Source organism: Epinephelus fuscoguttatus, linkage group LG11 (genome assembly GCF_011397635.1).
Source record: "Epinephelus fuscoguttatus linkage group LG11, E.fuscoguttatus.final_Chr_v1".
Classification (NCBI taxonomy): Eukaryota; Metazoa; Chordata; class Actinopteri; order Perciformes; family Serranidae; genus Epinephelus; species Epinephelus fuscoguttatus.
Genome location: NC_064762.1, coordinates 22143464 through 22205201, shown reverse-complemented (window position 1 = coordinate 22205201; position 61738 = coordinate 22143464). Strand labels below are relative to the sequence as shown.

The window sequence follows — 61738 nt, the reverse complement described above, 5'->3', positions numbered from 1 at the left end:
AACCACTGTTTCTCAGATAGAAACAGCTGCACAGGAGCAAAGCACTGCAAAGCAAAATGGGTTTTAACTGTCTGTCTTTCCAGGGAGGTAAGTATTTAAGAATCGGGGACTGGCAGCGGAGAGCCTAATGAAGAAAAGAGGTTAAGTACAGAGGTGTCAGAAAGGATTAACCTAATAGAAAATACAGCAGGAAAAAGGCAGCTTCAGGCTTTGGTGTAGATATTTCTGAGGCTGCATGAGATTAGACAGTTTCTGTTCTGCTCTGCGAGGTGAAATGACAGCAGATCCCATTAGTTGGTGATGATTAATAGGCCTGTGACAAGAACTTAGTTAAATTCATCTGCGAGAATGGGTGGAGTGTAAGGCGATCAGCGTGAAGATGATTGTAGAATATAACGGCAGAATTCATCAGACCCTCAGGTGCAGTAAGTGTTTATTTATTAGAGGATACACTGACAACGTAACAAGATTTATTAAGTATGTTATCTCTGAGCTGCTCCATGAGCTTCTAATTTTCAGCAACTTGAAAAGACACTTCATCTTCTGAGGCCATTGGGATGAAAAAAGCAGATGGCATTTTTTCAGTACAGTATACACACATTATACAGGTACTGAATATTCATTAATTGAAGAGTTTGACTTTAATCTGCATTATGTGTGCAATCATTTGTACAGAAAAGCACTTACTCCTTGCAGTACTCATTGTTAGCCTATGTTAGAATTTTGAATGAATGATTTTTATTTCAGTTACATCCATCTATAAAAATAAAAATTATTTAACACAACTTTTCTCACACTTGATAACCGAAATAGGAATAGGCTGAGGCTTTTTACTCCATTGCATTTCAGAAGGAAATACTGTACTTTATTTTGTACTTTGCTTCGTTTATGGGAACCATTCAGGAGTTGGTGGAGACCAAAAACAGAGCTAAAGAGTGTCAACATTGGACTTACATTCACCAGGCAGCCAGAAACAGGACTCCATATAAATGATGGCATTGCTCCATATCTGCTTAATGTTTAAATAAGAAACTGTTTTCTAGAAAATTTGTCGTATCACCTTGAACTTTGATGTGTAATTTGTCAATGCTATGTTAACAACTCGTTCTGCTGCCCCAAACTGGCCCCAAAAAAGTCAGTTATTGCATATATTCATACACTTTAAGTTCTGTGTGAGCCTGTTCTATTCCAGGTCGTCTTTGAAGCTGAATGATATTTCACAAAATTAATATTTAAACAGAAAAGTCTGTGGTTGTGGTGGCTGTAGCCGCCCATTCTGTCACTTCTTAAAATTATTTTGTATTATTATTATTTGCCCAAAATTCAGCTTGACATATTTGGTAAGTATCTTTGTAATCTTCTGGAAGTCCTGTGGGTTTAATTTGATAAAAGAATGACAATTAACATTCTGCATAATGAGTAGATTTACTTTTAAGAAATTACGTACATTTTCTTGATAATACTTCCGTAGCCTGCTTTTACTTCAGTCAGTACTTCGACTTAAGTAAGATGTACTTTTCTTACTTAGAAAGAAACTTCACCCAAATTTACAATTCATACATGTTATTTCTATGGTGTAAGACAGCCCTAAATTATAAGTAAACACGAACAACTCTCTCCTAAATCCCAAAACTGGAGTGCTAGAGTCATTTCCTACATTATACTTAAAAAAAATTCCTCACACTGTCTCACACAAAGATAAATGTTTATTAAAGATAGTTTTGGCAAGTAGCAGGAAAGCCAGGACTTGTGAATGGTTCCAAGTTGATCCTTTAACATTGGCCCAATGGCTGGGGATTATAGATGAAATATACTGTATTTAAAGACTTACTTTTATTTTAAGGCTTGAGCCAGAAAAATGTAGAAAATATTGGGAGAAATTGATTGTGTATAAACACCATTGAGAAAACTGTGACAGTGTGTGCCAGGATGTAAGTGAAACATGTACTGTGATTTGACTTTGTAACACCCATGAGAACCTCATGTTCTCTGTGTCTTACATTTAAAAAAAAAAAGAGTCTGGAGCTGCTGCATAGACAATGAATGGTGACAGATGTTCTAGATGACACTGAGAGCAGCCAGAACAATCCACAACTAGTTATATCCATTTGGCAAATACTGTACTTTATACTCCACTTAGTGACAGCCTAGGTTACTAGTACTTTGCAGGTTCAGATAATATAATCAATTAAAAAATGAACATGCTGAAAACTAACATTCAGCCACATTGGTACTTTGGCAATATTTGGTTGCTCTGAAAGGACAAGGGCCCTTCCCTTCTATCAAAAGCAGGCTAAAATGGAACAGAGTAGCTTAAGTAAAAGGGATTCACAGAATGATTTTCTGAAGGTGTGGAAGCTGTTTTTGATCCTGCTTGATGAAACCCAACTGTATAACTCATGAGTTTTGCTGCTATGCTCCATTTTTATTCTGTGCAACCTCTGCCTTATACTGTACACTGATATTCTGATAGGTTCCCTTCCATGTGTGTTTCCCTCTGTTCTTTTTTGTTTATTTGTTTTGTTTATCTTTTGTTCACATCATTGACCATCCTGGCTAAAGCGACAACCTCCTCTTTTATCATTATTGCTACCAACTGACAGCTTTGGTCTGCAGTTCTGGTCACGAAACCCCCGTCTTCCCCTTTGTTATTTTCTTTGAATGGTCCCGGGTGCTTTATGTCCACTGTGTCTGTTTGTTTAGTTCAGTTATTGTTGTTATGTTATCAGTATTATTATTATTATTATTATTATTATTATTATTATGTAGTTATTTATTTTATGTTACTTTATCCGTCATCTTGTTGATTTTATTAAATATGTTGTTATTTTCTCTATTTCTGCCTGTAAGGTGACCTTGAGTGTCCTGAAAGACGCCTATAAATAAAATGTATTATCATTTAAAAAAAGAACAATAATCCAAATAAATAAATAAATAAATATGCTGCATTATTAAAGACTAAGATACCTGGCAGTATATAAAGTAATTACAACAACTCTCATTGTACATTGAAGTGTTGCTTATACATTAATGCACTAGTAACCATAGTCCAATAATAACTATTATTCTGAAATGGGCTATTATATAATGTATAGGTGACTTTGAATGCATGAATGGCTTTATTCCGAGCCAAAAATAATTTAAAAAAAAAAAAAAAAAAAGACAATGAGTTGGTAAACCCAATTTCTTTAGAGTCCAAGTGCCAACCAGTGCCAATTAAATTTTGTAATTCTACTTAATTTAGATTTGTGTTAGTGCTTTTACACTGTATTTTTATATTGTGGTATTTTAATTTTTACTAGTATTATTTGGGGGTCGTGGTCATGACGTGTGTGACAGGGTGGGGGCGCTGTGGAGCCGCAGTGTTGCCAGGGAGACGACTCAAAACACCAGCAGTCTCACAGCAATGGCCACAAGTGTCCCGACTGTGCCTGGACAAAACTCCCTGCTGCGGCTGGAGACGGTCCTGTGAGGACCCGGGAGAGACACAGAGCTGCCCCTGAGAGTCTGTATGTGAATATAACTTGTCTCCAGAGTGTTGGACTGTAAAGGAATAACCGTTTATAGCCTGAAGCCGTTCCACTGACTATCTTTGAAGTGGTGAGTACACGCAGTCTGCTACGGGACGGCTAATTACCGTTAAGCTACGCAGTTAGCGGTTCGAGGCTAAGCTAGGTCCGCTGTTGTAGCTAACACAGGTCCACTTAAACACAGTTAAACACCGTGTTTCTAAATGTATATCTGTTCTTACCGCTGTGTTTAAATGTGCTGTTTCATTGCTCTTTTGTGAAGTAACACGAAACGTATTTATTTCCTCACAATAGGAAAGACTAATTCCTCCGGTGACTCATTGAAATACGTTTAACGTCACATTAATTTAACCAAGCTAGCAGCTGCTGGTTATTAAACTACATAACTCTGACTAATATATGAGAATATTTTCTATTTTAGTCCTTTAGATGTGTGAATGTGGCTAATTATAGGCAGGGATCAGAGTGGAGGAGGTGAGCTAACCCTCAGAAACTCAGATTACAGTTCATTTAGGTGGCTAACAAATGGTTTAACAAATTACAACTACTTTAAGGGTTGTTAAAAGTACTTTTATGAGCTAATTATAAATCAAATAACTTACTGAGTGGATTTTTGATCTAATAACTTATGGTAAGGGACTGTTCTTTACTGATCAGAGGTGCAGGGGGGACTGAGGTGTGGCTATAATTATGTTTGTTTGTTTGTTTGTTTGTCTTGATTTATTTATTACCGTCCCTGAAGGTACATATATTTTTCCTTGAGCCTACCTGAGTGACTGGCCAAAAATTCATGACCCTCCTCCCATCATAACTTAGTTTAGATTTTTTTTAATGTATATTTTTTATTTATCTATTCAGTCAAATATATCCACAGGCACCAGCTACACATTCTGTTTTTAATTTTATTTTTTAAATGTATTTCAACAAAAGAAATGACATAGACATACGGAATTAAAAGGAAAAGGAAAGGGGAAAACAATCACAGACATACAAAAAATTAACTTAACAAGAAAACTAATGACAGAAAACTAAATAATAATGTCATTATCATCCGTCTTCTAAACTTGGCCTTAATCTACTCAATTTTTTTTATAGTCATTCACTTGCAGCAATAATGCCTTCTAACGTAAAGAAATGTTTTGAAAAGGAAAGAAAACAGGGAAATGTCATTCGCTCTTTTCCTATCAATTCAAAAATAAATCATTTTCCTAGTAATTTAATAGTATTTAAAATGCGAGGATAAGCATTTTTTTTAATTCACCGAACATTATTGTTTTGGGGCACATGGTGAAAAATATAGAACTTGATACAAGCCATCTTTTGGTAGTCATCCTAAAAGTTGCCACATGAGGACAGAACCAGAATAAATGCAGCATATACAGTTTCCATCCCATCCATCTACACAGTTTTATACCCATAATAGTAATTTAGCGAAGCAGCAGTACAACCGAACGCCACATTGTTACAGTTCAACAGACATATTGCACACAAAAAAAGCCTGCCTATGACCTCTTCACTGCTGACCCTAGCTAAGATGTGTTCCTGTGACACAATTCCTAACATAGATTCCTTCCATTTTTCAAAATCTGGAGGTGATGTACTCTTCCAGAATTTGAGGATCACTCGCGCAGCTGTGACGACCACTACAAGGTCATGTTTTGATACATTCGGTAACTCTGTTTGGTCCGCCATAAGGCATAACTTTGGTGATTTAGGTACCGTCGTACCCGACCACTTCCCTATGTGATCCACAACTTTTTCCCAAAATGATTTAACCAGTTAACATTCCCAGATTGCATGTAATGTTCCTGTTTCCGTCTTACACTTAGTTTAGATTTTTGAAACCTACCTCCTGATGTTTGAAAGTTAAAGCTGAAGATGAAATCCTAGAGCTGAAAAAAAAAAACCCCTCAGTTTTTCATCCTTAGTTAGTGCAAACATTTGATTTTTGGCCAAATTTTAAATGAGACATAGCCCATGATGTGACCAAGGCCCGTTGGAAAATTAAAAATCCAATGATAATTTCTGTTTTTACAGTTTCTGACTACAGTGTTTTTATTGTCTGTACCAGGGGTACGTGCAGAGTTTGGTAAACGAGTATTTATGTATGCAGCCCCTTGCAGAACTTAAAGTTGCAGTCTTTAGTTCCTCTTGGACGTTTCAAAGCACTGTTTATGTACTTCTTCTTTTACAATCTTCTATATGCCAATGTCACGGTTTCTCTTCGCTGGTCTTTGTAATCATGTATAGTTGCAGGTTTTTGCGCTTTTATGGTTCACTTCTAGTGTGCATCAGCATAGTTTTTGGCTTTTATTTGTGTTAACCTTATTTTGTGTTTTATATTGCTTGTTTTAGAGCTGTACATTTTTTAAATTTTTTTTTTAAAGATTTTTTTGGGCATTTTTTAGCCTATAATGGACAGGACAGACACGTGTGAAAGGGGGAGAGAGAGAGGGAGTGACATGCAGCAAAGGGCCACAGGCTGGAGTCGAACCCGGGCTGCTGCGGCAACAGCCTTATACATGGGGTGCCTGCTCTACCACTAAGCCACTGATGCCCCGAGAGCTGTACATTTTTATTCTGTATTTTTGTTCTATGTCTGTCTGTAACTTGTATTGCTGCCTGTCTCAGCCAGGACACTCTTGAAAAAGAGATTTTTAATCTCAAGAGGTTTTTCTGGTTAAATAAAGCTTAAATAGATCAAATAAAATGGTGACATTCAGCAGTTTTCAAGAAAATATGCCTTCCACTTTGCTGACAGGTTTGGAGGGCATGTTTCCTCTAAAAATCTGCAGTAAATTAAATGAGAAATACAACCATTTAGATTTGTGTGTCCCTCCCCCAAGCCAAAGTGGAAAACACAAGTCCCTCACCAGTGCTTGAAAATTATTTGCCTCCCCGTTTTTGCACCACCCCCTCCCTCTCATAAGTAACAAACAGTCCCTAAGTAATAGAGAGTAGCCTTGATATGCTGTTATGACACTAACATGAGGAGATTCCCAGCCACAGCATGTGTATCGGAATGTGCACTGGCTGTGAAAGCAAGTCCCCGTCTGGGAGAGTAAATCTAAATCCAAGCTGGGAGGAAATGACTCATTAGGACATATGTTAGAAATGAAAAGATTGTTACCACATTGAGGCGGATCACAAACTTGTGGTCTGAGTGTCTTTTTTTTAATAGTCTTTATATAAGAATGGTTGTATTAAGTATGCCAGTGTTGGACATGCCCCTTTCCCAATTAACTATAGCAACTGTTTGATAAAGCAATCTTTGATAAGTGTGCTGAAAACTACCACTGGAGTACTTTTATGGAAATATTCAGAACTCAAGGTTTATGACATTTTCCAGATCTTTCAACCATATCTCATGGACTTTTTCAGTGGAAAAGCACCACTGGAGTTGTTTTTACCATACACTGTTTTGCATGTAAATCAAGTAACAGCACTGGTACTGACATTATAGCATATCATAATCATTTATATATATATATATATTTTACCAAAAAATTACCATTCCCACTCAAATCGCTTTTTCATGTCGTGCAACCCTAGTTCCTTCTGTAGGCCTATTTCATGCTAAACCCTTATAAGTTTTTGGACTTCTAGTGTCACCTCACACTGCTTGTTGATATGAGCTTGATTATCACCGTTTAATTTGACATGTTAAGCTCTTATTTAATGTTGCAGAAATATGTCGCCATGTCCGTAATCCTCTAAAGTTGTTCCACATATGTAACTGACACCAAAGTCATCGTATTGCCCCGTCTGTTTACGTCTAGGTGGGCGTGTGCACCTCCATTCATTCCCATTCTTCTACCCACATCCCCTCTGTTCCTTCCCAGCATCCCTCCCAGTGCTGTTGTGTCCACTGAGCTAGAGTAGGGCATGAGATCCCAGGCTTAATTAAGCCCACAGGAACAGATGGCCCGCTGGCAGTCTCTGCTGTTTGTCAGTCGTACTCTGCCACTCTAAATGCAGCTAAATGCTTCTGCAGGGGAGGGGTTTGGGAGCTTGGTCCAAGAGCTGGGGGATAGAGCTGCCAAACGTAATTAGCTGTGGGAAGTAGGTAGAAGAGGGGGAGGGAGGGATGCAATGAGTTGGCAGGTGACGTGTGTATGACTGACTATATGACATGAGGTGGCGTTCAGTGACACAGCTATGTTTATCCTTGAGGTACTTAAGGTTCTCTGTGTAAATAATAATCTAAGGTGTCTTTAATGTTAGGTAATAAGGGCAAACATGTAAGTTAATTTTAAGACTGCAGTGTATTCAAGTCATAGCAAGTTGAGAGAAAGATAGTCCAACTTGAGCGCCTACATGGTATTTAAACAGACGCTAATCTGTGAAAGATGAAGACGTGCTTTCTAGGTATATGTCCACCTTTGTGACCTGCTCAAAACACTTTCACTCCTTACCTAATGGATGTTTTTGGAAAAGGATTTTCTTTTATAGACTATAGACTGACCTTTTTAAAAACATAGTGAACATCTCTCAGTCATACTACCCAATTTGCTAACTCATATTAATACTCATAGAATCCTTAAAATAGATTATAATCCATCTCTAGATCAGGTAGTTGTGCATCAGGTGTCACATTCACATGCAATTTCTTTATTTGGGCATCCGTACATAGGCTACAGATGGATATTTTCATTAAGCTGTTCCTGAGGGCGGGACAGTTGGGGACAGGTGTATCCAAGCAAATGGCAGGGTGATGCTGAACTGAAGGGATTTCAGGTGACTGAGGCCAGAGAGCTTTCCATGTTAGGAGTTAGATTAGTGGTGTGGGAGAGGAGAGGAGGTAGGAGTAAGTGTTGGCCCTGATCAACGGGCAGCCAACTGGAAGGAAGAATAACATTTATTAGTGTTTTTATATATATATATATAAATATTAAAAAAAAGTAACATTTAAACAAAAGCTATATAATACATCATATTTTGTCTGTTAGTCACTCACTCTACAACAGGAAAGGGCACTTCAAAATAATTGCTCTGTATCAGAAATTCACTGTACTTCAAAATAAAGTGTTTTTTTTTTTTTTTAACAAACTTGACACGTTCGCGAGTCACTTGTGGTCCATTCAAAATGGACCCGCGATCCACCAGTAGGCAACCACTGCTTTAAACCATATAAATCAATTCTGCAATTATATACACTGATCAGCCACAACATTCAAACAGGTGACAGGTGAAGTAAAAACCATTGATCATCTTGTTACAGTGTGATCCTCAGCTCAGAAACTTTGTCTCCTGGCATTCATGCTCTGATGGCAGGCCCCACAGATGCTCGATCAGATTGGAGTCTGCAGAATTCATAGGCCAGATCAACACCTTGAGCTCTCTGTCATGTTCCTCGAGCCATTCTTGCCTTTGCCATGACAGAGTGTACTTGGTCTCCAACAGTGTTAGGGTGTAGCATCCACATGAATGCCAGAGGTTTCCCAGCAGAACATTGCATTTAAACAACATGATCAATGTTATTCACGTCACCTGTCAGTGGTTTTAATGTGGTGGCTGGTAAGGGCAAAAGTAATGAGTTGAGTCATGACTTCATACTAGAGTAAAATGATGTAAACTTTAAACTTACTTTGGCATGAAAGTGTGGGACCATAATGGTGATGATGGTGTTCTCTAATAGCATTTATACATATAGAGAATACATAAAGTACATATTTTGGACAATAAAATTACCCCAGATTCACCCACCTCTAAGGTATAACAAAAAAGTATTTGTTGGTAGCCAAGGCTATAGAGTTCTTGAATATCTTAAACAGTGTCAATTTAGCTATCGATCACTCTGTCAGAGCAGCAGCCAAAATGCATATCTATCTTATGTGTCAATGAAACCCTTCACCTTCTGCTTTCTAAAAGTGCGATAAAGGAGACACTTAACAAGGGAAATCCTTTTATTTAGTCTTTCTAAATGTTGTTTACCATCATTTTTTTCTGTCTTCATTGATAGTTTTGCTCAAAAGTAAATAAAATTGCTTAAAACAACAAGGTAAATCCATCTGAACTTGTTTTTCAGGGTAACAGATAACAGAAAGAGCACAAAGGACAACATCCTCCACTGATGTGCTATGGCCTCTGATTTGAGCTGTGCCTCGAATGACTCAAGCAGATCTCAGTAAACTCTGGGGTGGTTTGAGCTGTATGCCGCTGCAGCCGGGATGATCATGTCCCATATGAACGGTTATGTGCAAGAGGCCTCTGGTCAGGCCAGGAGCCACAGGGAGAGGGCGGTGGACTGTCCAATGGATGAGAGCAGCCTTGTCAAATCTCCACAGAGCAGCGCCCACCTGGAGAGGATTCAGCACTACCAAGAAGAGCTGAGGAAGAGGAGAGAGGAAGACAGCAGGGGGAAACATGAATTCGACCCCAACGCTTCGCTGAGGCTCAAAAAGCTGTCGCAGAACCCCAAAGTGGGTATTGACAATCCCACCTTTGAGGGGAAGGAAAAGGCTACCAAAGACACGTGCTCCCAGGATCCTGCAGCCGGTGAGTTGAGAGGAGGAGGGCGGTGTGGGTCAGAGGGTCTAAACTGGGGTCAAAGGAAGGAGGAAGGAAGGTCATAAAGGAGAGGAGGAATTCAGACTTCAGAAAAGAATAGGGAGTTGTGAGGTTTAACAAAAAATCAGTGAAACAAAAGGAGTCAAAACAATGAGTGAGGGGGCAGAGCAGAGGGTAGTAGTGGAGGAGGGTGATGTGTTTAAGGGGCAGTGCATCATTAACACTAGTTAGTGTCTCAGTCCCAACTCTGGACTGAAGAGCAAAGAGGCCATCAGTTGCCACAGGACAATGAAATAATTTCTGATTCATTATATTGATAATGCAAAAGCGCATGCATCGTATGTGTGGTCTATATTGGTTAGTTTGAGTGCATGAAATATTGCTTGTACTACTTTGTGTGCACAACCTGAGTGTATCATAATTTGTGTAAATAAATTGATAATTACATAATGAATTACATATTAATGCAAATTGATTGAAAAAAAGTGCACTTAAAAGAATTGAGAGGTTCAGCTCATTATAAAATCTCTTTAGTGTCAAATTGATTTCAGTCACCTGGCATAATTAGGTGAATTACTTTTATGCAAAGACCGTCTAGTGAGAACAGGAGTTAGAGTTTATTGTAATACAGAAAGTTCTGACATCTTTGATAGTAGGCTATATATACATTAGACTCATTAGGCCTGACAGTGTTTAGGTATGAAAGAAAGGAGCTGAACATGTGTTTCTGTAGGATTATTATACAGTGTATGCTAATATTTTGGGCTGCAACTAATGATTATTTTCATTAGCGATTAATCTGCTGATTATTTTCACAATTGACTCATTAATCATTTAGTCCAACAAATGTCAAAAATAATTGGAAAATGCTCATCACAATTTCCCAAAGCAACACCTTCACATTGCTTTTTTGTCCAACCAAGAGTCCAAAAGAAAAGAAGAATTAGAATTTGCATATTTAAGAAGCTGGAACCAGAAATTATTTGACATTTTTGCTTAAAAAATGACTGAAATGAGTTATCGATTCTCAAAATAGTTGGCAATTAATTTTCTTTCAATTGATTAATTGACTAATTGTAGGTAGTTATTGGTGTTGGACCAACCTGGGCCTCTCAGCTATGAACTCTGCCCTTCTCAGTCTAAAACATAACGAACATTATTGTAGATTGTAAGCTGTTGCAGAAATCTCCAACTGAAACCAAAAACTATCTGGTGGCTCAGGAGCAAAGTTCTAGTCCTCTACTGTAGGCCCACAGTTTGATTTTGGACTGGAGGAGAATTATCTCCTCCCATACTGGAAATCTTCTGCTGCAGCAGAATACTTAGTTTTGCCCTATGACACACCTGTCAGACAGGTGTGGACAGGCAGACAGGCACCACACCTCAGAAAGCAGCAGGGTAAAATCTGGGTGTCTCAAAGGCCTTAGTCTAGTCTCCCTAGATTTAACATATTTGCACCTCCAAAAATCATCAAAAGCTCCAATTTCATTATACTGTGCCAGCTCAATCTTGTTGTGTTGATACTCCTTTTAAGCATTGATGTGTATGCAACTATAGCTGTCGACTCAGGTCAGGTGTAACACCAGATCAGCCTTAGACAATAGTCTGATATCAGTGGGTCAAATGCAGGTTAAACGTAGAGCTGGGCAATATATCAATATTATGTCTATGTCGTGATATGAGACTAGATATCGTCTTAGAGTTTGGATATGGAGATATCATAAGTGTTGCCTCCTCCTTGATTTAAAGGCTGCATTACAATAAAGTGATGTCATTTTCTCAACTTATCAGACTGTTCTAGCTGTTCTAGTACACTTTACCCACTTAGCCATTATATTATATCCACATTATTCATGAGTATTAATAAAAAATATTATTGTGTAAATACATTGTCCAAGCACCAAAAGTCAACCCTACAGTGTCTCTACAATATCGATACCTAGGTATTTGATAAAAAAAAATGGTAACGTTGGATTTTCTCCACATTGCCCAGCCCCAGTAGAACGTTCTGGTGGTAACCTTGGACATACAGCTTTAAGACTTTCATTAACAGGTCGTGTATGTTGTCAAAAAAGTCAACCTGTAAGATAAACAATAAGCAAACATCCATATCTTAAAGGAGAAAAATTCCTTTCCTCTGTCATTTTGTCTCTATGTTGATCTGTTTAGATTGCTGCAGAAATGGATCCTAAAACCCAGAAATGAGTTATTATTTTGCACTTCTGGTTCCCTCGGCTCAAAGTCAATGGGTTTTTGGTTAAATGCCTGAATCAAGGTCTGTGGTTAACACAAACACAAGTGACCTTTGAAGGTGGTTGCTAACAAGTAGCAAAATTGGACTACAAAACATCAGCACACTGAACACAGCTTTACAGCCTTGTTGTGGTGGTGATGATGATGATGATGATGTCATGCAACTGTGGTGAAGTTTGTCTATAGCTTCATGTTAGCTTTTCTGGCAGTTTTATTTATGCCTCAAACATCATAAAAGCGGTGTTCATTTCTTGCTGAACAAAATGTTGTTTGCCACAGAGCTAATTTTCCCATAAATCCCATTGGCGTTTTGACAAGGGAACCAGGGCGATACTAACTTCCAGGTTGGCCTCCAAGTTAACCTCATCCCTGCAGCACTCTGTTGTCTCTGAACTGCTCCCTGTCACTGTCTCTGCCTCTCTCTCAGACCTGGCGGAGGTGCTGCAGGCCCTGAAGTGGGCGAAGCACTGCCTGACTGATGCGCAGAGCCAGCAGGATGTGGAGCTGATAATGCAGCTTCTTGCCAAGGAGGACTTCAGGAATGCCTACACCATTTACAGCGCTGTATCCCAGCAGATGACCAAAGTCAGTCCCACCTCACCCCTCACAGCACAAGCAGGGGATCTCTGCCAGGAGGTATGCATAACAGTCATTCTTAACTTGATTAAGCTCAAAACAAACATGGTGTGGACACTTTGACACTTTGCTCAGTGGTGATCTTGCTATTAGTTTGCATTAGTACTCATTAACAGAGTTTTACTGCTGGATTCTTACAGTTTTGTAAATGTGTCAGCAGTTTTAGGATTAGGGGAAACTGATTTCTGCTCGTCTCACTTTCATCTTTAAACATTACTAACCATGCCACAAAGTCTATTCCATACCTCAAGAGACGAGCCGTGGCTTGTGTGCAGTTTGTGCACACAAGCATAAAGGCGCTTGGATTGTATTTGCCAATTTGTATTTTGGACCACATTAAGCTTATATTTAGAGGCTAGTTTCACTGTGGGTGAAGTATTTGAACAAACTCAATGAAGCATGAACAATCTTTGCTTGAGGTGATGATTAATTCAACAAAGCTGCCCAAAAGACAGCCGTGCCCAGTCTAAATAATTATGGAATGTAAATTGTCTTGTGGTTAACAAGGTGAGTGAAAACGAAAAAAAAAAGAGGGATTTGTCGAATCCAAGCCATGCGTGGAAATGAACTGAGCTGGGGAAAAGTTTGAAAGCGGCAAAAGGAAGGAAAATTTAAATTGGAGAATTAGGGGGGAAAGAGGATAGAATGACAGGGAGACATTTGAGATGGACAAGAAGGACAGAGGAGGAAGGCATGAACCAAAGTGTAAATATGTGGCTTGCAAAATATACTATGTTTTCTATTTCATTCCCCGGTCCACCAACTGCTGTTTCATCTTTAAATAACAGTGCTGACTCCTGAGTCCTGGTACTCAGAGTGACAGAAAGCAAGAAACCATCTCAGTACTTGGGTTTGAGTCAGTGGGAATGTGCCGCTACTGACTTCCTCGTCGACAAAACACAAGCCGGTTGGTCTCTACTGAAGCAAAGCGACAGTAATTGACTTGTGTCCCTGCAGAGCCGAGCCTCTGCACATTAAACACAGCCTGTCACACAGAGCCCGCTCCCCGTAAAAAGACAGAAATTGTGATATGGTTTGCTATGAATTAGGTAGAAGCTTGATACAACAATGACAGGCTACACCCACAATAGGCACTTCATTAGGATTAGTGTCAACTCTTGATAGGTGTAACATGAAAGAATGTAATACAGGCTTTTTTGGTGCAGTGTGATTTTTAGCTGATGGCGAGATGAGTAAGAGTCAGCCTTGTTTTGACGAAACAGGCTGCTATGAGCTGTGTAGAGTTCATTCAGAGGACACCGAGCAGCGCTGCCACTGAATTGGTATTCCAGTCTTGACAGGACTGTTTTGAGGATAGAGGGGCTGGGTGAGATGATCTGTTTTGCTTCTCACACACACACACACACACACACACATGGCACGTTGTCTTTCTGCGTACAGTAAACCAGCATCTTCCCAACGGGCACAGCTCCCGAAGCGCTTAACAACGCGTAATAGTTTGAGCTAAGGTGTGTCTAAACTAAGTGGCTGTGCTGTGTGACACTCATAGGCCGTTGGGTAAACTAATCTCCCAGCAGCCCCTGGTGCAGGCTGAGCGACGCAGAACACTGCAGGAAGGAGGCCAGGATCTGGGCGGCTAGAAAAAGAATCTCCAGCAGCTTACGGCAGCGAGGGCCGAGGTACAGTGCTGCTAGGGGGGGAGGGGGGAAAGTGCGTCACCTTGTTAGTGAGAGCTTCGATTAGTGTAATGGATGAACTAAGCTCCAAACAGGCAATGAAGGGGAAGAGGCAGAAAGACAGGAGTAACAAAACACCAAAATGCCTTCTGTGATGATTCAGTACACAGTCCAAGCCACAAACAATAGTATCTTCCCACTAAATGACAACACAAGAACCAGATGATTAAAATAGAAGCAGAGAGGAAAAAACAAAGGAGGGAGTAAAAATGGAGCAGAGTGGAAAGTCTGAAGAGCCATGGAAGAGCAGTGTAATGTACTGAAGTTTAGAGAGGTTAAGAAGTTTATGCCTGTTAAATCTGGTTAAATACAACACACACAATGCAGATGAATGTTGTCGTGGATTGTGTTTTGTTTTTTAACAAGCTTAACGGGTAGTTCTTGTGTAAGTGTAACTATATAACAAGACTACATGATTGTTTCAATGTATAGGTTTGCTTTAAAATCAGTTTAGTGTCCAGGCTTCATATAGATATTTGTGCAGGTCAACTTGGGTTAAAGGTGGCAAAGGGAAATTGGACCCTGATCCAGTATTGGGAGAGACTGAGAGCTACAGTGGCAATACAGGCTGCAGTGTAATCCCTACAGGCAACTGTGCATCATCAAGTTACGTCCATGCAAAGTGGTTGTTCTTGCCACTGACAGGCTCAGATTGTTATTGGAAGTGTCTGATACCATTATGGAAATGACCCCACAAAGAAATGAAACGTTGTTTGTTAAGCCCAGTTCAGACCAAAAACTTGCGACGAGACAAGTTGAAATGTGCATCTACTTGCAATGTGCTGTTCTGCAATGTTCTAAAAGTCTGCTGGTTCACACCAGTGCAACTACACGAGACGGTGTATCATCTCTATCGGCAACTCTCTGGACTTTCGTTCTGTTTTCAAGCTTTTCAGGTTTATCTTGTGGCTGAATATAATTTGTAGCTTCTTAAATATGAATGAGGATAGTGATAGTGAGATACTGGCTACAGATGCATTTGTAGTGGTGATGAAACGGCGAAAAACAGAAACACAACGAGCGTCAGATGGACTGTGTTCATGATAAATACACCACAATAATATGAATAAGCAGTGCCAATTAGTTAGTCAATGAGAATGTGTGTGTGGGTGGGGCATAAGGACATACAATGAGCAGCAGCAGCAAAACACCGTCCGATTCTGGCACAATGTGAGGGCTTGGCGGGGATAAAGCACCTGCTGCAGCAAGTGAACATGCCGTCTGTGGTAATTTTGACTTGACCAGCAGACTTCACTGCAAGTTGACTGGCTGGAAAAAAGAGGCGACATGCTTTACGTTCTCAAACCAGCAGGTGACACCATCAGCCGGATTGAGTTGAGTTCAGAAGACCACTTCACACCGCTGCAACTTTTCTCTGTAATGTTCTAAAACAGTTTTGTCTCGCAGTGAATCAGTGGTCTTAACTGGCTTTAGTATGTGTAACTAAGTCTTCCTCAAGAGGAAGTCTCTTTCTGAAATCTCACAGTCTTGTCTACATTATCAAATTTAACTAAATACTCAGCCACGACGATAAAACTCCTCCTGGCACTCCTCTCTCCAACTCTCACTAACATTTCCACCGTTGTTATCCTGCAACAAGTCGCCTCTCATGAGATTCCTCTCAGAGTGAGACTTTGTTACACACACTAACAAACAGACCAAATCAAGCAAAAGGTAAGGACGAATGTTTAATTTCTCTTTAGGTCCTTTCTGTATTGTTGTCAGACACCCATTAAGACAATGTGAGCCTGTCAGTGGCAAAACAAGCACTTGTAGTGACAGTGCATAATTTCAGGTAGGGATTACATTGCATGCTGTTTCAGTGGTGTCTCTCAATACTAGACCAATTTCAAAAATGATTGTTTCCACTAGTCAGCTAGACACAAAAACATGATAAAATATGGTCCAGGTTGAAAATGACAGAAGTTTACCTTTAGTAACTCAGTGCCATGAAGAAAGGTACCCAGAGCAAACAAAAGGATACAAGTAAAGTTGGGTGAAGACATTGGTTTGCACCCATTGTAGAACCTGTTGCACATTAGAAAGCAATGCTCACAACAATAACATAATTTCAGGGTAAGGGTGGTGCAGAAGGAAAGGTCAACCACTCCAGAGGCTTTTGGATGTGTTTGGCATATCTCAGTATAAATGGAAGTGATATATGATGAGTAAAAGTTGACAGTCTCTCCTGAGGTCTGTGCTAGTGAATGGACCATTGAGTCACCAACATCCAAAGAATGAATCCTCCAGGGGGCATTTATGTATGCAGATGTCAGATGTGATGACTTGAGTCACATGGCTTACGGCCAGGTTGTGCTTGAAAGTAACTAGCTTGCATGACGTTTTGTCTGACTGCATCAGAAATGAAATGTATTTACACCTGCTCCAAATGGCTTCGTTCACAGATGGCTGAAAAATTGGCCATCAAAAAGACGGGGTGCTGTCACAATAATTGTTGTATATGGGAATAGAGGCGCACACTTCCAGACAGTCTCTCCTGGTAGACATTCATTGTGCTGCACTACAGTGAAAAAGTGACAGAAATAGTTGTGTCAAGAATGAAAAAAAAGAGTTTGAGAGGGAAAGGTTAAGCTCCTTTTTTCATTTCCCCATAGCTGGCCAATCATAGTATGAAGTGTGTGTGTGTGTGTGTGTGTGTGTGTGTGTGTGTGTGTGTGTGTGTGTGTGTGTGTGTGTGTGTGTGTGTGTGTGTGTGTGTGAGAATGTTGGATTGTTGGCTTCAAAAAGTGAATTGTCAGACACAGGGTTTTCAAAGCTATTTAACTGTTTGACAAGCAGTTATGACAGCGTGTATTGGCAGCTTTAGACTTCAATCTGACTTAAGTCTAACTGTTTTAAGAATAAAATTGAGCATAGCGTTAGTTCAGGCAGGACACGATGTCAAGCTCAGCTCACATCCCAGCTACATTAGCTGATCTCAAACAGCTCAATCAACTGATGGAGCAGCTGGTTGATGGAAGAGAGTCAGCTGATCGATCAGATGATTCCATTCTGTGCAACCAAGTGGTGAATCTCATTCAGGGAGCCCTATTTAAACTGCTCTGGCCTGCCTACTGTTGCTGCTTCCTCTGCAAGCCGCTTTGCAAACTGCCTCCACCCCAGCTCCTCCTTTCATGCTGTGTCTGACTTATCAATGTCATTTCTGTTTGTCAGTGATGCTGCTCTGTTCTGTTCCTGGATTTTGTGGGGGTTTTTTTTGCTGCTGCTTGCCCTGCCTTAGGCTTTACATGTAGGTGCATGGAAGGGCAGGGAGGTTTGCTCTCGCCGCCTTAGGCTTTCCTCATTTGCACGTGGAAGGGCAGAGAGATGTGCTCTCTGTGCCTTAAGTGCTCATTTATGCTCCCTTTATGTACGAAAATGTATACGTCCGTTTCAAATGATGTTACCGTCACTGCCCACATACTTCCATGCGCCCTTTACGTTGGCATGGATATTAACCAATATATCCACCAGGAGGCAGCCCAGCGTCAAACGTTTATGACAACAAACATTTATGACAACAAACTCAAAAAAAACATGGCGACTGTGGAGGAGATATTGATAATGTACCTCTTACATAAAAGACAAAAACAGGGGCAGCATTGTAGGAGGCAGTGGTCGGTGAGGCCGTTAAATACATTGCGACTGGAGGACGGAGAATTCTTTTCTCTAGTACTGCCGATGAGAGAAATTGAATTATTTCTTCTTCATGTCTCACTAGAGCTACGTATCGGGTAGTGACAGCAACACTGCCCCCATGGTTCCCGGTGGTACTGCTCCGTTTGGCCCATATCCGTAAGCTTTATGGAAACGTGCAGAAATACGGACGAAATGAACGCAGAGCACGGACAGAAGGCTCCGTCCGTATCCGGATCCATATTTAACATTGAGCATAAATGGGCCCTAAGGCTTTCCACGCAGGCGTGTGGAAGAGGCTTTCTGCACAGGCCCAAGGAAAGGCGGAGAGGCCCCAGAACAGAGCCATACCAAATATAATACTGCAAATGGAAATAAAGTTTTCTTTGACTAAAGTGTTCCTGACTGAAATGACTTAATTATTGACGTCACATGACTTTGACATGGATTCCAGTTACTTTCGACTTTAAACTTAAAAAAGTGGGGATGAATTGAAAACTCTTAATTTGTTCTTGACTTTACTTGGTCCCCCTGTCTGTAGCTTTTATTGGCTGTTGAACAGTTTACCTCACCATAGTTCTGTGTGTCTGTGTTTCTGTTCAGGTCCAGAAGATTCTCCAGTCCAGCCAACAGAAGGAGGGTCTGGAGCTCAAGGCTCTGCTCACCAATCCTCATCTCCAGGTCAGATGTCAGCTTCCCAGCTGTGACTCACAATAATAAACCAGTGATATTGTCATAAGACAACACCAGTTAGCCTTGACCTCCTCATTTATTTCAGAATCAGAATCAGAATCAGAAATACTTTATTGATCCCCGAGGGGAAATTGTTTATGTTACAGGTGCTCCTTGCAAGAGAGGAAAGATACGTGAAAATATAAGAAATTTAAACAATAGTATTAACAAATATAGAGTTAAATAAACAGGAATTATTAACAAACATAAACTTAAATAAATATATATATATATACATATATATATATTGTAAACTGAACAAGATTATTTATACAAACAAAATATATACAGTCAGGGTGAATGGGGTTATTGCACAAGTTAGATTAAATTTAGTTAATATGATGATAATTGGAATACTGGAAATAAGATTATCATACTGTACTTATTCCAGTAGGGTAATTGTTTCCCTTGCACCTTCCTCTGGGAGGTCAGAAGTTAAGTATATAATAGTCCATAGACTATGAAAGGAAAAATGGGACTTACCATCTTAAGGGTATTTAAAAGACAGTCTCACTTTGCAACTTTGTGCCATCATAACTACTGAATTAAAATAGAGGCAGATTGCTCCATCATGATGCATTATACTGTTATGAGGTCATGTCACGTTGGTGAATCGTGAGCTGGCAGGAATTTATTGTTTAGTTCAAGGACTTTTGGGCATTGCACATGTTTGCTTTACAGATTAAATCTTTCGTGACAAATTTAATTATTAGTTGTTATCATATGTTGTGCAAAATTCATTTGTTTCAAGGTCAACTAGTTCGTGCTTTGCTCCGAAGATTAATGTGTTGGGTCTCAAGAAAGGCCATTATGTAAATTAGGTTGTAATGTAGTGCGGATCAGCATGATTGGTGCGTTCGTTGCAGCAGAGTGCACGTCAGTTTCTTTGAAATTAATTAAGAAAAAAGCCAGTTAGAAATGTTGAAGATCTTGCTGTTTTCTGTCATGTCATTTGGTGTCGAATATAGTCAGTAGCTTACAGTCGCTACTTTTTTATTTGGAAATATAAAAAAACAGACAACTTGAACCCAGAACAATTCAATCAAATCTCTGTATATCGCATTATGTCAACATGAAAAGAATCAAACAGATATTTAAGTTGCATAGCATACATGAACTGCTGATGCTTTGCATTTGTCAGTTTAAGCTTCAACGATCCTTCTGTAGTAAAAATGTTGCCATATTATCCAATGTCATTGTCCATTAGAGAGGCAGTAAGGTGAGAAAAGACCTCAGGTGGATGATGCCGCTGTGATTTTATGGTTGAGGGTTCTGACAGGGGGGAGCGCCAACGGTCTGATGTTTGACCTGCGTGACTGTGTGAACTACCAATTCTCTCGTTGGCCTTTTAACCCCTCCACTGAGCTGGATCCATGTAGCCTGTGGGGACAGTGTGATGTGGAGAGCCTGCCCTGTGGCATAGAAAGTGGAACAGATTATGTAGGTTTCTCTGCAGGGAGCAGATGATCACACGAGGCAGCCTAAAGACAAACAACCTCAGATCCAAAACTAATGGACAGGTACATGTGTGAGAGCAATGGGACCCCCCCACACACACACACAGTTGCTCCTGTCTCCCTTTCGCTGTTTTCTAGGACACAGTTTCCTCTTGAGCAGGGACGCCAAAGTTGTTTGATGATTGATGGCGGTGGATCCTGACTACTAAATGCAGGTGGAGATTAAGACGGATTGTGTGTACGCCAAAGCTTAGCCCGGCCTCCGCTCTCTTAGGTCCATTCTGCTGCAGGATAGAGAAACTGATTTGGACAGACGGTTATTAATTGTGGGCTACGGAGGGCTTGTCACATTAAATGAAGTGAAGGAGCAATCTGTGTATTATTTCTGGCTGAGCAGTGGGTTTGCTGACTGGTCTTGTTAAAAAAGATTGGGGTTAGGAAGGCTTCTGGTAGCAGGTGCATGTTTAAGGAAAGGGTTTTCAAAATTTCTTGGTTATCATCCTTTTCATCCAGACAAATGTTCCTTGATAGGACAACATCTGTACATCATCTATATTCTCTTTACCTCACGCTGCCTCCTCCTTTATGTTTCTGTCCATGTCCCTGTCTGTCACTTGTTTGTAAAACTTCTATGTCTGTACTGTTCGTCTCTCTGTGTGTGTCTCTGTGTTTGTTTAATGTGGCAGGCACTGATGCAGGCCCATGACAGTGTGGCAGGGCAGGAAATGGCAGAGGTAGATGTGGCCCAGTACCTTGGAGAGACGGTTAAACTGGTGCGGCTGGAGAAGGCTCGGGACACTCCACTGGTGAGACTCATTCTATAAAGTCTTTTTTAGGCACTTGTACTATCTTCTGCTGTTGCTTTGTACATTTTTTCACAGCAGAAACAAAGATAGTTGAATGACAATTATCAAATTTCAATTATCTGAAGAAACAGCAAAGTAAAAGACTGATGAACAAAGATGGATCTCAAAGGAATACTTCAGCCCCCAAATGATGATTTAAATATCGATTACACACTCCGTGTTTTGTTGAATTATTGGAGAAAACTTTACTTTTCTCACGTGCCTCCACAGTAAACGAAGAATCCAAAAATTGAGAAAAGTCTTGATGAATTAAAGTCATACAGTCCTGTGTTTAACAGCAACAACACTAAACATTAGTTTATGTCATTGCGATACTTTGGTCACAAAGGATAAGTTCGGATTCACCAAAGTCACCACAGAAACTAACTAACTGATCAAGGCAGAGGTAAACCAGCAGCTCCCGTGTTCAGCAAGGTAAAATTAATGTTTTTGTCAGTAGAGTCTGGCTTTGAAGAAAGCACAGATAAGTTGTACTTTCAGTTCAGTTCCCTGTCAGAAAGTTCTGTCTGTTTGAAAGGTCCTGAGCATATGATTGGATGATTGAGATTTAGATTATACAGCACAAATTGTGTGAGTTTGTAAACAGATGTTTTGATATCATTTTGCTGTTATTAAAAGTGGCCCCCTCATGACTTAAATTTGTCAAGACTTTTCGCCGTTTTTGGATTCTTTGTTCAGCGCAGATAAATGTGAGAAGAACAACAGTTTTCTTCATAAATTCAACGTAACATTGATGGATATACACATGATCATTTTGGAGGTGAAGTGTTCCTTCAAGTATTCATGTTACTGTGTTATTTATTAAGTGTGTGTACTATGTGTCAGTCCAGTAAAAAAGCCTGTCCTCTCAGCCTTTAACATGCTCCACCACTCACATTTATCATGTGGGTGTGCCGGTGTCAGTGCACCCACAAACCAACAGGGCAGTAAAATGCCTGTCAGCTCCAGAGGGAGATTTGAAAACATTGCCAGGCAGTGACACGATAATGCTCAATGTATGATGACATATTTCTTTGACCTCAAACTGCGTCCATCTGTTTGTATCTCTCTGTTATTTTAGAGAGTATCAGGGTTTGACGTGTTTCAATTCATGTACATAATAATTATCCAATGTGTTGCTTGTTTAGTGAGATCTCTGCCATCTAAAGTGTATGACCTCTGTGTGTGTGTGTGTGTGTGTGTGTGTGTGTGTGTGTGTGTGTGTGTGTGGCCAACAGGGTGCAACAGTACGTAACGACATGGACAGTGTAGTGGTGAGTCGTGTAGTGAAAGGTGGAGCAGCAGAGCGGAGCGGCCTTCTCAGTGAGGGAGATGAGATCCTGGAGATCAACGGGGTTTCCATTCGTGGGAAACATGTCAATGAAGTACACGATTTACTGGTGAGGACTGAGAGCTGTACAATGGTCTTTTTAATATTTACAGTAACTCATTGGAATTTAACTTTGTTAATAGTGTAAATATAGGTGCTTCAGATATTTTGAAAGCTAAAATTATGGACATTAACTGCTATAAAAGGAATTATAATTCAGTCATAAATGGTGATCATACTTGGACTGTCTGTTCCTGTAATATACAGTTAACGTAGCATAGCAGTAAACACTGGTAAAAGTTTGGGGTCCTTGATAAATACAGTCATAGAAATTTGATTCCTGTCATGTTTTATTCATTGCTCCTCATCTTTTCTATCAGCAACAAATGCACGGCACTCTGACCTTCCTCCTCATCCCGAGCTCTCAGATTAAACCTGCCCCGCACAGACAGACTGTGGTAAGTCTCTGATAATGTGGCTGTGTGCGTGCGTGAGGACACCCGTCTGCAGGCATGCGACGCTAACCTTGACATTGTAAACCCTGTCCTCAGATGCATGTACGAGCTTACTTCGACTACGACCCCTCCGACGACCCCTTCGTGCCGTGTCGGGAGCTGGGCCTGTCCTTCCAGAAGGGAGACATCCTCCATGTCATCAGCCAGGACGACCCCAACTGGTGGCAGGCCTACAGGGACGGAGATGAGGACAACCAGCCTCTGGCTGGACTCGTTCCAGGTAAGGATCAGACCAGGGCTGAATATCAATATGTAGTTTTTGGATTCACAAAGGCAGATATAAACTGCAAGGACACATTACAACAACGGTGCAAAGAATCTAGAAGAAACTTATAAAGGTATGGTAAAATGTATAATTATGGGTTTATATATGTTGTTGCATCATGTTCTCACTAAACTACAACACTCTGTACCAACAGTTTTATAGTATGTTCACTCTCAGATCACACAGTTGGACCTTTCTCATCCTCTGACCACTCAGAGCACTTTTATACTACATGTCACATTCACTCATTCACACACACACTGGCCACACTGGTGCTCAGCACCATCTGCTACTCAGTTAAACATTCACACGCACTCTCACAGCAACACATGCAGACCAGAGGAGCTGGGGATCAAACTGCCAATCTTACGATTAGTGAACAACACGCTCCACCTCCTCAGTCACAGCCGCCCCTCAGTTGAATATCATTCGTAAGCATGTCTTTAGCATTTGGTATTTTCACATGGCTCAAAAATGAGCAGAATAATTTGAATATTTAAAACATTTCCCATACCAGCACAGAAACATTTAAAACCAAACTATATCATCCACATATTTTATAGGCTGTATTAAAGCCTTCTCGAGTTAATTAATTCCCTGCAGTCATCATTAACAGCCTTGTAACAGACAAACAGCATTGTGTAGGGAAGCTGGCAAAAGACTGAACTGCCAGAAAGTAGTAAATTTAATTAATCTACTTAACACACACAAAAGAAACATAAATTGATACCAGTGTATCAAACTACACTTTAATCACTACACTACTATGAACTACACAGAACATCTCATGATGTGTTGCCAAGCTGATTATTAATTCCAACCCCAGCAGTACTCGCTGATACAGCCACAGTAAAGGACTTGAAAGTTGTCTGTGACTAATAACAAACCTGGCACTACTACCCTGGCAGCAAACACCACCCATCTGGCACGTCAAGCAGATTAAAACAAACACCTGAGAATTATTTGCGATTACTCTCTGACCCACGTCTGTTGTGGCTGGAAGAAAATGAGGTTAAGCACTGGAAATGGAAAGCAGCTCTTATTTTTGCCTTTTCGTCGACACGTGTGAAAAGACGAGGAAGATTATGAAAAACAGTTCTGGGCCTTGAAAAGCTTTGGACTCGCTGGCAGTGTTTGCAATGTTCAGATCCTGAGTGCAGCTTTCCAGCACGTACAACTGTGCATGTTCAGATCCATTACAATGCACATCTTTATTTCAATAAGAGCATTTGAAATAAAAAATACACCATTTGTGTGTCTAAATTTGCAGTGTTGGATAGCTGCTTATCTTTGCTTTTCTGTTCCTCAGGGAAAATGTTCCAGCAACAGAGAGAGACCTTGAAGAAAACTATAACAGACAGGAGTCGAGAGCACCAAGGTGAGATAATGTGAGATGTGGAAACACACACAATGTGGTGAGAAAATAATATAATACACAAATGTTTTGCCTCCTCCCTGACTCACACACAAACAGAGCTTGTGGTGTCTAGATGGTTGTAACAAAGCAAAATGATAAAACCCCATTTTAAAGCAAACACTTTTGACTTGTCATGTCTCCAGGGAAGCTTTGGTATGCAAAGAAAAGCAAGAAACAGAGGAAGAAGAGCACGTCTACCTTGAGCAAGAATTCTGGTAAGACTCCACTATTTGTGTCTTTCTCTTCAGAGCTTAACATTTTGGGAAGTGGGTTTGCTGGTTTAGGAATGTGCTCTCTCTTCCTCCAACCACCGCTGAGAAACTACTCCTTTAACCCACAAAACTCCATTTGTCATGTCTCGTTTAACCCGAGTCAAAGACTGCCTCTGTCCTGGGCAGCTTCCAAGTGTCCACAAGTTGGCCGGAGTTGACATGTTCCTCCGCTCTCGCAGCAGCTTGTCCAGACTCGGTGTGTCACAGGTCAGATTAATCCTGTCTTCACAGACGGGATCAGAGGAGGCACCAACAGGTGCCCAGCAGGTGCCTAAATTGGCTTGAAAGGATGTGTGATGTTGTTGGTTAACACAAAGAAACATACATGTACTCAGACAGACACACACATGGCTTTAGTGGAGCTGCTCAGGGGCCGACAGAAGCAGACTGTGATTTCATGTGTGGATGAGAGGGTCGGATATGAAGCAGGACATTGTTATAAGACACACGACAAGACGTTCACACAAACACAGGGATGATAATATAACAGTGTGGTATTTTTAACCTCTCACCTGCCTCCACACAGAGGTCAAAGGTCAGCGTTAGTTACAGAACAGCAGCCTGACAGCTAGAAAGGATTTAGTATGTTAGTCAAGGTTGTTTGTTTAATCCCTGCTCAACTGTCTCTTCAGACTACGATGACATCCTGACCTATGAGGAGATGTCGCTTTATCACCAGCCCGCCAATCGTAAACGCCCCATCTCTCTGATTGGTCCAACGAACAGCGGTCATGATGAGCTGCGTCGGAGGCTTCTGGCCCTCGAGCCAGAAAAGTTTGCCGTTGCTGTTCCTCGTAAGTCCAAGTACATGTGGTCTGGGTTTTGATTTATAACATGACCCCTCTTCAACTGTGACTGCACAAATTCTCAAATATAAAAAACTAAGTCAAATTAATTTATCCTCTGTCATGGCTCAGACACAACCAGAAACTCAAGGATACACGAGAGAAATGGGCGCGAGTACCATTTTGTGAGCCGGTCTGCCTTTGAAGCCGACTTGGCGACGGGGAAGTTCATTGAGTCGGGGGAATATGAGAAGAACTTGTACGGCACCAGCACCGACTCAGTGCGACACATCATCAACTCTGGACGCATTTGTTTGCTCTGCCTGCACACCAGGGTAGGAGGCAGAGCACTGTCTAACATGTTGATTACAAAGCACATTTATCCCTCTGTCTTCATTGCAACCACTGTGGCTTGGACAGAACATAATTACACCTTGTCATATCGTGAACATAAATCTCAGATTGTGTTTTATGTAACTGTATATTTTGAGTCCTATCTTTTAGTTGTATTGGTCTCACATGACATATATTTGTGTGTCTCTGTTCTTTCTCTTGTCAGTCACTGCGGGTGTTGAGGTCCTCCAATCTCAAGCCATATGTCATCTTCATTGCTCCTCCTTCTCAGGAACGACTACGCACCCTGCTGGCCACAGAGGGGAAAACACCAAAGGTACTCTGTGTACAGTGTTTTACCTATAGAAGTTTGTACATTGTGCATGCAGTTATTTGCAGAATAAAGGCAACATATTAAAGCAAAAAGGAAGCATTTAGGATTTATCACAGAAAAGAAATGTTCTTTAGGCACTCAAAACAAGGAAATATATATATAAAAGCTTTGAGTCCAGTTTCACCTTCACAGGGTCTTTATTGGGACAGAAAAAGTAAAAAGTGATTGTTTACTCCTGGCCCTTTAAATACAAAGTACACTGTTCACAATATTATATCACTTCACATAATGAAATAATCAATAGATAAAGAGAGCACAGCTATCACAATGAACAAATCAAGAAGCATGAGGGCTCCTGGTTTGAACCCTGGGGTGGGGGAGCACTTCTGTGAGGAGTCTGCATGTTAAATGTTAGTGCAGGTTTTCTCCAACAATCCAAAGACATTAACATCAGGTTAATTGTCGACTCTAGATTGGCCATAGGTGTGAATGGTTGTCTGTCTCTATGTGTCAGCCCTGTGATAGTCCTACAGCCTGTCCAGGTTGTACCCTGCCTCTTGCCCAATGTCAGCTGGGATAGGCTCCAGCCCCCCGGCGACCCCAAACAGGATAAGCAGTTACAGAAAATTGAAATTAAATGAATGAATAAAGTATGTGATGTGTTTACACTGCATAGTATGTGGATTTTATTTACAAGAATTTCCGAGTATGAGACGTGAGCTCACTGGATAGAGTTGTTCTGATACTGATTATCAGAGTCAGAAGTGCCTCCAGTACTGCCTGAAATGCTGGATCAGGTATCAGCAAGTATGCAAGTCTGTCTAACTAACTTTGAAGTAGTTTCATACCCAAACTGTTTTCCCCAGAAATAAATTCTTTGCCGCTCTGAAACAGAAGCCAGTTTACCCAAACAACACCTGTTTGAAAATTTGCTGTGACTTTTTTTGGAGATGTGAGAGACACTGGTAGGTTCAGACCATCCGCAGTCATGTGATTCAGTCATGTTGCTTGACTACTTCAGTGTGACCAGTCTGTTGGTAAAGGCATACCTAATCATTCATTTAATAGACAGTAGGTTGTATGTATTTCTGAACACATCCAAAATATTCATGATTAAAATAGAATTGAAAAATGATCTTAGAATTATGTCACTACAGCATAGTAACTACAGAAGAGTCTCCACAGTCTTAAAAACAATGTCTCGTTTTCTATTCACAGCCCGAGGAGCTAAAGGAGGTCATCGAAAAGGCCCGCGAGATGGAGCACAATTATGGCCACTTCTTCGATGCAACCATCGTGAACATGGATCCGGACCAGGCTTTCAGCGAGCTGCGCAGGCTGATAGACAAGCTGGACACTGAGCCACAGTGGGTGCCCACCTCCTGGCTGTGCTAGAGGTCACGGGGTGTCACCACAGGGAGCCTCAGGGTAGGAGGAGTCAAACAGAAATGAATGTTCCTGGAGTTTGAAAGATGAAGGATGGACAGTGCTGGTTGTCACTGGATTTTCACTTGCACATTCTCCTCGCTTATAGAAGAGGTGATCTTTATCGCGTGACGCAGGGATGGACTCAAGTTTCTTACTTTTCTTCTCGTTGACTGTGTGTGTGTCTCTGTGAGTTCTTTTTCCTCTGTTTATTGTTGATCTCAGTTTTATGCAAAGTATCAAACACATAGAAATGTTTCTATCCAGTTCTTAATAGTTATTTATAATTGTAAATATATATTTTCTAGACGAAGGGATAAAATATTTTATTGTTACATTTTGTTTGTTTGTGATATACGAAACAGACACTCACCTGGCAGAGTGTTATCGTCACAATTAAAAGGCAGTAAACCAAAAGCTTTGTAGAAAACAAACAGGAGAGGAGCATTGCGGTGTAACGTATTCCATTCAGAAACCACAGAAGAAGAATCTGCTGTAACCTGCACAGTTTCGAGGTACGTCCTCCACACCGGTGTCAGTATTTTGTGTCGTCTCATTTACGCTGTGATAACAGACCTCAAATCAGTATTGTCTCTAGCTGGTTATCGTTAGTCAGTATATCAGGCTGCAAAGTGCTGCTGAGACTGTTGGATTTTTTTACCAGTATTGTAAGAAAAAAAAACCATCTCGTCAGTTAGTGTAACTCCAACAATTACAGTTTTGCTTCTTTGCAGGGTACTTGTTAAATCATAAGCACAACTCTGGAACAGTGTTAATAAAATCAGATACATGATATGAAGTGGTGAATACATTGCATCATTTTTAATGGGTTCTTAATACTGATGTTGCAAAACAAATGCGTACTAACTCAACCCCTGTGAAGCTAAAAATAATGTGTTAAATGTAGCATTGTGATGTAAGATGGCTGCCATTCCTCCCGGAGCTGGTGACTGAAAGTAATTTGATCCCAGCAGTCTCCCAGTCCTCTGTATCTTCACACATGGGACTGTAAGTATAGATATTTTGATACCATTTTTGTCTTCCCAGTACCAATTACAATACCTGAACTTGCGCATCAGCCAATACAAAGTATGGATCGATACCATTGGTTAAAAAAATTAACAGCTGCATACTACTAACCCTGAAACTAAAGCCTTGCATACTGAGCATGTTGCCTTTTTATTGATGCGGCTTTCCACTGTCAGTATTGCTGACATCTTTCTGTGTAGGCCGTCATTTTAAAGCGGTTAAGAAGAATTGATTCCTGGGAAAACTTGTTTTATACGAGTGTAAAACTACATTTAAGTTTATTAATAAATTATGTGTGTGTCAGTGTATCAGATAGGGCAGCAACTAACGATTATTTTCATCATCGACTAATCTGCGATTATTTCTTTGATTAGTCGACTAATGGTTTTATCAAAAAATGTGTTAAAATGTTGAAAAATGTCGGTCTGTCTCTCCCAAACCCCAAAATTATGCCATCTAATGTCTTGTTTCGTACTCATGCCAAAGGGTTTTAGTTCACCGTCATGGGAGAGTGTAAAGCTGCCAATATTTGAACGTAAGAAGCTGCAATAAGAGTATTTTGGGGTACTTCTATAGTACTTTTCTATGAAAAATGACTCAAACCAGTTGTTACCACCAATTATTTTAACAGTCGATTAGTCATCGATTAGTCGACTAATCGTTGCAGCCCTAGTATCAAATCATCCTTGGACTAGCATACTCACCGATATGCGATCCAGCATTTTAGGCAGCATCAGAGGCATTTTCAATACTAACTGTTGCAACATGTAACATATCTAACATTATATCTTATATCTAGCAAGAGATCCAGACAGTGGTTAGATATCGATAACATCTTTATTTGGATGACGTGTGGGGCTATGTTGATTTGCACACCGTGTTTTACAGTGGGGTCACTTCAGGGTTTTGTGTTGCAATGGTAAACATTTTCAGATGAGGTAACAACAACAACCTCCACAACACACTCACGCTTTGAAATCTACAACCAACTTAAATTGCAACTTTGGTGTTTTTCAACCTGGACCCTTTTTTCCATGTTTTGTGTCTAAGTGACAAATGGGAACAATTTTCGAAAATGGTCCAGCATTGAAAAAGAGCGTTGCAGCCCGCAGCAGTGAAACAGGCTGCAGTGTAAACACTTGGAAGGTGTGAGCAACGAATGTGTTTGTTTTTGCCTCTGACAGGCTCGGATTAGTATACTAAATGTCTGATAACATTATGAAAAGGATCCCGACAGAGATGGATCTTACTGATTAAGAGTAAGACCTTTTTTGTTCAGCCAGAAACAGTCCCGAAATTGCTATCGCTAAACCCACCAGACTCCATTTAAATAAACAGTAATTTTAGCATGTGTAGAGTCAGCATGTCTTCACATGTAACTGGGTGAATGAAGGGTTTATTTCAAGCAAGCCGGTGATTGTAGGAACAGTTGAAAGACGAGTCAAGACGGCTTTTGTGAGTTTGTGATGATAAAAATTGCTGTTTCTTTAAATGGAGTCTGGTGGGTTTGGGGATAGCAATTTTGGGGCTGTTTCTGGTTAAACAAAAAGTAACTTCCTCTTTAAAAATGGGTCTATCTCTGTAGGGATCCTTTCCATACAAGACAGACAAGCCTGTCAGTGGCAAAAACAAGCACTTCCAGTGGACGTAAATCGACAGTGTGCTATTGTCCAGTTATCGTTACATTGCAGCTTGTTTCGCGTCGCACTCAATACTTCCAGTTTTCAAAAACAGCTGTCTCTATGAATCATTTAGACACAAAAAAAAAGGTAAAATAGGATCCAGGTTGAAAAACACCAAAGTCACCCTCTAAGCCTTACAGCATGCAATGGCTCTGAATGTTGGGAGGAATATCTACAAGCTGATCAGTCACACGGAATGCTTCTTTTATTTCACTCACAAACCATGTGTAAACATACTTATACTCTTATTAGATTATTTCATAATAGTGAACTAGTGGCCTTTTGGGTGAGCAGCCAAGTGTGACGACACTTTGGTTCTGTACAGTGACATATCTGGAAACACGCACTGAAACAATAGAACAAATCATCACAGACGAGTACACAAAAAAATCCATCACTTGCATGAGGAGACATGGACATGGCCTGAGAGGCACAGAATAAATAGGAGGTTGGGGTGAGGCCTTTTGGAGCGTTTCACTCGAACAGCAGGTCTTCATCCGTCTCCTCCGTCAGCATGTTGGTGGGCTCCGCGATGGGACCCAGTTCAGCCAAGCGAGCTGCGATCTCCAGTTCTGTCCTTTCCCTGAGCTGCTTCTTCTTCTCTTGGATCTTCTTCAGCCTGGCAGATGAGAAATATAATCAGCGTTAAAACAAAAATAAGGTAGAAATTAAAAGATAAATAAAATGGATTTATGTTCTCACCTGTAGAACTCCTCTCGTTCTCTCTCGTCCAGCTCTGTGATGATGTAGGTAAGAGTGCGATCGATGCGAGGAATAATCACTGCAACGAAAGATAGGTAAGAGCTTTAATAACAGTCTTTGTAATTCTGTAACAGACAACACTGTATGTTTAGTGTGAAATTACCGTGCTCAATAGCGTTAACACGGCGGTTGGTGATCTTTATGGCTTCATCCAGAGTGACAAAAGATGTCTACAGACAGGAAGTGGGAAAATATGAGTCAGAATTTCATAGTTATGATAATTTTTTTTACTGAAAATACAGAGAAACTGCTGTAGTTTTGTCTCATATTTCACTAAAATAACATTCAAACAGATCTTACATATTACAAAAAGTACTTGAATTGCAGAATCGCTTTCAGAGTGTTACATTATGATATAAATATATATTATTGGATTATTATTATTGATAAATGAACACGTAAGCAGCATTTCAATGTTTAATTTGTTAAAAGTAAAGCTAATTTGAACAATTTCACACTTTGGTTGAGTTTAATCTTTATTCCACCACTGTATATTCCACTTGAGAGCTAAGAAAATTAAGCTGAATGAACATCAGCATATTCCTAACAACGCCCCCTACCTGTAAGGAGGCCAGCTCCACCAGCAGCTCCACAGCTCTGGCATAGTTCCTCTTCAACCTGGAGAGCTGCTCTCCTCCTCTGGCCAGACCAGTCAGCTCATAACCTGGAGGACACAGTGAGTGTGAGGACTCTCCTTCACTCAATAATCCCCAAAACTATCTTATTAAACGTGACTTACTGTCTCCGCCTTCTTGGTAGTGCTCAAAAACTGGAAGGGTGACACCTGAAACAAAAAGGGAATCATGTGTATAAGAACTTGTCTCTTTAACAGTGATTGTGAAAAGTATAAAGATAATATTTTTTGAGGCTGACCTGCCACGTTGTCTTTCTTGGCTCGGACCTTCACCTGGGCTTTGTTGACATTCTGGATTACAGTTGTGCTGCAGACAGAATTACAGATGTGAGTTTTATAGATGCGTCTGAGCTGATCATAACGCTACATCACGTCCTCTTTCTCTCATTCTCACCTGAAGTCTCCAGCTGTAAATTTGGCCTCAGCCAAAGAGAAGGCCGCTTCTCTCATCACCTCTCCCATCTTAGTCTTAGTCTGAGGAAACAAGACAAGGAGTCCACCTTTAGAAAACCATTAGTTCACACTTATTAAAGAAGTAAAGGCATGCGGAACATCAACTGACTTCGATAATTTTGCGGAGGATCTGACGAAAGCGCATGGAGAGGGCGTCAGATTTCTTCTTGAGCAGGTTGCGGCCGGTTTGAGCCCCTTTCAGCCGAGCCTTCATGATGGTCTGAGCCCTGCAATCACAAAAACACATACATTTTGAATACTGTCGCACAAGTCAGAGTCATCCTGGTAGGGGAACTACGCCCGATTTCAAAATTCATACATGTTACTGCTATAATCTAAAACAAGGGTCAGCAACCTTTACTACCAGAGGAGCCACAAAATATATTTGAGCCTCATAATAAAGGCAACAGAGCCTTATTCAGTCTAAATTAGCACCCCTCTGTTAAACATGTTTTAAAATTAGGTGGCTACTCCACAGTTAAGTATTTATGAATATTTGGTATCTTGCAGTGGAAGTAATCAAATCTGTCTATGCACTATTTAAGACTTTATCTTTCTAGATTTGAAATCCATGGCTAGCTTTGCTCAGGAAACTCAAGACAAGCCATCACTCTTGATGTTCCGCAAAACTTAGAGAAAAGGCGCCAGGCCATTTTAGTTGCCGAAATGTTTAAACATTTTTTTAACTTGTTGTAGGCCTATAGGTTACACATTTTGACAATTGGATAATGTAAGAATCACTTTAGGCTTACAACAATGATAAATATAAATTAAAAAGTTCAAAAATAACCATGAGTCATTTCCATGTAGCCTAATTTTTGACTTTAACCAGCAACTCTCCAATTTCCAAACCAGATCCCTGTGGACTGAGGTACTGCCACCCCCTGAACTACTGCCCAAGATCAGTGTCACAAATTTGGGACCCTTCTTTCATGTGGATGAGCCTCCAAAATACAAATATGTGGATATATTTCATTAAATCATAGTTTCTATTTTTTCAAAGTGGCACTACACCACAATCTTTGTACTGCCTGGCAACTACAAAAGTACTTTAAAGGGCACAAGTACTCCTGGTTGAGAGTCACTGACATATTCATATCCCAGCTCAGTGATATTTAATGATCATTTTATCCATGTACAGGTCATCTGAGATTAAAACTCCTCCCTCACACAAGGAAGCTTCAAAAGAGCTGGAAAGTATTGAACCAATGTAGTAAAATAATTTGACATAATAGACACCACATACAACTCCACTGATCACTCCATACTGTAGACCTTTACTCTGTCTGGAGGTCAGTGTGTTTCAGACTGACAGCTCACACTGGGATCATGTCAGAAACATCACATGACAAAAGCAGGACTCTTCCTCTTTCACACAGTAACTTGGCACTGATATAAACTATCTGGGGTTGAATCACACCGCAGCACAAGACTGTGATCCCTTCATGTAAGATTATCTGAACTTCCCATCAGACAGCAGCAGGGAATCATTAATATGACAGACTATAAAGCAATAGGTCAACAACACTGCGTTAAAACAAGTGAATGAGAGGCTACAGTGGGTTAGCAACTAGCTAGCTGAAAAAGCTGCTTACATTCTGGAGGGGAATATGTCGATCCTGTCTTTTCCAGACATCTTCTCGTGCTTTGGTCGACGATCGCGGTCTTCTGTTAACTTCCGGTTCCTGAAATGAACACTAAACCCTTAGCTTTGCTTCTGTGCTGTTAAACTGTGCATATATTAATGAAAAGCCGCTGTTTTCGTGCAGGATTAGCAGCCTGGGTCGAGCTGTTGGTCGTGATCTTGTCCGACTCTCTCCGCGATGATCAGCTGGCCTCTGGTCATGTGACCGCGCTCTGCACATGCGCACGACGAAAAGCTGTGACGATCTTTTCCGGGTCGAGAAATTAGCACACCCATGAATGTGAGCTAGTGGGCCTGAATTGTTCGTTTAATAAAACCAAACGGGACACATTATCGGACGCTGAAACACTCCCAGTAGAGAAAATTCCTGTGTATCGACCTGTAACCACATGACACAGGTGAGTTTTTACCGATAACGGTGTTTTTTTACCGGGTAGTGAGGAACAGACGGAGATGCTAGCTGGCTAGCTAACTGCTAGCATCACCAGCGGTACATGTGCCGCATGTGAGTTGAGTGAACCGGGTTATTAGCTCCGAAGCTAACGGTTACTGAAGCAACAGTTTTCTCTTTAAATTAAATATTCACCATGTGGTATTCAACTTAATATTTGTCACTAGTTACAGTCGTTGTTAGCATGCTACACTCATTTTAAGCGGGTTCTGCCTGATTTTGTTAATGTTAGCCAACTCCAACTGAAGGGGGGCTTCTCGTCAGTCTGCATTGCATCAGCCCATTCACACACACAAATGTGGAATAAAACTGACCGTGCCTGCGCTGCCAGCACACTTAATACCGCTTCATCTCCCTGCAGTTATTTTGGGAAAACTTTCCAGGCTGAACGCTGTTGTTTGTTCTGCTGAAGCAGAACAAAAAAACACCCAGAGACCGTGTGTCATTCAAATGGCTTTGGACTGTTCAGTAGATATTAGAGTAAATATATTGTGCCTAACATTTATGTCATTGAGACGAGATTTAATAAGAAACAGCTCTGACTGTAGCCCTACTCAGTTTATTAGCACCACAAGTCAGTGCCTTCAAATACGAATCCATAACTATGAATGAACTGAATCTACCATACAACTTCAATTAATAGCCCGGGCTATTATTGGCTTTAATCACCGAAATCAACAGGCCTGTATTTGGGACAGGCATCTACATCCTCCTGAGTCCCTGTGTCCTCATACATGGACATTACATTTTGTGTTTACTGCACCTTATTCTTCATTCTGCTGAAATTAGACCTGTTGTCCTCGTTCATGGACACTTTCTTGCCATCTAGTGGCAGTAAGACCACAATACACCAATTAATGTAAAAACAAGATGGCCGCCATTTCTGCCAAGTCAGTCTACAGCCGATCCCAACACAAATGTGGACGACGTCTAAAACCTGATCACATTTGACGGTTGAAACTTGTTTGCTTATGATAAATAATGTTTGTAGGTTGATATGCCAACAAATTTCGCCAATGTTAGCAACAGTAACAAGCTAAGACGCTGTTAATTAGAAAGTACTTGTTTGAGGACACTCGGACTTTATCATCAGCTCGTTGAAGGACATTGAGACTTTAGTATCGTCTTGTTTGAGGATATAGGGACTTTATTATTGTTGACAATGTTTAGTTTTTTGTACTTACCAGGTCGTAACTAATCCCAGGGGAAGCATAAATGCATACCAAACAAAAGTCCAGGTCTCAGGAGGATATGGGACAGGCCTTTAATTCCTTTCACACTAAACTGTTTCACTGCAAAGATCGGGACATACAATCGAATTGTTTATTTAAACCAGTATGACTATTACTTATATGAAGATTAGGCTTTAGATAATACATCAATTGTGAATCATTCATTTGATCTAGCTCCAACAGATAGCACATCAGAGAAAGAGAGTTATGGCACCTGGCATACCGACACAACACCACTTTATCCTACAATACTCATAACTTGGACAAATTTTTATGAAAAACTCATTTGATTCTTTTAATCTTAGGATGCTTACGGACTGAAGGAATATCAGTAAGTTACAGGGTAATCAAGGAATGGACACATGATCTGAGGTAGCCAACAACCTGGTTTTATACAGCTGAAGAACCTCTGTTTAAAAAATGAACTGCTTTGCAACCAGACCAGGCCTCTAATTGAGACAGGCTTTTATTTGTCAAAATGTGTCGCCACACCAGGCTAGTAAAAGGGACTGGGCGTTAAATTGGAATAGATTTTTAATTACGTTTTACGGTAATAATCTTTGTGGAGGTAGAGTTTCCTGCAGAGCCACTGTTTTCAATGGCATTTATGATGCTAGAAATCATTCCATCTAATCTTGATCTAAATCGATGGTGTAACAGTTGATTGAAGTCTGTTGACAGCTTAATTAATTAATGACTGTCTCTGCAGGCTCCTGGAATTTTTCTTCAACTTTTTACATCCAAGTCAGTATTATTTTAGTTAGAAGTTCAACAACAGAGTCAGAAATCATGCCTGTATCTCTCAGTGAGATCACAACGGTTGATGTCATTGTATCCTAGGAGCGGATGTGTTGTCTGTCTTCTGTGGTCTGTAGATAAGTGGTTCCTGGCCTTTATTACTTATTGTGACTCATTGAAAAAAATAGAGCATTATCTGCTCCATCACAGTTCATGGCCCTATAAACCACTGACCATTAAACAAAAAAAAGGATTTTAAAGCTTGAAGAGGTGAAATTATGAGGCATCACAAGACAAAAGCAAATAATTGGAGAACGGATAAAGTGAACATATTTCTTTAATCATCTTCTAACCTTTCAGATATATATCTTCAGGAACCCTTTCAAGCATTCTTAATGCCTGGCCGAGAACCACCGCTCAAGTTGTTATATTATCGTCATTATAATCATCTTCACAAAAGCAAAACTGAGCTACAAAGTATTAAAGATATAGAAAAAAAATGTGATGAAATCTATTTAAAGCTCCAGTGTGTAGGATTTTGGGGCATTTATTGGCAGAATATTTTAAACTTTGGTTTCACTGGTTTATAATCACCTGAAAATAAGAAACACTGTGTTTTTGTTACCTTAGAATGAGCTCTTACAATCTATATAGGGAGCGGGCCCTCATCCATGGAGTCTGCCATGGACCTGGCCACACTGGCTCTAAATAGGGCCATTCATGTTTTCATGTTGGCCACTGTGGTTCTCCTACACGTTTGGCACACGGGAGAAGTTTCAGCTCTGCAGCCTCACCGCTAGATACTACTAAATCCTCCACATTGAACCTTTATAGGGTAGCAAGGCAATTCAGTATTTCTTTTCTCTAAAGTTGGGTGAAAATTCGTGGTCAAAACTGGAGCAGCAGAGGCTGAGGGATCTGGATTATTAGTTGGTGGTGTAGGCCTACAATTCCCATAATGCAACATGGTTACATCTTTTGGTAGACCCTCCCTGCCTGGTAGATGCCCACATCTTTAAACTCCACACATCCAGTTTGTAACACAGGCTCTCTATTATGGAATTGTAGTATTCAAGCCTAAACACCGTAATCTTTATCGCATCACTATGACATCATCGGGGCAATTTTCTCAAACTTAAGAAAGCTCCCTTCAGAAACACAGGACCATTATTCTCACGTTAAACTTTTTTTAGGTGAAGTAATACTTTTAATTAAGTAATCATATTGTCTAAAGTTTCCAGCTGGTCCTGTCTGCTTCAACTATTTAACCCCCATCTTCTCTTTGTTTCTCTTCTCTCAGCAATGCCGGGGCTCAGCTGTCGATTTTACCAGCACCGGTTCCCAGAGGTGGAGGATGTCGTGATGGTGAACGTGAGGTCCATCGCCGAGATGGGCGCCTACGTCAGCCTCTTGGAGTACAACAACATCGAGGGCATGATCCTCCTCAGCGAGCTGTCGCGTCGACGTATTCGCTCCATCAACAAGCTCATCCGCATAGGCCGCAACGAGTGCGTGGTCGTCATCCGAGTAGACAAAGAGAAAGGTGAGTGAAAGCAGGGGGGTGTTAACCACCAGAGGTGAAGGTCAGCGGTGTGTGTTTAGTGATGGATTTAGGCCTGTATGTGGAGTTGGACAAGGGACAGGAAACGTTTGGCTGCTGGTGCCAAACTGGCAGGTGAAATAGATGTAATGTCCCAACAACAGCGTGAACTTTAATCCATATAATATTTGATAAACCTGAAAGAGAGATGCCATCTTTTCCCTGTTTTCTGCAAAACTCTAATGTACCTTGGTCCCTACTGTCCCCTAATAGTCCACCAATTTCCAGGGCTGGTACCTGCGGTTACTACACAGGCTAGTTAATAAATGTTGGGCAGGAAATCCAAAGTGTGAGATCATTTTGAGAAAGTGAAGGACCAACCCAAGGTGATATGTAAACTCCTGCCATATCATACCATGAAAAAAAATGTTACAGCATCTCTCCTCTGCTTTGTCTTCAGGATACATTGATTTATCAAAAAGAAGAGTTTCACCAGAGGAGGCCATCAAGTGTGAAGATAAATTCACCAAATCTAAAACTGTAAGTCAAATCGTGCCCAAAGGTTTGTTCTGTTTTTAATTTTGTATTCTCATAAAAATAACTCACTATTGAAATGATTGCCAACATGTGCAGGCCTGTCATGATAATTAAGGTATTGACTTATCGTACGATGTATGGACATGACCTCAATCATTGTGCTGACCTTGATATTGCATGCCTGACAAACGTATACATATCTGGATCATTACATTACATTACATTTCCTTATGTTGATGTCTTTGTGAGTCTGACCTTTGAGTCAGTGTTCTCCCTGAGCTGATGCGGGTTTGTGTTTGCAGGTGTACAGCATCCTGCGACACGTGGCAGAGGTGCTGGATTACAGTAAGGACGAGCAGCTAGAGAGTTTGTACCAGCGCACTGCCTGGGTTTTCGATGAGAAATACAAGAGGCCAGGATACGGAGCTTATGATGTCTTCAAACAGGCTGTATCGTAAGTGTTTGTTTCAAGTGGTGTGTGTTAGTGTGAGATAAATCACAAAAAATTCTATCGACACAGAATGTATTCAAACAATGTTTTATTTGATGAGGTTAAATCAAATGGGGAATATCTTCCCTCCTGCAGAGATCCTGCCATCCTGGATGGGCTGGAGTTATCAGAGGAAGAGAGGAATGTGCTGATCGATAACATCAACAGGCGACTCACTCCACAGGCTGTCAAAATCAGAGCAGGTAACAATGTACTCTAATATACTATTGTTTATTCTAACTGTGTCATGATAGCTTCCCAGTTGGACTTTAAAAATGAAGTAACAAGATGACGATGTGACCTATAATCACAATTCTTGTTCGTCTCCCAATCTGCAGACATTGAAGTAGCTTGCTACGGGTATGAGGGCATTGATGCCGTAAAGGAAGCTCTGAGGGCTGGGCTTGGCTGCTCCACAGAAGCCATGCCCATCAAGGTAATTCAGCCACATGATCATATACTGATGCTGAATGGTGAAACTTAGACCTTGCACTCTTGTATATTAACATTGTCTTGTTCTTGGCAGATCAACCTGATTGCTCCCCCTCGTTACGTGATGACCACCACCACTCTGGAGCGCACAGAGGGCCTGTCTGTCCTCAATCAAGCCATGGCTGCTATCAAGGAGAAGATTGAGGAGAAGAGAGGCGTCTTTAACATCCAGATGGAGGTGAGTGACCTCAATGGCTTTGTGTTAAAATCTCTCCCTGTCCTTTTGTGTGGTTCTTGAGGTTTAACGTTGTCAAAAATGTGTATTAAGTTCTAATTAGGCTAGAGCAGAGGGATCCAGATAAGACTGTGTAATCATGCTTTGCTTGATTCTTGCACTTACTTGGGGTTGTACCCACATGGCTGGATGTAAATATTATAAGCTGCTTTGAAAAATGCATCAGCTAAATAAATGTAATGCCATGAAAAAATAAAATGGTCACAAGAAATAGTGAGGTACGTCATAAAAATGTCTTAAAATTTCATAGGAAAGTATGTCAAGAATGTCATTGTATAGTGCGTCATAAAAATCATGAAATGTCATAGTATATTTAGTATATCTAAAAAAAAAAAAAAAAAAGTCATAAAATAGAATTGTCATAAAAGTTTCATCAATACATCTGAGTATATCACAAAGACGTCATGAAAAGTCATAAAATAGTATATTTTTATAATGCTTAAAAATGCCATACTATCATACTATCTGAATTCATGAAAAAAAACCTCCATGATTTCGGATGATGACATACTATGCATGCCATGGAGACAGTTCGTTTTTATGTGTTCATTTACATTCATTCAGTAGGCTAGGCCTGCAAATTTATGCCATTTGCCATACAGTATTTACATGTTGTACATGTTAGAATACAAAGAGCACTGAGCAAAGAGGCACTGTTTCATAAACAAAAGGATAACAATTTTTTTTATTTTCCTAGAGATGTTCATGTTTGCACTGATTGAGTTAGCTAAACCTGCAAATTTATTTGTAAGGAAGGAATAAAAGAAACGAGGTGTTACTGTCACTCTGTTGACTCTGGTCGTTTTTTATTTTAAATGAGTCAATTGCACCCCCAAGTGGCGAAAATCCGGTATTACCGACTTGATCCGGTTTTTCACAAAAACCGGACTGTTTTTTTTTTTTCTCATACCGACCCAACCCTACTATCCACCTTATTTTCAAACACGGAAGTAAATAGTGATCAACTTCCGTGTTTTTGTGCATGACTTACGGTCAGCCTCTTTCCCTCATGCTTTCCCTTACCAAAGCTAACGGTGCAAGCTAATTTTTTCAATTTTCAGTTGTTTATGTTAGTCAATCACTTAGTTAGTTCGTTAGTCTGTGTATTTTATATAGATAACTGTGCCCACGTTTCCGTTATCCGGTAATTGCCGGTAAAAATAATTCCCTCTAAACACGAATAAATCGCATGTCAATCAAAAACTATGAACCAAAAAAGCACAATCTATCCCGAGTGAGACAAACTGCTTGATCCCCGTCTCCAGTGTACCAGCAGAGACCCTGCAGAACCGAATCAGTGAAAAAACACACCGGGCTACACAGCCTCTCTACCTGAGCAGCTGAAGCTGCGGCTTGCACCCTCGACGGTGCTTCTGCATGCCAGTCAAACGTGTGCACAACTGTGAGAAATAAATGTGAGGTGTACACTGCTTTTCTATCTTTTTTTCCCTTTTCTTTCTTTCTTTCTGTCAGCGACATACACTACGAACACAGGACGGGTTGTTTTTATTGACTGAGTTGATCATTAAGCCATAGTGATGCGCGGATCAGCTCTGATAGCACCCGAATCAGCATGTACGCATCAACCATCCAGCTGTTACTACATGATTGAGCTAGCAAAGCAGTTTTGTGTTGCTATGTGTGGTATTTATTCAGTTTTGGGAAATCATGATGTCTAGAAAGCATCAGTGGCTGCAGTTGACAGGGACACTAGCAGCAAAGCTAACATCAGAACGTCATCTTTTAAAAGCCTCCCGTTGTCGGATACGACATGAAACTTCTCCAGTTAGCTCAACCATGTTGTAACTAAGACATCCGCTGGAAAAAATATTTTTTTCACGGACCATTTAGTGAGTTATTACAGACACCGCTAACAGCTGACAGCTAATGGTTAGCCCAGCTAATCTACGATAACCATTCTGTGTGTTATTAATTACACACACAGAAATAGTAATGTTTGTTCAGTCATTGTGTTTATAGACTTTACAAACATCAGATTAGTCTAAACGGTGATATAGTGACGTGAAAAATGTGATTATTTATATATATATATATATATATATATATATATATATATATATATATACAGTACAGGCCAAAAGTTTGGACACACCTTCTCATTCAATGCGTTTTCTTTATTTTCATGACTATTTACATTGTAGATTCTCACTGAAGGCATCAAAACTATGAATGAACACATGTGGAGTTATGTACTTAACAAAAAAAGGTAAAATAACTGAAAACATGTTTTATATTCTAGTTTCTTCAAAATAGCCACCCTTTGCTCTGATTACTGCTTTGCACACTCTTGGCATTCTCTCCATGAGCTTCAAGAGGTAGTCACCTGAAATGGTTTCCACTTCACAGGTGTGCCTTATCAGGGTTAATTAGTGGAGTTTCTTGCTTTATCAATGGGGTTGGGACCATCAGTTGTGTTGTGCACAAGTCAGGTTAATACACAGCCGACAGCCCTATTGGACAACTGTTAAAATTCATATTATGGCAAGAACCAATCAGCTAACTAAAGAAAAACGAGTGGCCATCATTACTTTAAGAAATGAAGGTCAGTCAGTCTGGAAAATTGCAAAAATTTTAAATGTGTCCCCAAGTGGAGTCGCAAAAACCATCAAGCGCTACAACGAAACTGGCACACATGAGGACCGACCCAGGAAAGGAAGACCAAGAGTCACCTCTGCTTCTGAGGATAAGTTCATCCGAGTCACCAGCCTCAGAAATGGCAAGTTAACAGCAGCTCAGATCAGAGACCAGATGAATGCCACACAGAGTTCTAGCAGCAGACCCATCTCTAGAACAACTGTTAAGAGGAGACTGCGCCAATCAGGCCTTCATGGTCAAATAGCTGCTAGGAAACCACTGCTAAGGAGAGGCAACAAGCAGAAGAGATTTGTTTGGGCCAAGAAACACAAGGAATGGACATTAGACCAGTGGAAATCTGTGCTTTGGTCTGATGAGTCCAAATTTGAGATCTTTGGTTCCAACCGCCGTGTCTTTGTGAGACGAGAAAAGGTGAACGGATGGATTCCACATGCCTGGTTCCCACTGTGAAGCATGGAGGAGGAGGTGTGATGGTGTGGGGGTGTTTTGCTGGTGACACTGTTGGGGATTTATTCAAAATTGAAGGCACACTGAACCAGCATGGCTACCACAGCATCCTGCAGCGACATGCCATCCCATCCGGTTTGCGCTTAGTTGGACGATCATTTATTTTTCAACAGGACAATGACCCCAAACACACCTCCAGGCTGTGTAAGGGCTATTTGACCAAGAAGGAGAGTGATGGAGTGCTGCGGCAGATGACCTGGCCTCCACAGTCACCGGACCTGAAGGCAGAGTGAAGGCAAAGGGGCCAACAAGTGCTAAACACCTCTGGGAACTCCTTCAAGACTGCTGGAAAACCATTTCAGGTGACTACCTCTTGAAGCTCATGGAGAGAATGCCAAGAGTGTGCAAAGCAGTAATCAGAGCAAAGGGTGGCTATTTTGAAGAAACTAGAATAGAAAACATGTTTTCAGTTATTTCACCTTTTTTTGTTAAGCACATAAATCCACATGTGTTCATTCATAGTTTTGATGCCTTCAGTGAGAATCTACAATGTAAATAGTCATGAAAATAAAGAAAACGCATTGAATGAGAAGGTGTGTCCAAACTTTTGGCCTGTACTGTGTGTATGTATGTATTTCATGATTTTGGACAACATACTATACAATGACTTTTTTTTCATGACTTCAAACAACATACTATACTATGACTTTTCATGATTTTGGACAACATACTATACGATGACTTTTTTTTCATGACTTCAAACAACATACTATACTATGACTTTTCATGATTTTGGACAACATACTATACGATGACTTTTTTTTCATGACTTCAAACAACATACTATACTATGACTTTTCATGATTTTGGACAACATACTATACTATGACTTTTTTTTCATGACTTCAAACAACATACTATACTATGACTTTTCATGATTTTGGACAACATACTATACAATGACTTTTTTTTCATGACTTCAAACAACATACTATACTATGACTTTTCATGATTTTGGACAACATACTATACGATGACTTTTTCATTATTTTGGACGACATACTATACTATGACTTTTTTCATAATTATGGATGACATACTATACTTTGACTTTTTTTCATGACTTCAAACGACATACTATACTATGACTTTTTTTTTCCATGGTTTCGGACAACATACTATACTATGACTTTTTTTTCCCCATGATTTCAGACAACATACTATACTATGACTTTTTTTTCCCCATGATTTCAGACAACATACTATACTATGACTTTTTCATTGTTTTGGACAACATACTATACTATGACTTTTTTTTTTTTTTTTCCATGATTTCAGACAACATACTATACTATGACTTTTTTTTTCCATGATTTCGGACAACATACTATACTATGACTTTTTTTTTCCATGGTTTCGGACAACATACTATACTATGACTTTTTTTCCCCCATGATTTCAGACAACATACTATACTATGACTTTTTTTTTCCATGATTTCAGACAACATACTATACTATGACTTTTTTTTTTCCCATGATTTCAGACAACATACTATACTATGACTTTTTTTTTCCATGATTTCGGACAACATACTATACTATGACTTTTTCATTGTTTTGGACAACATACTATACTATGACTTTTTTCCCATGATTTCGGACAACATACTATACTATGACTTTTTTCCCATGATTTCGGACAACATACTATACTATGACTTTTTCATTGTTTTGGACAACATACTACACTATGACTTTTTTCCCATGATTTCGGACAACATACTATACGATGACTTTTTTTTTTTTTCTCCATGATTTCGGACAACATACTATACTATGACTTTTTTTCATGATTTTTTGGAAGACATACTATACTATGATGTTTTTCATGATTACGGACGACGTTCTATACTATGGCTTTTTTCATCATGAAAATACGTAATAGTATAGTATGTCGTCATGATAAAAAGTATCATAGTAGTGTGTTGTCTGAAATCATGTAAAAACATAATAGTAAAGTGTGTTCAAAAATGTCATAGTATGTCATCTGAAATCATGAAGTATAGTACATAAAAAAAAAACAAATGAATGTCATAGTATAGTAATTTGAACTGAAATTCTCGAAATATTCCAAATTTATTCTCATGTTAAAACTGTTAACGTGAAATGTGATTATAGGAGTCATTTTCTCACAAATTACAACTTCATCACCTTTTACAACACTGCCTTTCTCCACCAGGAGAAACTAAAATACGTGTACAGAATTAATTAGTTTTGAGATGTTTCTACTTATTATTTTCCAGCCCAAGGTGGTGACAGACACAGATGAGACAGAGCTCGCCCGGCAGCTGGAGAGGTTAGAGCGGGAGAACGCCGAGGTGGACGGAGACGACGACGCCGAGGAGATGGAGGCTAAAGCAGAGGATTAGAGTCGGTCCTCACAGGAAGGCTGGTGGGGAGAAAACATCCAAGGAGAAGTGTGGACAGACCTGACCACCGTCACCCAGTCCAACAGTTCTTAACTTTCACATTGCAAACATTAACTGGTGTTAATACTTCATTGGCACACGTCCCAGTTTGTTCTTTAGCAAGGTTTGTTTCGGAAGATGGTAACAGACATGGAAGGGAAGCTAAATTACAAGTTAAACATCAATATAGTTTCTATTTTTAAGTACAACAATTTGAATAAATAACTCTAAAGCTGTTTACAAGCAGTGGCCTTCACTTACCTCTTGCTTCAGGGCCCAGTGTCTTCAGTATATATGGCGCTTCATCTCTGGCTGGTTACTGGATATGATTGATTTAGAGGGGAAACGCATTGGCTCGTCTGTCTCAACACCAGTCAGCAGTGACTTACTGTGCTGTTTCTCTTCCAGCTAGAGGATTTTTACTGGCAAGACCTGCTCTTGTTTAGCTCACATGGCATCAATAAAGTTCTGGAAATTTTGATCTCAATGTGTCTTTTGTCAGTTGCTTTGGATGGACTGAATGAAATAGGTCTAGACGTAATTGTTTGTCCTTTGTAATTAGCATGTTTTTCAGCACTAAACATTTGGTGCTCACTATAAAACAACCTGCTATCAATCTTAAACTGAATATTGGATGAATTAAAGGATGAACAGTGGGATATATATAAAGTCAAGTCTCTAAATCTTTTGTTAATTCTAAAGCTTTGTGGTTGTGCTTGACTTGCTGTGGTTTTTAAATGCAGTCATTTTATTTTTAAATAAGGAACACTTATTGTCTAGCTTGTTCAAATTCCTATCACTATTCTTATGTGAGACTTGCATTTTAAAAAGGAAGTGCAAGCATTAAACCCTTTTGCAATCACTGGTTAATGTGGATTTATCAGTGTTTTTGTTTTACACTTTCTACTGTTTGAGAATATTAAACACTGGTTTACAATCTGTTATAAAAAAAAAATCAATTTTATTCAAATGTTCACCAATACAAAAACAAATGGAGCGCATCCTCACAACTTCACATCATTTTCCCCCTGTTCTGAGCTCATTTTCTTATAGTGGTTATGACGCGTGTGCTTTTACAGCTGCAGGGATGTCACCATCCAAAATATATTCTGTGGGTTTAGTCAGTAGACACATTTCAAAACGATAACTAGGTGCTTTTTGAGATGGTCTGAGGATGAGAATATGCCAACATTTGTCAGGAATGTGATAAGGAAAAATAAAGACAAAGTCTGAAAAATCCACAGAAACAAATTGAAGTTGTGTCAAAAACCCTGAATAAATAACCCTGTAAAAAAGATCACATCCTTGTAGTTATGCACACTCTAAAGTCCACTTAACCCACAATCAGTGGCCAGATTTCACACATTAGAGACTTCAAATAAAGACTACTCTTCCCACAAAGTGTGAGGTGGTATGTTTATAAAGTAAGAGTAGGACCAAGAGACCTTAGCTGGTAACGCAACAATGGTCCTGTCAGCAGTTTCCTCTCACACTGATTTCATCATGGTCAAATCATGACAGACTGTATTTACACGAAAGCACACCGACACAGTCAGCACCTGCAAACAGAGGGGAGTCGGACAAAAAAAAAATGACATGACCTGAACAACTGGTGCAGATGTAAGAATGAGCAGAATCTGCAGTTGCAGTCTGTAACGGACATGTCGCTTTGTTTGGGGTGACATAATTTCACTACACTATTATACACAATGTATGAAAAGAAAACAGTTGATCTTCATTCACTGGTTGTTTTTGCTTATTTCACCAGTCCAATCTTCTTTGCTTCAGTTTCATAGATGAGTAGCCTCCACATCTTCACTATGAACACTTCAGCCTCTTCATCAAGAACCTAAAACGAGACAAACAGAAAATGTACAGTTACACATCACGAAGAATGGAACATTTGTTGCATCTCTTCTCTTATCCATACACAGGGTTCCCATACATTTTCATGAATAAAATTTCATATATGTATAGTATGTCGTCCAAAATCATGACAAAGGGTCATAGTATAGTATGTCGGCCAAAACCATGAAAACAGGTCACAGTCTAGTATGTCTTCCAAAATCATGAAAAAACATCATTGTATAGTATGTCGTCCAAAATCATACTAAAGAGTCATAGTATAGTATGTCGTCCAAAATCATGAAAAAACATCATTGTATAGTATGTCGTCCAAAATCATACTAAAGAGTCATTGTATAGTATGTCGTCCAAAATCATGAAAAAACATCATGATATAGTATATCGTCCGAAATAATGAAAAAACATCATAGTATAGTATGTCGGCCAAAACCATGAAAAAAAGTCACAGTATAATACGCTGTCCGAAATAATGAAAAAAATCCATCATAGTATAGCATGTCGTCAAAAATAACGAAAAAGGGTCATCGTATAGTATGTCGTCCGAAATAATGACAAACATCATAGTAGTATGTCGGCCAAAACCATGAAAAACGGTCATAGTATAATATGTCGTCCGAAATAATGTCAAAATGTCATAGTATAGTATGTCGTCCGAAATCATGAAAAAATGTCATAGTATAGTATGTCGTCCAACACCACAAAAAACGGTCATAGTATATGTCGTCCGAAATAATGAAAAAACGTCATAGTAGTATGTCGTCCAAAATCATGAAAAAACGTCATGATATAGTATATCGTCCGAAATAATGAAAAAACATCATAGTATAGTATGTCGGCCAAAACCATGAAAAACAGTCATAGTATAATACGCTGTCCGAAATAATGAAAAAAAAAGGTCATAGTATAGTATGTCGTCAAAAATAACGAAAAAGGGTCATCGTATAGTATGTCGTCCAACACCACAAAAACAGTCATAGTATATGTCATCCGACATCCGAAATAATGAAAAAACATCATAGTATAGTATGTCCTCCAAAATCATGAAAAAATATCATAGTATAGTATGTCTTCCGAAGTCATGAAAAAATGTCATAGTATAGTATGTCTTTCGAAATCATGAAAAAACGTCACAGTATATTTTCAAAAATCATGAAAAAATGTCATAGTTTAGTATGTCGTTAGTATGTCATCTTGAAAAAAGGTCTAAACATGTCAGCAAACCTAAAAATGTCATGTCATAGCATGTCATGTCGTAGAACAGTATGCCTGAAAAATGTTATTGTATAGTGTGACTAAAAATAGCATAATATAGTATGCAATAAAATGTCACAGTATGTCTAAAAATGTCATGGTACACCCAAAAAGTGTCATAGTATAAAAAATGTCACGTCACATTATACCTTAAAAAAATCATACTACAGTCAGAGTCGTATAGTGTAGTCATATAGTACTGTCATGTCATGTCATGTTATAGTATGCCTGAAAAATGTCATTTCATAGGACAACAGTATACCTGAAAAAGGTCATTGTATAAAAAAGTGGCATGGTATGGTATGCCTAAAATATGCCATGTCATTGAATAGTTGCCTGAGAAATGTCATGGTATACTTTCTCTAAAAAATAGCATCATATCATATGCCACATTTAATTCTGAGTGACAATAAACTGTTTTAAAAGTCTTAAACTTAAGTTGCCCTAAGGTGTAGGAACCCTGTGTTAAATGAGAATGTTTGTGACCCGGTTGGAAACAGTCACGCTGAAGAACTCAGCACCACCGAAGCAAACTTTCTCAGGATCTATCATTGATCATGCACAGCTCTATTCTGTGACTTGTAGATTCAGCCATGTTATTTCTCACATACTACACTATAAGAAATGATATATTTTGATGAGAAGTAAGAGGGTTAACACCAACATACCTTACCTTTACATCATTTAGTTATGACAAAAAATAGAGAGCCGGACTGCTACCATGACATTTACATAGTCAACATGAACACAAAATGTGAGGGCTTACTCATCTGCTACATTACTCACCATAGCAACATCATCCAAGATACTCTGTGGCATACTGTGAGCCATCACCTGGAGAGACAAAAAAACAATGGGGATCATTTCAGGTTTCAGTTTCCCTTTAAGTCTGAGTGAATTCAAATATACAGACACCACACGATCAATACCTTGGAGCAGACAAAGTCCACTAATGTCGCCTCTTCCTCTCCAATGTACTCAATAATCTTTTTATTGATCCAGGGCCGGACACGTCGCTCCATTAACGTCTATAAAAAGGACAGGAATGAGGACACAGGTTTTGTTTTAGAAGTGGTACTAATATCTGAGTCCATTTCCAAACAACTTAGAGTATGTAACAGACATTAGGCAATTTCTTTTTTAATATAATGTTCTAAATTTGCTTGTCTGCTTAAAACAGCTGAAAAGACAACTTCAATGTAATACAGCACATCCTTCATGTCTCCTCACCGTGTCCACCATAGACCAGTCCAGCGGGTAGGAGAACAGCTCAGGCTTTGCTGTGGGAATCTTTTCTATCAGGCTCTTGATGTGTTTGCGTTTCTCCTCCGTGTTGGCCCCCTTTATGCTGGAGAGCCCAGCCCCGTCCACCCCGAGGCTCTTGTCGTCATCGTAATCCAGGGGCACCAGCTTCCTCTTGCGAGGCTGTTCATCTGCCTCTTCGTCATCGAACTTGTCGAAGACGCTGTCCACGGGTAGCTTCTTCCTCTTGCCTGTGATGGGTTGACTGGGGCTTCCTGTGGCACCTGCTGAGGACAAGGAGCTTCATGAATACTGAGTTCATTTACTAATGATAAAGTTCACCTGAAGTTAGACAGATGGGATTACTTGTCTATTCTGCAGTGATTAAATGTCACAGAAACTATTCAGATTCATTTAATGTTGCAATAGTTACATTTTTTTTCTGCTGCTGCTCTTTTTATACATATGATAAAGAATGCTTCATAAGTTTTTCCACTAGAATGGAAGTACATGTGGAGAGAGAGCATAACTGTGGTGTGAGGTGGGTGGTTGTTAAAATGATGGATGTGGATGTTCTATCACACAAGCTACTGACAACAGATATGCAAGCTCTGCATTCTGGTCCATGAGGGCGACTATCTGTGCACAGATGTGCCCCTTTTTTGGATGTTGAACACTGTAAATCTGCAAAGACTTTGTCTTTGATTTACACCAGTACATTTAATACATTTAAACAGAATGACTACATGTGATTTAGAAGGACATCTGGCGATACTATGGTAGTTTAACTTCACAATTTGCTTTATCAATCAATGCAGTTTAGTCCCTTTTTTGCCTCCTCTTACATTGTGGGCTGCTGCTTTATTATGGAGCACAGCGCTCGGCTGAATCAGTGAAGCACTGCTGTGTACTAAGTAACAACTGACATGAATTCTCAATAAGAGTCCTGTGAGCAGGGCTGCAACAGACAATTGAATTATAGATTAATCTGCCAGCTATTTTCTCATTTTTCTCAAATACTCAGTTTAAGAATCTAGAAAAACAGTTTGGAAATCTTTTAGGACACTGGATTAAGGAGAGTGACTTCAATGATAATTGAAGCAGCTGCAGATTAAATTACTGTCTAAATAACTGGTAGTTTTAGCTCTCTGCGCAAGCGCTCCATGCCTGTCCATGTCACAGCGAGGACACATTTCTTTCACTCACCCAGTTTGAGACTGAGGCCGATCTTTGGCCGGTTTTCCTCCTGCGGCAGGGCCTCAGGGGGCGAGTTCTCGTGGGGGATGATGATGCCACAGGGCGACTCGTCCCCGGGCGTGTTGGGGGACGCGTTGCCACTGGCCGACGACACTGAGGGCGCTGCTGTGATGGGCCGCATTGTGGGCTTCAAGCACGGTTTTACATCAGGGTTATCTTCATCATCGTCAAATTCATCCTCCTCGCCCTCCTCCACCTCGTCGTCTGAGTGGGCGGGCCGTGCGCGGGGTTCTACTCTTTCCGGTTCCTGCCGGCGTTCCCGGTGCTCTCGTGAACCCCTGTGGCGTTCCCGTTTCTCCTCGGGCTCTGGCTCCTGGATGATGGGAGGTTGTCTCAGACGCTCCTCCTCTTCCTCCTCCATCTGGACCAATAAGAGGCAGATATGCAGAAGATTAACACCCAGTCAGTGTTGAACACATGAAAAGGACAAGAGACGATGAAAGGTGGACACCACAGATGTGCAGAGAGGCAAAGAGACTCGGATGATGAAGTGACCTTCACAAAGACAACAGGCAGCACACACACACTCACCACAGATACAAAGGCAAACACACACATTATTATTGAGCACAAGCATACCCTGCGTAGCTCTGCGTCTGGGTTTGGATGTCCCTCGTCTAACAGCCTCTGTCTGATCTCCTCCAGCTCCTCCTTCTCTCTCTTCCTGTCACGCTCGTCCGCCTCCATCTCCTTCTCTCGGTCTCTGAGACGCTTCTGCAGCGCACTGCCCCTAGGGGTCACACCAAAAATAACAGCCTTCAGAACAATAGCCGTAGCTGCAGTATTACATCTGCTACTACAAGTCAGATCTGGGTCACACAGCATCTGCTGCCACTTCTCCTCATATATGTACATGTTCAAGTGCCACATAGCTCTGGTTTATCACACTGAACAATGAAATTAATGCTGTAATGTTCAGACTTTATGTGTTTTGCTCAAATTCACAACAATTCTGACACTGACTTGATTAGACATCATGATCACACATTTGCAAATTGAAGCTTTTAAAGGGTGCATAAGAGATGTTAAATCCCATTAACAGAGGACAATGTGTTTTTATTTTTGATTGACAATCTGCTTAATTAAAGACAGCACTCTGGCATTTTTTGTTGCTCACCTGTAGTACTTGGGGTCATCTCTGTCATCATCGTAGTCTTCAAGAAACTCTTTCAACCGTTTGCCCTCTTTCACCTAAAGAAACACAGGACCACGCTATTTCTTCAGGATGATAAATCTACTTCTGCTCACAAATTTTATTGTCTCACTTATTAAATAAAATCATATGAACACAAAATTAATCACATGAATGTCTCCATCTTGGGAACACATTAACATATGCACATTTACTAATGCATGTTTTATTTAAAAAGGACACTTATCACTCAAACTGTATCCAGAAGGACATCTATGTTTGTCCTACAGTAGAATTAAGAATGATTAATGATTGCTAGTTTTAAGATAAACCTAGGTAATATTCTGGTTGTGTTCAAAGTTAAGGACACCTCTTATGAACATCAGTGGTCATTCAATGTGCTCTCACCATTTCTCGTCTGCGCTCATCCTCCCTCTCGGCATCCTTGGCGTAATCTCGTGCCTTCTTCCTCTCCCTGAGCTCCCAGTTTTTTAGTCGCTGTCGTCACAACAGTGTCAGGTGAGCCACAATCAAACACAATCAAACACAATCATGTTCCATCAAATCAAGCGAAAAGAATAAAACGTGTTGTTATTTTAATATAAGCATCACATTCCTGGTTCGCTTGGTTGTCTCATTTGGACATAAGGTGCAATTATCTCTTTTCATCTTTAATCTTGAGGGGATCCCGAAAATTTTTTAACATCCTCATTTATTTTATGAATCATCATTTTGCATCGTAACTGACGTGGTGTATAGGTGCCCAACAGTTAATTTCTGCATCTATAAAATATGACCCGTTGTACTGCAAGATCGTTAGCAGAAAGCAGTGTACATACCGTTTCCTTTTGTTACGTGTTTTATATGGACACAGCCCATGTAACCTCCCTGCCTTCCCTACCTCCTGATAGGCTGCTTCCTTGTCTCTCAGTTTCCTCTCCAGCTTCCTGCGTTCATACGCCTCCTCTTCATCTTCCTGGTCTCGTTTCTTCTCCCTGTCTCGGTCTCGACTCACCTCTCTGCAAAAACAGAATACATTATCCTTCAATCTAAACTGGAACCAACATATAGAGTTTAAGGTAGGGGAGAGATGGGAGGATGTCTATGGAGCATGGGCTGTATCTGCCCACAGGTTTAATCAATCATGAGTGAAAATACTTGTGTGGGTGTGTAGGGGCTGTTAGAAGCTGTGAGTATACAATTTCAAACATCTGTACACTTACAACGTTGTCGGCTAATGGTCAGAGCTTGTATTTTGTTGCATCTTCAAACCCAAGAGCAGTACAGATGGCTCAGCTTGCACATTTTCTTTCCAGTAAGATCACAGTGCAAAGATTCATTGCATAATTGATATTGTACAGTCTGACATGAGATTGCAACCAAGACATTATTAGACCCGTATCACATAGTGTGACATGCAATGGCACTACAACACTGCTGTTATTGCACAATGTATGGGGCCCTTTTAAGTGAGGGCTCTAAGCACTTCCCATGCTGCCATTAGTTTCGCTCAATATCAATGAAAATCACTTTAAACTTGCTCCTGATAGATAATCTATCACAATCAAAACTGGGCTGATTTTTCCTTTACCTGGATCGGCTGCGCTCGGGGCTCCTGTCGCGGCTTCTGTCCCTCTCCCAGTCTCTCTCCCGCTCTCTTTCTCTGGTCCTGCGGTCGCGGTCTTTGTCTCTGTCTCGCTCCCGTTCACGCTCTCTTTCCCTCTCCCGTTCCCTCTCTCGCTCCTTCTCCCTCTCGCGGTCCCGCCGCTCTCTTTCTCGCTCTCGTTCTTTTTCCCGCTCCCTGCGTTCCCGCTCAAACTCCAGTCGCTCCTTCTCCCTCTTGTCCTTCTCTTCTTCTAGTTTCTGCAGAGCAAAACACAGACAGGTTCAGCCGACGCCACACGAGGTTTGGTGAGTCTTCTGCAGTCAATTTGCTACTGTGCACAGATCAAGTGGTTTCCAGATTTTGAAAGGTTTCATACAGGAACATGCCCTATGCTAATCAGTGCAAAGAAGATGCTGGAATCCTAACTGGGAAAACCTGGAAGGACCAAATAGCTCTCCCTCACAGAGAGACAGCTTCATCATTCATCTAAAGCAGTACGGTGTACTGCATCAAACTTGCACTATTAACTACAGTTTAGCAAGAATGTAACTGGAAACCACTTCAATGTTCAAAAGATCTGTGGAACATGTTCAACTTGAGGCATTCATAACGAGAAAAAGGCGCTGCAAAAGACAATGCTTTTTCTCTCCTTAAGATTCCTCCTCTCAGCACAAGAAAAACAAAAACAGAAAACAGGCGTCAGTCGTTTGTTGAACTAGTTGTTTGTGACTTACAGGTGTTGAACTATGGATTCAGCCCTTCGCTGCCCCTACAAGCCTTTTAAGTTAGGCCTGGGAGGAAAGCAGGTCACACGGTATACAAGGAAAAACGTTATGGGATTCTGTCTTGCTTAAGCATCATCATCATCATTATCATCATCAGAAACAACAACCTTTACTTCAATGGGTAACATGTCATTCGGTAATAAAGAAAATGAATATAATGAACATCAGTTACATTTCTGCACAGATAAATGAAATTGTAGAAGCGGTCTTACCCCTGCAGAAGTCTTCAGCAGCTCTTCTCGACTTATTACAAACAAGCACGCACGCACACACACATCCCAATTCTGCCTTTACGGGCATTACACACGAGGCTTTGAGTGTTTTTAGAGTTAAAACAGAATCTGACGCTCAATGAGAGAACTGAACACAAAGAAACTAAATGTGTATTTCTATAACTTTTAGGGCACTTAGTTTGTACAGTGAGCACAGCAGTGGAGTTAAATCAATTTTATATAAATCACTGAACTATATCGCAGTCATACGCAGCCACAGGCGGTCAGCTGGTCTTTAAAGAAACACAGTAATCTAAAAGCCTCGGGTGTAATGCAGCTCAAGGGAAGGAAACTTATGAGACAAGAAAGAGGATGGAAGGATTTAATTTTAACACGATAACATGACTTTATTAGCTCAGATTAAGTATTAATGCTTATGACTCAAGCTCAATTCATGTCAAGTGTTGAATCTAAAATCTTCTTACTTACCTCTGTAAAGTGTCTACCAGGGCTTGCTGCATAAATACTTGATCCAAAATTATTTTGCTGAATAGCAAAATTATAATCTTGATGTTTTTTTCTTACAGCAGCTGTTTTAGGAGAATTTATTTTAGAAAAAAAATCTTAAAAGTCAGAAATAAACTGGAAAAGGGAAAAGAAACAGGTCTGACTTAAAAATATTTTTATTTCTACGACAACACTGTCAAGTCCTTAAACTGTGCAGTTCGGTTCTTTCCTGTTTTTGGTTTAATCTTCCGACATGATTGCAGGACTTGAGTACTTGAGTTTCGTCCTGTACATTTCTCACTGATCTATCTTGTAGAAGAGAAGAGGCAGAGAGAGAAAGACGCTGATGGGGAGCAAGAGATGGAGGAGAGAAGTCACACGATGACACACACAGAGAGCACGTACCTTGTCAGTCTTCAGATCAGCGTGCTGCTGTGGAGAGGGCGCCCCCCCACACTAGCATAATAAAAGCTACAGCCAAAGTCACTGCAGTGGTTATTGACAAGAGTCCTTGTGCTTCAACATGAACACCATTAAGACAGACCATCATTTACAGAGGACTCGCACAGGTTCACCGACTCAAGCTTTCGGGGCACCGCCAATAATGTCGCAGAATGGAGGTCGACAGGTTGGGAGGATGACTGGTGTTGTCAAATGTTTGGCTGGATAAAGAGCATCACACGCCCTGGCCGACACACACAAAAGTGCAGCGCAGTTGCCCCCATGCAAGTCCTCAAGAGGGGGACGCCCAGTATATGTATATAGTAAATAAAGGCTGATACTTACATCCTATCCTCGTAACTTTTTCCAAAGCTCTGAGATTCATCTTGCTTTAGTCACCATATGACCACTATCATAATGGTGGGGTTTAATGAATAGATTAGCTTTTAAGTAACTTTACATCGTCTCCATGCATTTTTGTGTGATGAATGAAGAATGGATCTAGAATAGTCACACCTATAGGTTTACTACGTTGGTCACAGGTGTCAAATCAGGCCTGAGAAAGGTGACAAAAATACTAGCTGTCTGCCTACTTGTGGTGTTTGAACATTGAACATGAAACATTTCAATATCATATGGGGCAAATTAAGTGTTAAGTTTGGTGATCTAAATTTAAAGGACTGCCAATTTGTAACGTAGTATGCATGTTACTGAGATCAAGAAAAGCTTGGTAAACGTGATGTGCAAGCTCTAGGAGTGAACTATGTGAGCAGCTGCTGTCCAAAACCTGTAATGTCAACTACAAGATCAAAAGAGCCACTTTACCTTGTGGGTGTCTCGAAATTTACTAATTTCTCTGGAAATCAGGTCTCTCTTGTCCTCCTCCATATCAATAGTGTTAATGTCATCCTGAAGAAACAGAAACAAAAAAAATCAAATATCACCTTTTAACATCTGAAGTTCCAAGAAAAGAACAGTACGAGCCACAGAGGCAAAAACAAACCTCTTCTTTTTTCTCCTTTTTTCTTTTTCGTCGCTGGGACTCTTCATCCTGCGAAGGCGCGTTGAGGTCGGCAGCATATTCCCGCATCAATCCGTCGATAGCACCTTTGATAATCTGATCCCTCTTCTTCGTCTCCTCATCTAGCACCTCTTCCTCGTCATCTCCTCCATCTTCAGCCTTCTTATTCTGCCAGTACAGAAAACATCCTAGTTCAGTATCACTGCAATAAATTACTTTATAAAACTCAGATGTGGGCAAAGACTCAGAGATCTGGAACAAGGATAAATCTACTCCTGAGGCAATGAACAGAGGCACACTGATCAAACTCATCACCAGTAATTCACTAAAGCAGAATTATACCCCATTCGCAGTCTTCTTCTTGGCCTTCCACTCGTCCAGCTGAGCTTTAGTCTTGGCATCCACCTTCACCAATAGATTTTTGTCTCCAATCTGCAGGTCGTGAAGCAGCCGCAGTGCTCGCAACGTGGACTCTGGCTCCTTGTACTCACAAAACCCAAAGGCTGCAATAGGTATTGAATTGGGAAGACACAACAACAGGTTCATCAGTGGTCATGTATGGTTTGACGGGATGACAGATACAAATGATCTGAGTAATTTCAGGTTGGTTTTTGTGAAATCATCTTGTGCAGTTAGAGCTGATCATCCAAGTTAGCCATGGATGAAAGTTTTTCCTGACCTAATGAAGCTTGAGTGGATCATGAATTACCTTGAAGCTTGCCAGAGGCTCCTTGGACTCTCTTCCAGCTCAGAACAATTCCACATTTCTATAATGTGAACACAAAGAGAAGAAGGGTTCATGATTCAAGTAGTAGTAAATTTTTAAAAATAAAATAACTCCACAGCAAAGAATTCAGTCAACAGGATGTCCACACAATCTATGGTACTAATATATGTGGCATCAGTGTGTGCAAAAGAGGTATTTGTATTGTGATCTGTAATGTAACTACATCTATTAAAACTTAACCAGGATGGTGGTAAATTTACTTCTTGAAGAAAGGGTAAAGCCTAGTTCACATTACACGATTTTCACCGTGATTTTTGGCGTCGCAGAGCATCTTGAGAGCCACCTTGGGTCGGAGGTGAGTCGGCAGATAGTCTGCCACGACGAGTCCTCATGTGTGAACAAGCCTACAAGCAAGTTGCCCCCTCCTCTGCGACTGGGACTGGATATCTGGCATGCTAGAAAACTGGAGAAGTGTGACACAACTGACAAAGAGCATCAGCCAATTAGAGGTGGGATACGTTCCACATCAGCATGCAGGAGGACGGAAGAAATGTGAGGAGGACAAGCCGCAGGGTTGCCAGGTCCGCTTATTAGCCGTGACTTTGGGCTTGTTTTTTTGTAATGTCACTTACAAATATTGGTAGTTGCGGGTTGCATTTTTTTGGGGCTTGTTTCTAAAGTGGAGTTGCTTATTTAGGCTTGCTCTCTAAACATCGCTTTTCTCTATATATATCCGTCGCTTCTTTTGGGCTTGTTTCCACAGCCCTGGTTGCTTGTTTCTCTCCCAAGATCTGGCAACACTGACAAGCCGGCAAGCAAACACAACAATGGCGCATCCACAGGATCACGGGGGGCACATTGTGTTTGGACATAGGCCCTGGAGGCAGATCTGACTCAACACTGGGAAGGATATACATGCCTTTACGATGTGTTGTCTCCAAGTTAAAAAGCGTAGTTTGGTGACGTCACCGCGTTATCTTGGGCTCTGTCAGCAAGGGCTCGGTGGAGAAATCTTGTGGTGTGCACACACAGGTTGTAACACAGTTGTCGAGAATCCCAATGACAAAAACACGTCGCCACTTATGAACACTCAAAAGATTACGATTGTCTCCGCGATGCAAAATCGGGATGAAAATCGTGTAATACGAGCTAGACTTAACAGAAACAATATGTGTTATTTCAGAGAAATCGTGGACATTTCCCAGACAAGACAATTCATTCTGGATAACATAAATATTACATAACTTGTTATGTCTATTCCATGTTATGTCTATAAACCTTTTCCTGTTCCTTACCGCGAGCAGCTGTCTGATCAGCATGTCTGACGCTTTTTCTGATATGTTCCCCACAAACACTGTAGTGGTGGGCCCACTGTTCTCGTCGCTTTCTTTGGCTCGCAGTATTTCCTTCTTATGGATCGGCGGCTTACTGATTACTTGCACAGACGGCACCATAACCGAAGTGGGGGTCATGATGCCGACATGGACTGGGATCATTGGAGCTCCTGCAACAGCCAAAGGAAATGTACATCAACTAAGGACAGAGCAGCCTGGGATTACATCATTTGCTTGACAGTAATGACTTCATATCTGGGGATTACTGTAATTTACGACACTGTGGGTTGCTCTATGATCTGAGGGTGCTAATGTGAAACCTTCCAGTAACAAGCTCCTCGTGACTAACCCAGTAAGTGCAGTAGTAAAAGAGGCTGTCAAATACATGCATGCTCTGACAATGGGTTTCTTACCTGAGGAGAAGCCAGCAAACTGAGGGGGCATCCCAGGAGGGGGCAACAGCGGCCGGTTTAAATGTGGGGGGAATGACATTCTGGATGTGAATTGGACCAACCTGATGAGGGAGTAGATCATTAGCATATTAGCAGTCTATGTGTACATATGTTAAACTTGCAGACCCGTGTAATTTCAACATAAGAAACACGCTTCAAACACATGCAAATGATAGCTTCTTTTACTTATAAGGACACCGAGGAAAGCACTGCCATATAGTGTCAGTAACGTTAGTTTGGCATACACAACTGACATCGATTTATGACTTTTGCTAGCCAACTGTAACGCTACTTGAAGTAAGCTTTGGTCAGTAAGTAACGTTAACGTTCGCTAACTTAATATCATTCAGCCTCACAGTTGGTGTCTTAATATTCTGTTTTATTGTGGCACATTGTGCTGTAGATAAATAATTCAACCACAATGTATTAGCAAAAAACAGCAGTTTAGCTAGTTAGCTACAGCTAGCATGAAGCACGCTACCCGGCACAAGTAATTGGGCTAAGCTAACATTAGCTCGAGCTGATGTTACCTAACACGCAAAACTCACTTTGGCGGGCTCAATATGAGTCCGGAATGACAATGGAAATGTCCATACATACATACCTAGAATTAGGTGGCGTACAAAAGGAAGAAAACAGCTCTCAGAAGGTTATTAATGAGGAAACTCTTTGTAACGTCCCGTATGTTGGATTAGCACGATGGCTAGTAACCACAGGCCTTCAAAACCATTTGCGCAAGCGCACTACGTACCAGATTACAAGCACGTTTGTTTTGTGCATCGGGACGTGTCCGCTGGGCGGAGCTGGAAAATGTATGTACTACTAATAGTAGTAGTAGAATATTACTATTTCTCATCATAACTTCATAATTGATAAGAAGAAGAATTTAAAAATAATAGTAAACATTATTATCATTATTATTATTTAAAATGATAAAAATTATTATAATAATCATAATTCCCCCAAATCATGTTGCCATTTCAAACTTAAAGTACTTTTAAATGTTGTTGGGTCTTTTTGTTTACCTAAAACTTTTCATACTTATAATATAGAATGTACAAACAAATTGTAAAAATAATAAGGATAGGAGCAGAGGCATTAGAAACACCTAATAAATACCAAGTGTTTTATCTGAGTGCTTTGGTGCATATGACCTATTTGATTTATAATCAATTGATTGGAGACCAGAGGTGAATATTTTAAATTAGCTAGATGTTTACCAGTTTTACTAACCTTGTTAAATCATTTAATCCTGATATAGCCTATATGTAAGAGTTTTTTTATTTTGTTTTGTTTTGTTTTTTTTAAAGTTGACACTAGGGTGAAACCATAGTTTTTTCATGCAGTGGTCAATTTTGAGATATTGGGCTATTTTGCGTTCATAACTTTGTTAAGCAAACTGTGTTCTTCGTTCAGACTAGTGGAAAGAAAACATCCAAGATACACATTTAGGTGTTGTTTTTAGTTCACTTTTCTCTTCTGAAAATAAATGCAAACAGTGCATATGTAATTAGATAATGCCTCATTTGCAAAGCCTATTTAAATATACAATTTCGGAAAACTTGTCATACAAAAAATAATTCTTAAAGGTCCAGCGTGTAGGATTTAGGGGATTTATTGGCAGAAAATTAATACAATATTCATACATATGTTTTTCGTTACAGTATAATGACCTGAAACTAATTGTTGTGTTTTTATTACCTTACAATGAGACATTTATATCTCTTGTTGTTCTACAGTAGCTCAGAACAGACAAACCAACCTCGAGATGAGGCCATTTGCATTTTCACTGTAGTTCTCCTACACGCTATGCACACAGAAGTTTCAGTTGATTGCAGTCTGCCACCTCACCACTAGGTGCCACTAATAGTGCACACTGGACATTTAATATAAGTAATTAGCTGATAAATATGGGGATATTCACAGATGATGAGTGATTGCTATTATCTGAAAAATTACCCTATTCACCTGTAGGCAAGTGTCTTATTTTTGTTCTAAAAATGTATAGAATTTTATGATACATATTATTTCATTTATTCATTTGTCATTTTTATTTTTCTTTCTTTTTTGTTGTAATATGTACATATTAAACAATTCTGTATAAGTTCTTAATCTGGAGCTCTTATTCAATTAAGCAATCTTCATTTTTATCTTTTTTCCTTTCATGTATGATTGTTGTTATTTAATAGGGGAGGTATCTTCATAAGCCATTTTTGGCTTCTGATCTCTCCTGCACAATGTTTTAACTTCTAATTTCTCTTTCCTGTATTTTCTAAGACATGTATGTGCAAAAAAATAAGCCTAAGCCTCATACTCTGTTCATACTGAACCAGAGAGATCCACCTCAGTAACACTAGTATTCTGATTTATATAACATTTTATTCATAAATACATGGTAAAAATGTTGTTGTTTTTTTAATTGCTGTTGACAGTATTTTCTGATTAATGGAGTGATAAAAAGAGATGACCAAAATCCCCTT

General features: G+C 40.1%; 4 protein-coding genes across 6 annotated transcripts; 2 read left to right on the top strand and 2 right to left on the bottom strand.

Moving 5' to 3' along the window:
• The first annotated feature begins 3388 nt into the window (after positions 1 to 3388).
• Positions 3389 to 28837, top strand: pals1b (protein associated with LIN7 1, MAGUK p55 family member b). Of its 2 annotated transcripts, none has more exons than XM_049590772.1 (14): positions 3389 to 3600; positions 9559 to 10028; positions 12721 to 12929; positions 18866 to 18943; positions 21138 to 21257; positions 22535 to 22696; positions 23007 to 23084; positions 23178 to 23361; positions 24716 to 24784; positions 24967 to 25038; positions 25728 to 25889; positions 26013 to 26215; positions 26440 to 26550; positions 27766 to 28837. In XM_049590772.1, the coding sequence occupies exons 2-14, from the start codon at positions 9701 to 9703 to the stop codon at positions 27940 to 27942; spliced, it is 1953 nt and encodes a 650-aa protein (XP_049446729.1). In that variant the 5' UTR covers positions 3389 to 3600; positions 9559 to 9700; the 3' UTR covers positions 27943 to 28837. The 2 variants fall into 2 exon arrangements, with proteins under 2 accessions (XP_049446729.1, XP_049446730.1); XM_049590773.1 differs by having other exon boundaries at positions 21150 to 21257; positions 27766 to 28835.
• Positions 28838 to 29819: 982 nt separating this feature from the next.
• On the bottom strand, positions 29820 to 34362 carry atp6v1d (ATPase H+ transporting V1 subunit D). Its single transcript, XM_049590780.1, has 9 exons — positions 34128 to 34362; positions 32642 to 32759; positions 32474 to 32553; positions 32319 to 32386; positions 32185 to 32229; positions 32006 to 32109; positions 31549 to 31615; positions 31386 to 31464; positions 29820 to 31302 (listed from the first exon to the last, which is right to left on the bottom strand). The coding sequence occupies exons 1-9, from the start codon at positions 34166 to 34168 to the stop codon at positions 31158 to 31160; spliced, it is 747 nt and encodes a 248-aa protein (XP_049446737.1). The 5' UTR covers positions 34169 to 34362; the 3' UTR covers positions 29820 to 31157.
• Positions 34363 to 34419: 57 nt separating this feature from the next.
• On the top strand, positions 34420 to 45912 carry eif2s1b (eukaryotic translation initiation factor 2, subunit 1 alpha b). Its single transcript, XM_049590779.1, has 8 exons — positions 34420 to 34575; positions 37899 to 38141; positions 38599 to 38678; positions 38978 to 39129; positions 39262 to 39368; positions 39504 to 39601; positions 39692 to 39835; positions 45261 to 45912. Exons 2-8 carry the CDS (start codon positions 37901 to 37903, stop codon positions 45384 to 45386), a joined length of 948 nt encoding a protein of 315 aa, XP_049446736.1. The 5' UTR covers positions 34420 to 34575; positions 37899 to 37900; the 3' UTR covers positions 45387 to 45912.
• A 458-nt stretch (positions 45913 to 46370) lies between these two features.
• rbm25b (RNA binding motif protein 25b) lies at positions 46371 to 60008 on the bottom strand. 2 transcript variants are annotated; one of them, XM_049590775.1, is made up of 17 exons: positions 59863 to 60008; positions 59220 to 59320; positions 58768 to 58976; positions 57455 to 57512; positions 57088 to 57248; positions 56728 to 56913; positions 56550 to 56633; positions 53765 to 54036; positions 53075 to 53192; positions 52582 to 52671; positions 52159 to 52232; positions 51621 to 51771; positions 50991 to 51402; positions 49773 to 50071; positions 49472 to 49570; positions 49329 to 49376; positions 46371 to 47274 (listed from the first exon to the last, which is right to left on the bottom strand). In XM_049590775.1, the coding sequence occupies exons 2-17, from the start codon at positions 59296 to 59298 to the stop codon at positions 47182 to 47184; spliced, it is 2433 nt and encodes an 810-aa protein (XP_049446732.1). In that variant the 5' UTR covers positions 59299 to 59320; positions 59863 to 60008; the 3' UTR covers positions 46371 to 47181. The 2 variants fall into 2 exon arrangements, with proteins under 2 accessions (XP_049446732.1, XP_049446733.1); XM_049590776.1 differs by having other exon boundaries at positions 49773 to 50068.
• Positions 60009 to 61738: the final 1730 nt, after the last annotated feature.

Coding starts and splice junctions, on each gene's coding strand:
- pals1b (XM_049590772.1), top strand. CDS start 9,701: ATGATCATGTCCCATATGAACGGTTATGTGCAAGAGGCCTCTGGTCAG. Junction 25,039..25,727: donor TACCTTGAGCAAGAATTCTG/GTAAGACTCCAC, acceptor CTGTCTCTTCAG/ACTACGATGACATCCTGACC. Junction 26,216..26,439: donor TGCTCTGCCTGCACACCAGG/GTAGGAGGCAGA, acceptor TTCTCTTGTCAG/TCACTGCGGGTGTTGAGGTC.
- atp6v1d (XM_049590780.1), bottom strand. CDS start 34,168: ATGTCTGGAAAAGACAGGATCGACATATTCCCCTCCAGAAT. Junction 31,616..32,005: donor TGGAGCTGGCCTCCTTACAG/GTAGGGGGCGTT, acceptor TCCTGTCTGTAG/ACATCTTTTGTCACTCTGGA. Junction 31,303..31,385: donor GAACGAGAGGAGTTCTACAG/GTGAGAACATAA, acceptor CTCATCTGCCAG/GCTGAAGAAGATCCAAGAGA.
- eif2s1b (XM_049590779.1), top strand. CDS start 37,901: ATGCCGGGGCTCAGCTGTCGATTTTACCAGCACCGGTTCCCAGAGGTG. Junction 39,369..39,503: donor GGCTGTCAAAATCAGAGCAG/GTAACAATGTAC, acceptor CCCAATCTGCAG/ACATTGAAGTAGCTTGCTAC. Junction 39,602..39,691: donor CAGAAGCCATGCCCATCAAG/GTAATTCAGCCA, acceptor TGTTCTTGGCAG/ATCAACCTGATTGCTCCCCC.
- rbm25b (XM_049590775.1), bottom strand. CDS start 59,298: ATGTCATTCCCCCCACATTTAAACCGGCCGCTGTTGCCCCCTCCTGGG. Junction 58,977..59,219: donor GTTTGCTGGCTTCTCCTCAG/GTAAGAAACCCA, acceptor TGGCTGTTGCAG/GAGCTCCAATGATCCCAGTC. Junction 50,072..50,990: donor CGGCCTCAGTCTCAAACTGG/GTGAGTGAAAGA, acceptor CCTTGTCCTCAG/CAGGTGCCACAGGAAGCCCC.